Raw genomic sequence first — 72089 nt, 5'->3', positions numbered from 1 at the left:
AGAATCAACAGTAATTGACAGAACTTAAACTAATATAATTAAATCATAAAATCAACAGAAAAAATAATGAAACAAAAACGGTAAATAACACTTCAAACATGCGAGTAAAAGGAAGCAGTAAAAACTCACAGAGGCACGAGGGATTCCGTCCAGTCAGAAACGTCTGAATCTTTTCAGATTTTTGACGCGTAACATCCCTAACCATGTGTTCTTACAAGAGAACACATGGTTAAGGATACTACGGTTCGAAATCAAAAGGATTTGGTTTTAGGGTTTGGCCAAAAATTCTTAGATATAAGATTCGGGCCGTTTCACAGTGATTTGAATGAAAATAACCATGGATTAGTGTTGAAGAAGGGCTGGGGGTTGTGGGGTGTGATTTTGGACTGATTTAGATGAACTTGTCACTTGGCCAGAAAACTTCAAACTAAGATTCAACGAGTTCCGGCCTTGTTCGAGGTAAACCAGTGGGTGCAATGGAAAGAGGAGAGTGAGGGGGATCTGTGGTGTTAACCCCGGAGTGAACGGCGTAGGTTGTGTTCATCGCCGGCGAGGGATTTAGGGGCGGCACGGATAAGGGTTTGAGGAGAAGGGTGGGGTAAGGAAGACGAGGCAAATGGGGGTAGAGGGGGAAGTTTCGGACACTTAAATACAGGTAACCTAGTTAGATCCGGACCGTTGGATTGATGAGATCCAACGGTCCTGATTCAGAGACCCCGAAACGGCACCGTTTTGTTTAGAAGGGGGCAGACCGGGCAGGGATTTGGGCTGGACAATTTTGAGGCGTTTGGGCCTGAGAAATTTCTTTAATTTGGCCCAAATTTGGGTCTTTTATTAAGACCCAATTTCTAATCTTATTTCCCTTTTTGTTTTCTTTTCCCATTTTTTACATTTTTTTATAATTTTTCTAATTTTTATGGAAATGTAAAACTAACATGAAATCCTAGCTATTTCAAAACAAAGACTGATTAATTACTAAAATTGTTCAAAAGCTATTTCATGACAAGTTCATAGTAAAAAAATCATTAAAATGCGAAAGTGGCTAATTTTGTGATTTTCATGTTTTGCCTTTTTTTTTAAAAACAATTAACCTTTAATTGATACTAAAACCTAAATGCAAAAATGCATATATTTGTACTTTATAGAATTAACATGCGCAAATAGAATGCAACAATTATCAGAAAATGACGCCAAAATTGCACAAAAATTGTAAAAAATAAAGGAAAATTATTTTGTTTGGGATTTTGGGAGTAATCATATTATAGGGCAAAAATCACGTGCTCACAGCTGCCCCTCTTTGCTCGGAAACCCGAAGGGTTTTCGGGCAAAGATAAGTGAGCAAATACGAACGATTTTTGCCCGTTTGAAAATTCTGTGTGAAGCATTTTTGAAAAGTTTGACTGCATCCTGCTTCGGAGGTTACCTACATATCCTGGGCTAAACAGGAATCAGGTCAGTGTAGTTCGGGAATGTCTGGTAGCTGGGACTACCAGGAACTGTGATTGTACTACGCTTGCTGTTGTTACTGTTGCTGTTACTGCTTGCTGACCTCCCTTATTACACCATGTCAAAGATAAAAGAAGCTAAACCAACTATGCTCTATGAATTATAAAAATCCTATCTAAATTCTTCAAACTTGCTCTTGTACTTCCTTGTTGCCTTGTTGTCTTGTTCTTTCTCGATAAAATCCATGTTGCTATTCCCTTAAGCGGAATCCCGACTTCTGAAGCTTGAACTGTATGTGTTCCTCTGTTATCCAGGCGGGCTCCTGACCTCCGAAACTTGAATTGCATGCCTCTATTCTTCAGGCAGGCTCCTGACTTCAAAATAGACAGAGAGATTAATTGAAAACTAAAATTGAATTATATCACCTCTGTTCTCCAGGCGGGCTCCTGATTTTGACTGCTAAAATATTTAACACCTCCATTTTCCAGGCGGGCTCCTGACTTTTGAACCTAAAATTAAAACTACTCCTCTATTATCCAGGCGGGCTCCTGATTGCTAAAATTAAATTGTATGTCTCTATTCTCCAGGCAGACTCATGATTACCAAAATTAAATTGTATGTCTCTATTCTTCAGACAGACTCCTGAGTACTAAAATTAAATTGTATGTCTCTATTCTTCAGGCGGACTCCTGATTACTAGATGAACAAAAAAGATTGAAGGGAAGCTAAAAACTTGAATTGTATCACCTCCGTTCTTCAGGCGGGCCCCTTGACTGCTTAAAAAGCTGACTGATATGTCTCTATTTTCAAGGCGGACTCCTGACTTTCGGGTATATGAACTACATCATATTATCTAGGAAGGTCCTGACAACTTACACTTATTCTAATCATGACAACTTTGCAATCAAACTCCATTCCCCTTATGCACTTCAGGATTATCTTGTATTTAATCAAACCGCACTTTGCGATCAAACCTGATTACTGCTTGTTTTCCTTCTTGGAGAATTCCTTTTCAACGGCTAACTTTCTGCCCCTGTTACAATCAAAGAAAATTTCGTCAGTTTAAAATGGTGGTTAGTTGATGGCCTTCTTGCTGAAAAATCCTTCCACTGCCTTGCTTTATGTTGATTGCCTTCCACGCACTGTCCCTGAACCGCTTGCCTTTCTGACCAACTTTTTAAATTTCCCCAACATCCGGCGACCTAAATGTTTTACACCCATTGCTGTTATTTCATTTCTGACCTTTTGTTTAAGCTTTCGCCTTTCCCACGACATCCTCCAATCATTTTAACGATGGAACTTCTGTTAATCCCCTGTGTTCCACTTGACATCAAGTTGTTTTTGACATGCTCTGACCACATTGTGCTTTACAATTCTAGAAACCGGTAGTGAGATTTGAAGTCCTTTCTGCTTTCATTGACCAAGACTAGTATTGAAACATCTCAACTGGATAAAACCCTCAAAAGAAAATGAAATGCGATGATGTTTGAGTCAAGGATAAGAAGAATCCAAAACCAGATGGTTATTTCAAAAAGAGAAGGAGAAGAAACTTATCTGAGCGAGACAGCTGGTACCAATGGTCATGACATGCATTTTGAATTGATCGTCCAAATCTGTCCAAATAACCGGCTTTCAATCGCCATACTTTGTTGCCCAAAACTTCCATCACTTGTTTGGATTTCCCAGACCTTAACTTTGCTTTACTACGGTACCTCGAAACATTTTCCCACCCACATACCTTTTGCCATTCAAACATTTTTCAACTCACTTTCGCCTCAAGGTGCCCGCGAGGGTTTTCACCAATAAGACTCTCTCATTTATTTTCTCTCAGCTCCCGTCGCCTTATGGTGCCCATGAAGGTTTTCACCAATAAGACTCTCTCATTTTACTTTCGTTTTTTCTTGCTTGAACCAGAGTGTCGCCACTGATACGAATTACCGTCACCTGCTCGATCTGGCATTTCTTAGAAATTGATCAAAAGATCTTTCTTTGGACCGTAATGTAGGCTTTTGGATTGGGTTAGAAATAAAGGTATAAAAGGCTCAAAACAATTTGAATGGGTTTAAATTACAATTTTCGGAATCCAATTTTCACAAAAAGCACAACTTCTGCCCCAGTTTCTTGCTTGGGGATTTTTGGATTTCTATTTTGGTATGACTGAACCTCGGAGTAAGGCTGCCTACGTACCCTTTCGGGATCAAGTCAAACGTAGTTCACTGTATTTAACTTTGTCGTTGTGTTTTTCCTTCTTTCCTTTTTTTTTCCTTTTCTTTCTTTTCCTTTTCTTTTGTTTTTCTCTTCTTTCTTTTCCTTTTGCTTTTCTTTCTTTCCTTTTCTTCTTTTCTTTTCTTTTCTTTCTTTTCCCTTTCCTTTGTTTTTCTTTTCCTTTGTTTTTGTTTTTTTTTTCTCTTCTTTCTTTTATGTTCGGTACCTGTATTCCCCGATAGTGCCGTTGATTCCGAAAGAGGGGTATGAAAAATAAGTAAGGCTCAAAGGGGATAACAAGGGATAATAGTGTTTGGATAGTAGGACAAAATGCCTTCATCATTTCAATCTTTAAGATATGTCAGATACAAACAGATACATTCAAAAAATAAAGAAATCACAAATAGTATCTCTTGACCGCATCGGAATTGATGGCCATTTCTATACATTTTCCTTCCACATCTGTCAAATACAATGCTCCGTTAGACAACACTCTGGTTATTACAAATGGTCCCTGCCAGTTTGGGGCAAACTTTCCTTTTGCTTCAGCCCAATGAAGCAAAATCCGCCTCAGTACTAATTGCCCGACTTCGAACTTCCTTGGACGTACTTTCTTGTTGTATGCTCTTGCCATTCTTTGTTGGTACAGTTGGTCATGACACACTGATGTCAATCTCTTCTCGTCAATCAAACTCAACTGCTCAAGACGGCTTTTCACCCATTCATCATCATCGATCTCAACCTCTGCAATGATTCGCAAGGATGGGATTTCCACTCCTGCGGGTATTACTGCCTCGGTACCATATACCAGTGAGTAAGGAGTCGCTCCCACCGAGGTACGAACGGTGGTGCGATATCCCAACAATGCGAAAGGCAATTTCTTGTGCCACTGTCTAGATCCCTCAACCATCTTCCGGAGTATTTTCTTTATATTCTTATTGGCTGCTTCAACCGCACCTTTTGCCTTGGGACGGTACGGAGTAGAATGCCTATGAGTAATCTTAAACTGCTCGCATGTCTCCTTCATCAAATGACTATTAAGATTATCCCCATTATCTGTGATGATTACCTTTGGAATCCCAAACCGACAGATGATATTTGAATGCACGAAGTCGACTACAACTTTCTTAGTCACATACTTAAATGTCTTAGCTTCCACCCATTTGGTAAAATAATTTATAGCTACCAAGATAAACCTGTGCACATTTGATGCTGCTGGATCAATTGGCCCAATAACATCCATGCCCCACGCAACAAAAGGCCATGGTGCGGACATCGTATGTAATTCTGATGGTGGAGAATGAATCAAATCTCCATGTACTTGGCATTGATGACACTTACGCACAAAATTGATACAATCCCGCTCCATCGTGAGCCAATAATAACCCGCTCGGAGAATCTTTTTTGCTAGAACATACCCACTCATATGCGGTCCACAAACTCCGGAATGTACCTCAGTCATAATAGTTGTGGCCTGCCTTGCATCTATACATCTCAACAACCCGAGATCTGGAGTTCTTTTGTACAGCACTCCTCCATTAAGGAAAAACCCGCTTGCCAATCGCCGAATCATTCTTTTCTGATCACCGGTGGCCTGCATTGGATATACTCCCGCTCTAATGTACTCTTTGATATCATGGAACCACGGCTCTCCATCGATTTCCTCTTCTATCGCATTACAATAAGCATGCTGATCACGAACCTGAATCTGCAATGGATCGACATAAGCCTTATCTGGATGGTGCAACATTGATGCCAAAGTCGCCAAAGCGTCAGCAACCTCATTATGAATCCTTGGAATATGCCTGAATTCTATGGCCTGAAAACGTTGGCAAAGCTCATGCAGACACTGCCGATATGGTATAAGCTTTAAATCCCGTGTTTCCCATTCTCCTTGAATCTGGTGTACCCGTAAGTCCGAGTCACCCATGACCAAGACTTCCCGTACACCCATATCCACAGCTAATCTCAATCCCAATATACATGCCTCATATTCTACCATGCTGTTTGTACAGTAGAAACGAAGCCGAGCTGTAACAGGGTAATGCTGACCTGTTTCCGAAATAAGTACTGCTCTTATTCCCACGCCTTTCATATTTGCAGCCCCATCAAAGAAAAGTTTCCATCCCGACTTCTCAGCTTGTTCCAATTCATCAATGTGCATCACCTCTTCATCAGGGAAATAGGTTTTCAAAGGCTCATAATCTTCATCGACGGGGTTCTCAGCCAAATGATCGGCTAATGCCTGTGCTTTTATGGCAGTCCGTGTCACATATATAATGTCGAACTCTGTAAGCAAGATCTGCCACTTTGCAAGCCTTCCTGTGGGCATGGGTTTCTGAAAAATATACTTCAATGGGTCCAAGCGAGATATAAGGTAAGTAGTGTAAGATGACAAATAATGTTTCAACTTCTGTGCCACCCAAGTTAGGGCGCAACATGTCCTTTCCAGATGAGTATACTTAACCTCGTAAGATGTGAACTTCTTGTTGAGATAGTAGATAGCCTGCTCCTTTCTGCCCGTAACATCGTGCTGCCCCAGTACACAGCCGAATGAACTGTCCACAACTGTCAGATATAAAATCAAAGGCCTCCCTGGTTCTGGCGGAACCAACACGGGTGGGTTTGACAAATACCCCTTTATCTTATCAAAAGCCTCTTGACATTCATCAGTCCAACCGACCGCGACATCTTTCTTCAACAACTTGAAAATTGGTTCACACGTTGCCGTGAGCTGAGCAATGAACCTGCCGATATAGTTCAATCTTCCCAACAAACTCATCACCTCGGTTTTGTTTCTTGGAGGCGGCAACTCCTGAATAGCTTTGATCTTTGACGGGTCTAATTCAATACCCCGCCGGCTGACTATAAACCCCAACAACTTCCCGGATGGCACCCCGAAAGCACACTTTGCAGGATTGAGCTTAAGATTGTACTTGCGAAGCCTTTGAAAGAACTTTCTCAAATCTTTGACATGGTCGGATTGCTGTCTAGACTTTACGATCACATCATCTACGTATACCTCGATTTCCTTATGTATCATATCATGGAAGATGGTTGTCATGGCCCTTATATAAGTTGCCCCGGCATTTTTCAAACCAAACGGCATGACCCGATAACAATATGTTCCCCACGGCGTGATGAATGCCGTCTTTTCTGCATCTTCCTTGTCCATTAGAATCTGATGATAACCCGCATAACAATCCACAAAAGAGCCAATATCATGTTTGGCATAATTGTCGATCAGTATATGGATGTTGGGCAATGGAAAATTATCTTTTGGACTTGCCTTGTTAAGGTCTCGATAATCGACGCACACCCTGGTTTTGCCATCTTTCTTTGGCACAGGCACAACATTAGCTAACCAAGTGGGGTACCGTGTAACCTGAATGACCTTCGCCTCAAACTGCTTGGTAATCTCTTCCTTGATCTTCACACTTATGTCCGTTTTGAACTTTCTCAACTTCTGCTTGATAGGAAGGAGTGCCGGATCAGTGGGTAATTTATGAACCACCAAATCGGTGCTTAGACCTGGCATATCATCATATGACCATGCGAAAACATCTTTGTACTCATGCAATACTTTAATTATCTCCTCCTTGAGTTGTGGCTCCAGATGAACACTTATTTTAGTTTCCCGCACATTGTCTTGGTCCCCTAGATTAACTGTTTCTGTGTCATTTAGGTTAGGTTTGGGTTTTTCTTCAAAATGACTTAATTCTTTACTAATTTCCTCATAAGCTTCATCATTGTTACAATCCACCCCATCATCACACTCGATCTCTTGTATTATTACTTCTGAGCTAGATTGGCTTTTAAAACTGGGCCGAAGATTCCCCATGCATGTCATATCATTGATATCAGCATAAAAAGAACTGTACAAAAAGAAAAGAAAAGAAAAATGGAAATTGAATTAGGGACGAAGAAAATTGCATTTCATTAAATGTAAAGACAACAAGGGTTTAACTCATCCAAACAGACGGAACATAGCAACTGGATTACAAACCCTAGAATAATCCAGGTGACAAAAAGGAAAACAAAACCCACTACCACGACTCCCTCCGAACTGGAAGAGGAGTAGCTTCCCAATTGTTGATGTTAGCATGTGGTCCGATGTACTGTATGTCTGCTCCGCTTGACCCTTCCCCTGCCTCAACCATGTTTACTTCAGCAAATACTCTCTCGAACACTTTATCCAAATTCCCCTCTGCCCCAATCAACGAACCCGACATCTTTGCCACAAACTGTTTCTTACTACCCGGCCTGACGAAGGACCTGGACAAACGTGGAATAGGTTTAGGAAGAACCCAAGCTTTCTTTTTCGATCTACGGGCCCTTCTAACATCTGCCGTTGTTGGTTTGAAACCTAAGTCGAAGGTGTCCAGATTTTTGGGAAGGGACACAGGTTTAATAATGCCCTGGAGTTCAGCCCCCAGACCTTTCCCTGGCACGAACCCATTATTCAGCATTTCTGATACTACCATGACAGTCGCAGCTGCCACCCTTGGACATGGCATGCTTTTACCTTCGGGCACTCTGCTTACCGGGACCGTGTCGAATACCTGATAAACCCATGGTCCTTTATCCTCTTCGGTCTCTATAAAGGTCACAATGGCATCATTCATGGCGCATGTGGGATCTTCCCCATGTAACACAATTTCTTGTCTGTCCCACTCGAATTTGACCATTTGGTGTAGTGTGGAAGGCACGTCTTTGGCCGCGTGAATCCATGGTCGACCCAACAAAAGATTATAAGATACTGCAGCATCCAACACCTGAAATTCCATAGTGAATTCGACCGGGCTAATAGTCAATTCGAGTACAATATCCCCTACTGTGTTTGTTCCCCCTCCGTCGAATCCTCGAACACAAATGATATTCTTTCGGACTCTATCCTCATCGATCTTTAACTTGTTCAATGTGGACAACGTGCAAATATTAGCGCTCGACCCGTTATCGATTAGTGCCCGAGTAACCATTGAATCTTCACATTTGACCGTCATATAGAGAGCCTTGTTGTGTTCTGTGCCTTCCACAGGCAATTCATCATCAGAAAATGCTACCCTGTTCACTTCAAAGATCTTGTTGGCAATTGTCTTTAGATGGTTCACTGAGATTTTGTCAGGCACATGAGCCTCATTCAATATCTTCATCAAAGCTCGGCAATGCTCATCAGAGTGAATCAATAATGACAACAACGAGATTTGGGCCGGTGTTTTTCTCAATTGTTCAACAATGGAATAATCTTGTACTTTCATCTTTTTCAGAAACTCTTCTGCCTCTTCTTCCGTCATAGCTTTTTTGACTGGCACTGGATTGTCTTTAGCGCCCCTAGCCTTTCTCAACTCTTCGGGAGCGAAACACCGTCCCGACTGGGTTAGTCCCTGTGCTTCACAATTCTCTTCCTCAATTTCCTTTCCTTTGTATGTCACCACTACCTTGTCATACCTCCATGGTACGGCTTTGCTATCAATCACGGGTAACTGGACTACCGGTTTTATGACAACTGGTTCTACGTAAGCTCCTTTCACAACCACCACGGATGCAGATGATGACCTTGGTACCATTAACTTGACTGGCTCCGGCTTTTTTGCAGCCACAAATGTTCCCTTTCCCATTACCACCACTGGCTTGTCTTTTATTGCTCTTAACTGAACCGCTGGCCTTGCACTCACTATCTTTTCTTTGGCTTCCGTAGAACGAGTTACCATAACCACCTGCGAAGGTTTTTTTGGCTCTGCCCCTTTATGTATCATTTCGATCATGTTGGCCTCGGAATGTGCTGGTAACGGATTTTGATTGATGTTCGGGGCTTCTGGAGCCTGTACTTCGATGCGGCGGTTATCAATGAGTTCTTGTATCGCATTTTTCAACTTCCAACATTTTTCAGTATCATGCCCCTGCATCCCTGAGCAATACTCGCAGCTAACAGAGTGGTCCAGGTTTCTGGGAAGAGGGTTTGGTGCTTTGGATTCAACTGGGGTCAGCATTCCCAACTGTTTCAATCTTTGGAAGAGAGCAGTGTAAGATTCTCCCAACAGAGTAAATGTTTTTTTGTTTGGGGCCTTCTCACTTCTAAAAGCTTGGTTTAGGCGGAAGTTGGTTCCTGGTCTGTTTGCCCTGGGAGGTGGATAGGTGTTTTGTGGGTGTGACTGTGTATTTTGGGGACTTGGTGTACGCCATTGCGAGTGCACTGGGGGTTGAGTGTAGGTCTGGGCGTGGTGGATAGAAAAGTGTGGTTCTGGTGGTGGATAATAGTGTTGCGGTGGGCCATATGGGGTATATTGGTAGTTTGGGTGGTGGGGTCTGGGTTGGTTGTAGTAGAGTGGAGGGTTATTGGGCCTGGACCAAGCACTAGCTTCAACTGTAGCAACTTCTTCTTTCTTCTTCTTCCCAAGCACACCACCAGTACCGCTTTGGATGGCCTGGGTGGTTGCTTTCAACGCCGAGTAACTCAAGATCTTGTTAGATTTCAATCCTTCTTCAATCATGGCTCCCATCTTTACCACTTCATTAAACGACTTTCCGACAGATGTCACTAGATGACCAAAATAGGTAGGTTCCAATGTTTGCAAGAAGTAATCTACCATCTCACTCTCCCTCATGGGAGGATCAACCCTTGCAGCTTGTTCCCTCCAGCGGAAACCAAACTCTCTAAAACTTTCCCCAGGTTTCTTTTCCAGTTTCAACAATGACAGACGATCGGGGACTATCTCGAGGTTATATTGAAAATGGCCAATGAATGCTTGTGCCAAATCATCCCATGTATACCATCGGCCGGGGTCTTGCCTCGTGTACCATTCTAGCACTGACCCGCTCAGGCTTTGACCGAAATATGCTATCAACAATTCATCCTTTCCCCCAGAACCTCTCATTTTGCTACAGAAACCACGCAGATGGGCTACTGGGTCACCGTGCCCCTCATACAAGTCAAACTTCGACATTTAAAACCCCGCAGGCAACTGGACATCAGGAAAAAGGCACAAATCTTTGTATGCGACGCTAACTTGGTTACCTAAACCATGCATGTTCCTGAAGGATTGCTCCAGGCTTTTGACTTTACGAATCACTTCCTCTTGTTCTGTATTCTTAACCGGTTTCTCAACTTCTCCCGGGATTTCAAAATAGGGAGAATAGGTATATGGCTCAGGCGCTTTGAAAGTGGGTTCGGGAGGGTAATATTGGGTGTCGTGAGCTTGGAATAGCGGCTCACTGGATGATCTATGTAGTGGAGCTGGGGGAGGTGCCACAAAGACGAGAACCATAGGTGGTAGAGGGTTCTGTTTAGAGGGTGGAGCTGGGGGAGCGTATGAAGTGGTACCATAACCCTGGGCCTGATAAGGGAAGGTTGAAGATGCGTGGGGAGTGGTAGGCTCCTGAGCTTGAGCTAAGGGTGGGATGTAAGATGGGTTAGCAGGATATAGTGGTGCCAAATGTCCCTGAGACCATGCCCGATGCATTTCAGCCATTTGTGCTTTTAATTTCCTCATCTCTTCTTTCATAGCACCCACATCTGTTACCTCAACCTCATTCGAAGGGTCTACGATGCTGATTTCCGAATCCTGCCCTGTCATTTTTACTTGATCTTTCGACCGGGTGTTGTACGGGTGAGTTGCCAGAATTGCCAATCAACTAACCACCTGCATGGACTCACAATTTTAGACAACCACTTTGTTAGTGATTAGGTCTTAACCGATTTAACAACCGCACGTTGGCATGAATGCACTTATACATTTATTCATTTCTATTATACGTTTGCTCGATTGCATGCGTCATCCCGGCATTTCGTCCCTTGTTTCTTTTTACCTTTCTTTCGGATTTCTTCACTTTATCCCTCTCTTGTGCTTCTTCTTTCTCTCTCTGTTTTTCCGCTCTTTTCTTTCTTTCTTTCTTTCTTTCTCGGTTTTCCTTCTATTTTCCTTTTCTTCTTTCTGTTTTCTTTATGATTATGGTCGAATCCTGTGGAGATTGCCTACGTGTCGTGACCCCGCATGAATCAGACCGAGCATAGTTCGTGCGAATAAATGCGAAAATAAAAAGTGGAAGTAAGAATTTTTTCGAAATTTTCAATTTTTATCACTAAAACAAACTATTACAAACGAAACTTAACAGACGCAATTCTTAAAAGCAAATACAGACTCTAAAACTGCAGACATACTTGACCTGGGCAGATAACAGACATACGAAAGACTGACTCAAAATGGTAGAAAATTACAGACACGGACTATGCATACTCTAGTGCTTCAAACTTAGGTGTCCGCGGGGCGTCGTTCGGCCTCGCCGCGGGTCTAGGGTCCAAATCCCTTTCAAGCTGCTCTAACTCATTCATGGTTCGCTTCACATAGATCATCACTGCTGAGACAAAAGTAGTACGAGTCATGTCTTCACAAACCCGACATCTCCTGGTAATAGCATGAGCAATGGCTCTAATCCTGTCTCTTGTTTGCTTCTTTTCAATAAGCAAGCGTCTTATCTGATCGCTGCACGTCTTTAAAGCTCGAGAGTCTTGTAGGTGTTGGTCTTGCAGCTGCTGCACTTCTACCTCCATTTGGGCCAACAAGTTGTAACAATGTCCACTTTCAATTTCAAAATCTCTAGCCTGCCTAACCGCTTTACCCTCAAGGGCAACCACTTTTCTCTTTAAATTGGCAACAATTTTCTCATGGTCACTTTTCAACTGATTCAAGTATTGGCGACGCTCCTCTGTTCTTGTAGCCCACTGTGCTTTAAGTTCTGCCATGACATTCTCAGATTTTTCTAACTCATCCCGCCATTCCCTGACTTCGTTTTCCAATCTTTTGCCAATTGTTCATCGGATCGGCTCCTCGGTTGCTTATCGATGGTTATCTTCAACTGTCGGATTTGGGTCCTAAGTGCGTCATTTTCTCGAGCCAGTCTATTCTTTTCCCCTTGATCCGCGGCAACTTGTACACTGTTCTCGAATTTTAGACTCTCAACTTGCTGCTTTAGTTTACCAATCTCAACTCGATAGCTTTCTTCCTTTGCTAACCAGTCCCACTGCTCTTGGGATGACTTGGCAAAATCTTCGAGGTGAGGTCTTTTAGCCGGTATCCCACATGCCACGTCACCTTTGAACCACTCGTGATACCCTGGGGCAACTTCCCCTTTGACCCTATCTGACACGCAAGTGTTTGCCATCAAATGTTGACACTCGCTCCAAATTTGGCGAACTTCTTCCTCGGGGAATCGACCGTCAGGACTGATTTCGACCACTTGGGTGCTCAAATCTTCATCTCTCGGTACTACTTGATATCTACCGAGTTGCCTCAGAACCCGATATGGCACATAGGGCTGAATGCTTTTGAGTCCCATCAACAGAAAATGTGGGCGGGCTGCTGGCATATATACGACCTCTTCGACAGGCAACCATCCAAGCACCCACTGTATCTGGCTGGCATTGAGGTTCCGAAATAGTAATGCCCAGGTCGCGACTCCTTCAGGTAGACTAGCCCCCTTGATTCTTGTGTAAAATTCACCTATACAAGTTTTCTCAACCGAACCATAACTCAATAACTGAAAGCGAGGGCACAAATGCTCAGTCATCCACATTTGTAACAACAAGTTACATCCCTCAAAAAATTTGCCCCCAACTTTGCACGTAGTGAGAGCTCTGAAGATATCAACCACAATCATAGGTGCTAAAGTGCTTTTCCCCATGGTTTGCAAAGTACTGACGACGCCCGCTATTTTCAAATCAATATTACCATCTTTCCTTGGGAATATTACGAGGTCCAAAAAAGCTATCATAAATGCCACTCGTCTGTGTTCCTCCCATTTTTGTCGGCTATTTCTGCTGCACAGCTTAAAGTCTGGATTATTGAACCCGCCCACATGGCCATATCTATCATACATGAAGCGAAAACTGCAGAAACCCTTTGCAAAATCTGGATGGTGAACTGTTCGGGGTATTTTCAAGGAATCCAAGAATCGGTGTATGGTAATGGCCCTAGGAGCAATCAAGTATTTGAATCTCAATGGAGCTTGATCACTTCCAATGTACCCCGCTATTTCTTCCAGTGTTGGGGTGAGTTCAAAGTCTGAAAAATGAAATACATTATGTGCCGAATCTCAATAGGTGACCAATGCCCTGATAATATCCTTCCGAGGCTGAATGTTTAATAAATCCGGAAGGTCTTTCAAATATTTTCTCACTTCGTCTTGCCCCTCTTTGCCTAAGTCATTCCACCATAATTGCAGCTCAAACGGGATTTTGGTCATTATTGCAAAGGGCTCATTCACCATCGTGCTCATCCTGCACATTTATTAAAGCGTTTTAAGCAAAAGAAAACTCTTGTTCGACTCAAAACAACTTGTCTATATTTGCGACTCAAAATTACCTATATATTTTCAAGCGAAGAACTTGACTTTTAAACATGGACTTTCAGTGCTCTGGGAAAAGATTTTAAGGCTATTTATGACAAGACGACTCTACTTAGCTTTTTTTTCATTTCAAGATAAAATATAAAAAACAAAAACACATGACCAAAGGTGGCTATTTATGCAGAATCAGCCTTCCGGCGTCCCGTTTGGGAACATTTTGCTAATTTTGACAAAAACAACATTATCTGGTTTATTCATGACAAAAATTAAAATTTTGATATGTTCTGGTTATTTTGCAAAAAGGGAAAGTTGGACCCGATGAGGGTTGCCTACGTATCTCACGCCCTGCGAGAATCAAACCATGCGTAGTTCGGGCAAATTAACCGAACTATTTTAAAACGTGACTCTTTTCCATCTTTATTTTTAGCATAAGCGAATAATAACTATTAAAAAAGCTCTTTTTTTTCAATCAACCAAAACAACCTATTTTCCAAGCTAAACAAGCAGACTCTTTTTCTTTTTTTTTTCATTTTTCAACAAAATAATGAAACAACTTACGTTTTCCAAAACAAGGACTCGTTTTCTATAAACAATTCCCTTTTTTCAAAAATTTTGGCAGAGTTTCGCCAGTAATTGATTTCTTATTTCTAAAATAATCAATTAACTCCCTAACTGATATTTTATTTCACTCTTTTTTCCAATTTTCCAATACTCGAGACTCAGAAACCGGTCAACATGCATGTTCGGAACAAATAAATGCACAGCACAAGAGAATGCATCAGGATGGTCTTTTCACTTCAGGTTGCTAATCCTAGACGGACCCAACCCCTGTGTTGAGTCCCCTAAGTCAAATGCAACGTGATGCAAATAAGCGTTCCTACTAGGGATCCGGCATAAAGTCATGTTATTCTATGTTCAAAACCTGGGTCAGTGTTCTAGATTGTGTACCCGAGCGGACAACTCGAGTCGAGGAGGGGGCAACTTACCGGGAACCAAAAGGCCATCCGGCTTCGTAACTTGTCCGGCCTCTTTCTTATTTCAAGGTATGACACTAACAGAATAGGGAGTCTCAACTAGTAAGCACATCCCCGGAGGTGAAGAGAGAAGGGTGTCGGCACAGTTATACACAGTTCAGATAATATCAAAGCGGTAACATTTAGCACACCCATCAAAACATGTAAGAAAATCAGATATAATTAAATACAACAATTTTTCTAAGCTCGAATTCTGAACCCTGAACCAGGGATTCTGGGTTTGATCCCCAGCAGAGTCGCCAGAGCTGTCACACCTCCCTTTTCACCTACACCTGTAAGGGCGTAAAGGAGTTTTTCCAATTAAAGGACAATCGGAACGGGATTTAATTATTAATATTCAGAGTCGCCACTTGGGATATTAATGGTGTCCCAAGTCACTGGTTGAATCCCGAACCGAGGAAATTTATGACTCTGTTAACAGTCCGCAAACCAAAAATCCGAGTAAGGAATTCTGTTAACCCGGGAGAAGGTGTTAGGCATTCCCGGGTTCCGTGGTTTTAGCACGGTCGCTTAACTGTTGTATTTGATTTTATCTGATTTTAGTACATGCTAGCTTATGTGCCTTTTATTAATTTTACACCGCTTTTATTATAGTTATTTTTTTAAGAATTGCGACGTCATGAAAACGCGTTTTGAACCACGTCGCAATCAATGCACCCGTAGTTATCAACATATTTCGACTTCGTCGAGATTTGGATTTGAGTCGCATCAATACGCACCCGAATTTAAGAAGGTTATTTAATTAAATCGCGCCTAAAGATGCTAACATAGTGTTATTTTGGGGAAAAGCCATGAAGTTCTCTAAACGGCCATCCCAAATTCTAATTATTTTGATAATTATTTACTAAGGGGCTCACATTTATTTATTTTTGCGCGGTGAGGCCCGTCTCAATTTGTGAACCTCTTTTCTATCATTATTTATTTTTAAGAATTACGATGTCGCGAAAACGCGTTTCGAACCCCGTCGCAGTCAATGCGCCCGTGATTGTCAACACATTTCGACTCCATCGAGATTTGGGTCACTTCAATGCGCACCCGAATTTAAGAAGGTGCCTTAATTAAAATCGAGCTTAAAATTCTAATGTAAGATGATTTTAAGGAAGACCATGGAATTTGCTAAATGGACATCCCAATTTCTAATCATTTTAATAACCCATTGTTGATAACCCGCGTATGTGATTTTATTCGGACGAGGCTAGTAGCAATCCCGAAGTAACTATGATTTCCTATTTATTTATGTATCTCTAAAAGACTAGTTAATTTAGAATTGGATTACACTGAAATAGACTAAGAACCAAATTCAAAGGAAGATTGGGCCTGCTTCATGGCCTTGATGCGGTCCGAACGGCCCAACGAAGATGGGTATGTTTCCATTGCAACAATTGATATAATATCAACGAGTCACTACACTGACCATGCATACCTTCATTTTAACAAAAGCCGTGAACTCCAAAATTCCTAAGCGATCTATCCTACTAATTGCCTATCAAGACCTGCTGCTCTTAATGAACTAAACCAATTATAAATGAGTTTGTCTCATGATTTCCAACTAATTTCAATACCAATCTACTTACCATAATTATGGTTTGCCTTCCAAAAGATTTCAGAATCTTAAAACAAAAGCAGACCTTCTACTACACTATTATGACCAATGACGAAAGTACCAATAATTAAGCTAAATGTCATCAGACTTGCTCATGAATTCTCTTGTCATGTACACAGATCCAATTGCTACTGATGACTATTGAATTCACACAAACCTTCAAATTAGACCAGGCTCATGCTCAAAGCTATTTCAAATGCCCAATTCAACAGTTCAAGATTATGCAACATTCAATATGCAATCAACCTTGCTGAACAAGTTTAATTATACACATAACTGCCAATTATATAACAGGAAACTACACTATTACTATCAGTTAAAATACAGACTGCTTTCAGTCGAATAACAGGCCTTTGAACATTTCATTTCAACTTCAATGTGCATACATCAGTGAGAAATGTACCTGGAAATTGGAATGTAAATAGAGAAAAGGAGAGGAGTCAGCTACTTTGAACAACAACAACAACAAACTCGGCAGTATACACAACAGAAATACAGACAGACTGCTTTGAAAATCAGAAACATAGGCAGTCTCCACAGATTAATTCAACACATACTTCAAGTATACTCCTAACCCCCACAACTGCACCCAAGCACCTCTGTAATAATGCTAAACCCAAAACCCAAAACTGAAATCCCAAAACTAGTAATGAATCTGTGAAGTTGTTTCGGAGTTCTCCATTTTTTGATGTTTTTGCTTTCTGAATAATTTTGGAATTAAAATGCTAACTGAAATCAAAAGCAAGAATGAAAACTCAAATTGAAACTTAGGGCTGAAGGCAGAAGAAGAGAGCAGAACCCCCTTTCCCAAGGCATTTCATGCCCTTTTATTGGCAACCCCAAAGAGAATAGATCAGATTCTGATTTTCCAATCAGTCCCTCTCTATTTTCAGTTTGGTCCCTCTATTCTTAACTTGCTAAACAAGTAAATGCCTTACAATTATTAAAATTTACACTTGTACCCCATTCTAGAAGGCTCTAGGGTATTCCTCTACCCATACAATACCTATACTACCATTTCATATATCTTGATATTACTATTCTTATCAGAACTACCCTTTTTCATACCCTTATTACCCCTGAAAGCCCCTCAAAGTTACTGAACCTACCCTCATCCTTAACAGCTATAACCAATACCCTAATTTAAATCTACAACTAACTGAAATTAATTAATTAGCATTCAGAAACTAACTAATCAGACTGACCAAAACCAATTTGTTCAATTATACCAATTCAATCAAGCTAAATAAAATTAAACTGAGCTTAAGCTAATATGATCAATATTAAGTGAACTTAAACTAATTCTTAAACCATGAACTTACAATCATTCAAACAACTATCAAACTCAGAATTAACAGTAATTGACAGAACTTAAACTAATATAATTAAATCATAAAATCAACAGAAAAATTAATGAAATAAAAACGGTAAATAACACTTCAAACATGCGAGTAAAAGGAAGCAGTAAAAACTCACAGAGGCACGAGGGATTCCGGCCAGTCAGAAACGTCTGAATCCTTTCAGATTTTTGACGCGTAACATCCCTAACCATGTGTTCTTACAAGAGAACACATGGTTAAGGATACGGCGGTTCGAAATCAAAAGGATTTGGTTTTAGGGTTTGGCCAGAAATTCTTAGATCTAAGATTCGGGCCGTTTCACAGTGATTTGAAGGAAAATAACCATGGATTAGTGTTGAGGAAGGGCCGGGGGTTGTGGGGTGTGATTTTGGACTGATTTAGATGAACTCGTCACTTGGCCGGAAAACTTCAAACTAAGATTCGACGAGTTCCAGCCTTGTTCGAGGTAAACCAGTGGGTGCAATGGAAAGAGGAGAGTGAGGGGGATCTGTGGTGTTGACCCCGGAGTGAACGGCGAAGGTTGTGTTCACCGCCGGCGAGGGATTTAGGGGCGGCGCGGATTAGGGTTTGAGGAGAAGGGTGGGGTAAGGAAGACGAGGCAAATGGGGGTAGGGGGAAGTTTCGGACACTTAAATACATGTAACCTAGTTAGATCCGGACCGTTGGATTGATGAGATCCAACGGTCCTGATTCAGAGACCCCGAAACGACACCGTTTCGTTTAGAAGGGGGGCAGACCGGGCAGGGATTTGGGCTGGACAATTTTGAGGCGTTTGGGCCTGAGAAATTTCTTTAATTTGGCCCAAATTTGGGTCTTTTATTAAGACCCAATTTCTAATCTTATTTCCCTTTTTGTTTTCTTTTCCCATTTTTTACAATTTTTTATAATTTTTCTAATTTTTATGGAAATGTAAAACTAACATGAAATCCTAGCTATTTCAAAACAAAGACTGATTAATTACTAAAATTGTTCAAAAGCTATTTCATGACAAGTTCATAGTAAAAAATCATTAAAATGCGAAAGTGGCTAATTTTGTGATTTTCATGTTTTGCCTTTTTTTTAAAACAATTAACCTTTAATTGATACTAAAACCTAAACGCAAAAATGCATATTTTTGTACTTTATAGAATTAACATGCGCAAATAGAATGCAACAATTATCAGAAAAAGACGCCAAAATTGCACAAAAATTGTAAAAAATAAAGGAAAATTATTTTGTTTGGGATTTTGGGAGTAATCATATTTTAGGGCAAAAATCACGTGCTCACAGGAACTACCGAGGGACTGATGTTCATTATAATCTCCCCCTTATCAGGGATGTGTTAGATATGCTGGTGGCCGAACAGGTAAATATGTACCTAAACTTACTTGTTATAAATTCACTTGTGTTACGCATACTCACTTTTATGTTATTATTTGATAGTTCATCTGGACGCCATACATCGATGAGTTGCTAGCTCAACTTCCCGATTATTGCTCAGTCGACCGATTGCTTTGGAGCACTTCCGTCCCGATGATCTTCTTCGATGTGGTTGAGCATCATGACACAGAGTGTGTGCTTCGCCAGTTTCACTGTCCCCAGCCTATACAGGGGGAGCTTGCATGGGTGCATACACATTATTAGCGAGATGACCGTACCAGAGTGGACGATGAATTTGTAGGATGGCTAGAGCAGCATGTCCATATTTGGGACCAACGAGAGTACCATATTCCGCCACCACCTTCACATATCCAGGAGGCCACTATTGAGCTACATACGTCATGGTACCGCCGTCACATCCAACTGATGATTGGGAACCCCATTCATGTACTTGGCGATCGGTACAGACCATACGCCGGGAGGCACGAGGCACTGGTATATTTTTGTGGCTTATTAATATCTTATAATTATGATATAGGGTTATTTAATTAATATTTTAAATGTTACACAGGCTATTGGGCATCACATGTTCTACCAGTTGGGACAGGAGATGCAGTAGCATGACAACAGTGCTGCAGTCATTGAGTATGGCCGGCGGGTGGAAGGGCTGGCTCGTCGGACCCTGTATCAAGCAAGAGAGGGCGCGAGGTTGGATCACGAGGCTGAGTATGTGGCGCCAGAAAAGTACCATCGGGGTAGGGCTGTCCCACGAGGCAAGGGTAGGGCATGAGGGAGAGGTGCCCCACGAGGCAGGGGTGCCCCACGAGGTCGCGGAGGACGGCGAGGAGGTGGTCCCCAGCAAGGGGGCGTTGAGGCACCTGTCGACTCACCTGTTGAGGCACATGATGAGGATTTTGGATATGAGGATCTTGGAGATGATCATCCGGGTCAGCTAGATGAGCCTTCCAGCAGCATGCCATCGTACAACCTTCAGCTATCTCTGCCAGCATCGCAGGTCACTCCGTCAGATACATTGTTGATCACGGGTACATGCGACGGAGAGGTAGACCAGTTCTTTCAGGCCCATCTACCGCAACTGAGGATCGGCCGACCCGGGATGTGGATGGCGGGCGCAGGTTGAGTTATGCCTCATCCTCGGCGGTTAATGCGGATCTACCACAGGCGCATGTATGTTTGTATTACTGTAAAATTTCAATTTGTTTTCTTTTCTTTAATGATTTGCCATTAATTACTTTTTAATTTTCTTATTAAGGCTTCATCCCAGCCCATCACGGAGGCCACTGTATGCGCTGATGAGGACACCACGGATGCATATACTTAGGAGGCCAACCAGAAAATGTTTTTGACTTAACACGTACAATACTAATATACATTTTCACATGCTAAGCTTAGTACTTGTTTTGTAGGTTGCTGACGGCCCGACGACCTCTTCTACCGATCTTGCCCGTTGTACTGTCGATGCTGCTGCGCATCCTCACATAAAGAGGCAACTTGATGATGATGATCCCGATAGTGTACCTGGGCGACGGGGGATGCGACTCAGGCCAACAGCAACACTGAAGCACACAGGCTGCGAGACTCATTGATTTACTTATGTTTGTACTTTGTGTAAATACTACATTATGTAAATAATGGCAATAATTCTATTTTAACAACAATTTTATTTTAACTGCGTTTGAACAATAATTTTATTTTAACAGTACAACACAAACACAAACATAGCAAACCTAACACAACACAAATAGTACAACTAATGAAAACACTTGACAAGGGAAACATAAAGATACACTACTACGCTCAACACTTACATGCCATTGTTTATTCACGACCACCTAGTATTCTCTGCTCCAACCACTTGAGCTGGTCTTCCAGCTTTTTTTTTCTCTTCTTCCACCTCCTTGAGTTTCGCCTTCAACTCCACAATTTCTTGCTTGGATTGGCGCTCTCTGCCCCACTGCCTCGTACACACATTATGAAGATGATACAACTTGTCTTTGTAGTATTCCTACTCACATGGTTCATCAATCCATACCTCAAAATTGCATATAGGTACGTCGGGTTGCCTATAAAACTTGTTCATACACGCCTAGTAGTGGCGTCCAGCTTCTTCCCAATAATCGTACATCATGCTTTTGTTTTCGCAGTCACACCTTGGGACATAAAGGGGTTGTTGAATGTTGAGACATTTCTTAAAGAGAAACTTTTGTTTTATGAAAATATTTGCTATAAGTTGTTGTTAAGCGCAGAAAATAACTACAATGTGGCCGTTATTTATAGGCATGATTTCACATAAAACGTAGCATTATACCACGCTTTACATACTCACAAAATGTAGTATTATACAACGCTTTACATATTAAATTTTTCTGCAACAAAACAACTTTTTCTGTAGTCGTTTCAGCTTTTTTGAGAACGACAAGACAACTCACAAAACATAGTATTATACCACGCTTTGCATATTATATTTTTTCTGGTACGCAAAAGCCTTTTCACATGGTTTGCAGCTTTTTCAAACCGACAAGACAATTCACAAAATGTAGTATTATACCACGCTTTACATATTAAACTTTTCTGTAACAAAACAGCTTTTTCCGCAGTAGTTTCAGCTTTTTTGAGAACGACAAGACAACTCACAAAACGTAGTATTATACCACGTTTTGCATATTACAAACGTAGTATTATACCACGGTTTGTATATAGTTTTTTTTAATTTTTATATTGGTCTTCTTTAGTAACACCAATAAGTTGAATACTTGAACAATTCTATGAAGAAAATACTACATTATGTAAATAATGACAATAATTCTATTTTAACAACATTTTTATTGTAAGAGAATTTGAACAACAATTTTATTTTAACATGACAACACAAACACAAACATAGCAAACCTAAAGATACACATAACAAAAACAAACAGTACAACTAATGAAAACACTTGACAAGGGAAACATAAAGATACACTACTACACTCAACACGTACAAGCCACTATTTAGTCACGACCGGCTAGTAATCTCTGCTCCAACCAATTGAGTTGGTCTTCCAGCTTTTTTTTCTTTTTCCACCTCCTTGAGTTTCTCCTTCAACTCTTCAATTTCTTGGTTGGATCGGTGCTCTCTTTCCCATTGCCTCGTACACAACTTATGAAGATCATAAATTCTGTCTTTGTAGTATTCTTATTTACATGGTTCATCCATCCATACCTCAAAATCACATGTAGGCTCGTCGGGTTGCCGATCAAACTTGTTCATACACACCCAGTAGCGGCGTCCACCTTCTTCCCACCAATTGTACATACTGCATTTTTTTCCGCAATAGCACCTTGGGACATAAAGGGGTTGTTGAGACATTTCTTAAAGAGAAACTTTGGTTTATGGAAATATTTGCTATTGGTTATTGTTAAGCGCAGAAAATAACTAGAATAGACCCGTTATTTATAGGAAAAATTTCACATAAAATGTAGTATTATACCACACTTTACATATTAAAGTTTTTCTGAAACGAAACAGCTTTTTCGCAGTCATTTAAGCTATTTTCAGAACGACAAAACAACTGATAAAACGTAGTATTGTATCACGCTTTACATATTAAAGTTTTTCATGATAAAACGTAGTATTGTACCATGCTTTACACCATCTTGAAAGGTTCCGCCGGCCAATAATGCTCAGCACCTAATGGTTGCAACTGCCCACTATACGTGTCTACGTATGCAGCAACATTGTTGCCTATCAATATAGTTGGTTGCCCCTAAACCAACTTGTTGAAAGCACTTCAAGGCATGTGCACACAACATGTGGTAAATGGTCCATTTCCCACATGAACACAACCTTCTAGCCTCATTCACCTTCTGTAGATTATTCCCACGGTGTCCGTAGATAGTGGTCTTAACTTCAAAAACACCCCGGTTGTGATCGTACTGTAAAAATAAATGCCAATGTGCTCGCCTCCTATACCTTTCAAATCTTCTCATGGGTATTTGCATAAATTGAACACTCATGTCCATCAATGCCGATGCAGCTCCATGCCTTTCAACTAACCTCTCCGCACTCTGTTTGAATGTCATGCGGACCATGGCAGTGACAGGAATTCTACGGGCAGACTTCAACAAGCCGTTGAATGACTCCGACACATTTGTAGTCAGGGCTCCCCATCGTCTGCCTCCATCAGCATGCAATGTCCACATGTGAAGCTCATGTCCCATCAGCCAAGTATAGCCTCGTGGATCTAACTGCCGGATCGCTTCCATGCGCCTCATAAATTTGCACTGTTAGTGCTCAGTTGCAGCCATTCACATTAAGTCATGCAAGGCCTTGTCAGGATAATTCTTCTGGAAATAGGCCTTCAGGTGCCTCACACAGTAACGATGGCATGCATAGGGTTCCTGCCATTCAGGCAAGTGCCGTACAGAACTTAAAATACCACCATGTCGATCAGATATTAGACAAATACCTGAACGCTGTTTGATAACGTGCTACTTCAAGTAGTACAAAAAAAGCGTCCACGTCTCTTCGCTTTCGTTGGCACAAATGGCAAAAGCTAGGGAAAATATTTATCCGTTGGCATCTACTGCAACTGCAATCAAAAGCTTAATATCATACTTTCCCATAGACACGAGTATCGTCTATGAAAATTATAGGACGACAATGCACAAAACCATCAATTGCTGGTTCAAATAACCATAACACATAGTTGAAAATATATTCGAGTCTATCCAGACTATGCTCATGTCTCTATTCAACAACAGTCCCGAGGTTAAAGTGTTGCAGTGCGGCCATGTACCTGGGCAGAGATGAAAAAGACTTATCCCAATCGCCATAAATAAGTTCAAAGGCATGTTTGCGACCGAGATATGCCTTTCTTTTGGTTATAGTACAACCATACTCCTGGTGGACGGCTGTAATACACTCTTTAATCTTGAACTTAATGGACACTTCCAAATATGGAATCAAGACAAGAGAAATCAAGTCCACATCCAGGTTGAAGTGATTCTCATTGAATGTGTCCATTTCACATATGTGGGTGCTAATAAATTTACCCACTTTCCAAAAACCTGATTTCTTCTTGCTGGCACGCAGCATCCAGTGACAACCCATAAAGTCTCTGGCATACAACTTTGTATACCTCCGTAGTTGACTCCCTTATCGTCATCTCACGACACTCTCTTACACTGTAGATTTTTATAGCCCTAATTAGGCGAGCCTTATCAGGGAAATACATGCCCTTTGCCAGCACCGCTGGTCTAGACTCATCCCACATCGCTGACCGAATTTCATCATCATCCCTTGTGAGGGCATCCACGTCCGGCATACTTGGAAAATTATCAAGGTAGGGAGTATTTAGCTCATGAAATGGCACGTGGGACTCGTACACTCTTGGTCTAGCGGGAGGTGGAGGAGCATGCTCCCTCGTCAGCTCAGGTTCGACATCCACTTCCTCCTCGTCATCACCCTCATCAGGGAAGGGTGTGTCATCTCCAGACTCATCCGCATTGTTGTCATAATCACTATCATCTTCCTAACTCTGCGCATCTGCCAAATCACGGGTCAGTACGTCGTCTATGGGCAACTGTATGAGGTCAGGAGCATCAAGTTGTTCGTTTTCACTACACAAAAAGAACAAAATGATAAGCTACCTAACTAGATAAATACTTTACATATAGCTATATCACTTTACTTACAAGTTATACTCTCTTGACGTTTCATGACGGATATTTTCTTGTTGGTGATGACTCCCGGATAGACCACGGTGGTCCAATACGTCAAAACTATGCATATTCCAACTAGGGGCGGGGTCATATCTTGTAAAATTCATATCCGGACGGTACCCCCTATGAAAAATATGAGTGTTAATACAAATCCAATTAAAACATAAAATAAACATCGCTAAAGCGTAGAAAAATTGAAGTTTACCAGTCGTCTTGTGGATTATATAAAGTCAAAAAATTATTTTGTGGTTGCTCATTCGCTGGTGATGACAAGTTTAAATCAAGGCAAGCTCTTTCATCAGCAATCTGTCCGGCAAAAACTGCTCCAAAATAACCATCCGATGACTGGGGGTTATCCCTACTATGCACGCCCTCATTATTGGGAACGTCTTCAACCTTGACGTACATTTCCAACAATTTTATTACAATAAATTCCATGTATTCATTCGTAAGCCGCATAAAATCTCTAAGAGTTTACTCAGAATAATAAGCAAACCCCTACGGAGTCACTGAATATGAAAATCTACCGGTTACTTTAAGGTTAACCGAACGTTTCATCACACTCATTTTTTTTACGTAACAACGATACCAATTTATCATACTCCATTGTAAGCAGCAATTTAACATGACACCGTGGAGGTGGGCTATACCTCACAGAGTTATTCTCCAGCACAACCTCACCTCCCCAATATAATGAAACCCTTATTTTTGGCTCTTCAGACATTATAAAAAAAATGATTGATAAGAAGAAGAGAGAAGTATGAACGGAAGTTTGAAGGAAAGTATTGAATGGATTTTCATAAAATTCAAACTCCTTTAAATAAGGCAAGTCCGAGCTTGGGGTGCACAATTTTTTATGTAAAACACAGTATAATACCACGTTTTATGTATTTGAATTATTGTTATGTCAGTTATCCGCATAATACTTATTGGTGGGCCCAAAAATTAGTGTAAAACGTAGTACAATAATACGTTTCAGTGTAAAACATAGTATTATAATACATTTTACACTAAAAAACAAATATTCTCTGCCGTCCTGCGGAACTGTTATTATGGTGGGCCCAAATTTTATAGGAAAACGCAGTATAATACTGCATTTTCCTTAAACGCAGTATAATACTGCGTTTTCCTTAAATGCAGTATTATAATGCGTTTTCCTATTAAAAACTAATTTTTTTAATAAAACGCAGTATAATACTGCGTTTAACTTTAATGGCTAACTTTTCGTTAAAGTAAATTTAGTTAGAAATATAACTTTTTTTTTAAAATTGTATAAACGTATTTTGTGCCAAAAAAGGCATCATTTCAATTTCGGACACGCTAACACCTCGCGATATGTTGTGCGACGCCTGCTCTAACGTGAGTAGTGAACCTCGTGTCGCCTGGTGCTTTACTGTTTCGTTTCTCGTTAATTTGATTTGCTGCCTCATTTCAATTCTTTCACGTTTTTTTGTCTTCCTTGTTTTTTTTTTAATTTAAAATCCACTAGGATGTGTGCCTAGGTCTAATTTTTATATAATAAACAAATTACAACAAAGGAGGGGGACATAAACCTGACCTCCAATGGAATGGTATAAGGGCATCTGGTCATGTAAACATAAAGACCGGAAAGAGCCTGAGAGTTATGATGCGTTAGACCTATGATGAGGATCCAATTGACTATCAAACCATGATAGTCAACTAGATATGCAAAACCAGGATGAAGTAAACCTAGGTCAACTATACATGATTGCACAAGTAAACCTATTTCTACCCAAAAATTGAGTTGGAAGATTATCTTCCATATACAAACAATTCTACATCTAAGACAAGTGTTGAAGTTCCCTGCAGAAGGTGGCAAAATACATGTAATGTTGGATGGATCTATCTTCAGCCTTGCTTTGACATTGAGATCAAAGAAAGCTAAGGTGAAGATAGTTAGCTAAAAGAGGGCATGGTTTGAGCATATAGTATGCTGCTTCTTGCTGCTGACAGTAGAGAGTGAACATTGGCTGCAATATTTGGTAAGTAAGTAAGGCATGGTGTTTAGGTCTGGGCCTCAGGTGATTGTGATGCAAGTTTGATGAAACTGTTGTTAAAGTTGTTGTTGTTGGCTTGTAGAGTGGGTGAGATTTGTGGCAATCTGTGCCTTTCCAGCAAAATGAGCACCAAAGGTGCTAATTCTATTGACTGTAAGGGCATAAATTGCCCAAGTCTGCACCCTGTACCTGCAAAGCATAGCAAACAAGTGAGATAAGGGGAGCTCAATTTCCAGGTTCTTGTGTGTACTGGATATGAGTCTGGGGGTAGGGGAATTGTGACCTCTGATTGATGAAGAAGAACTGATTGCTGGTTCTTGTGTTGACTACAATCAGTGGATTTGTTACTTCTGATGGAGGAGCAATGTGCATGGAGTTGTTGGGCATAGTGACATTCTTGAGGGTAAGGCTGCTCAGCTAATTGCCCAGCTGTTTGGGTATATATGAATGGAATTCATCAGTCACAGCTTGCATAACTGGAGTCTGCAGCTGCAGTTGTTGATTTCCTGTTGATTGTGGTGGGGAATTGGTTAAGCATCTGAAGATGGATGTTGTTGCTTTGATGTTCCTTAACTGTCAATTGATATATCTCCAAGAGACTGAGCACCATTGGTGCTAATACCACTCTTAGGAGACCTATCAATCGACTGACTAAACCTACAAAAGAACAAACAGAGTTAGGAAACATTGTGACATTTCTGCCCAGATTTCTTTGTCTGTTGTGATCAGGGTGTTTTTTGTTGTTTGCATTCAGGTTATTGTGTATACTGAGGTAATGTGGGTAATAATGGATGGATATGAGCTGACATCTGTGTGTGCATGGTTGATTATGTGGGTGCTTCTGTGTGATTTTGTGTTCCGGTAGGGAATTGGGAGTGAAAAGGTGATAGATCTGGGGATATATGTAGTTGGCTACGTATGTTTGGATTGTTTGGAGGTTTAGAGTATGGGATGTGATCAGTTGGGAGTTCCTGTGGTTGGTGGGACTTGCATCAATTCGCAGGTTTACTACAAAACTGAGCAATGGCCCATGAGTACCTGCAAAACAGAAGCCAACGTTAGAAAAATCAGCTTCAGTGATCTCCTCCAGTTGGATTGGATCCTTGTGACTGTTTGGTTGCCTTTTGGTTGAGTGAATGGCTAAAATCATTTGGACATTTAGATCAGCTCCCCTAGCTTTGCTTTTGTCATCCATAACCATGTGAAGAAGTAGATGCCATGTTTGAAGGAACTTTGATTTTCTTGGTAGTTTTGTGTTTGAAGGCTGTGGTACTCCATTGGTTTTGGACTATTTGACCTCTGATATGGGATGGTAGTGAGGCAGCATTGGTGAAATGATCTGGTAAAGTGAGTTCATGATTGAGTTTTGAAAGGGAATCAACCGGGCAATTTGCTTCTCTATAAACATGAGTAACCTTGAAATCCTCAAAGAGAGAGCATAGGAGCCTGAGTTGAGAAATCTTCTCACTTAAAGCCCATGGAGGGTCATTTTCCTCTGTCAACCAATTGACTAGGAGTGTAGAATCTGCTTCCAAATGAATTCTGGGAAATCCATTACCCAAACACTACTGAACTCCTATTCTGGCTACTTCAGTTTCAGCATAATTGTTGGTACCCTCCCCCAATTGAATGGCCATTGCATGAATAAAATGACCATTTTGGTTCCTGATGATGACCCCCCCTCCAATCTTACCAAGATTTGTCATTGCACTTCCATCTGAATTGATCTTGACAAATCCATTGTCTGGCTTGTTCCATGTGACTTGAGTTATGGTAATGTGGTGCTGAAGGTTTTTAATGAATGGGTAAAGTTCCCCCCAATTAAAAGGCCATTGGATGTCTGGGTAGTTGGATCTTAGGAGTAGGTTGATGTCCGAATTGACTGAGTAGAGGACCCTAGCAAGGGAAGACTTTTGGGCCCCTTACTTGGCACTGCATCTGTTCTTCCAAAGATTCCAGCAAATGATGATGGGAAGAGTATCTAGGATGAGTTTTTGCACAGTATTAGTAGTTTTCAGTATCCACCATTTTAGAAGAAGCAACCTCAGAGGCATGTTCTTAGTTTGGATGCCTACATAGCCACCATATTTCCTCCATACAATTCTTGCAAAGTTCCCAGAGTTGAAAAGGTGATTCACTGTTTCCAAGGCATGCATGGAGCAACAAACACACCTGGTGACTGTTGGATTGTTAAAGAATTTCACTCTATCATCAGTTGGGAGTTTGTTTCTAATTGCTCTCCACAAGCAGAAAGACCACTTAAATGGAACTTTACTATGTCATATCTTCCTGTTGGTGAAGTTGGGTGGTTTTTTCTTCCTGATAAGGTCTCATGCAGAGGCACATGTAAATTTACCTTTGACAGTAGTAGTCCAGATAGGCAAATCAGGCTTGAAATAAATGGCTGTTTGCATGATTTCTGTGATTTTGTGAGCTGGAACATGGTCACTGAGCTTTAGGAGATCCCGGTAGCCTTCAATCCAGAATTTGGACACTGATATGTTGCCATGTCTGCCCCCTTCTGTTCTGTTGTGTGCCAAAGGCCCAGAACCAAGCCAATTGTCCCACCAAAAACTGCATTTCCCACTGTGAAGTCTCCAATGAATTATTGTTTCTGCTTCTTTCTTATTGAGCATCAGTCTTTTCCATGCTTGAGATTTCCCTGGGTGCCATTTCTTAGATATGGGATTGGATCTTTGACAATATTTTGCCTTCAAGAATTAACTCCAAAGAGAGGTTGTTGTTCTGAAATGCCACCATTGCTTGAGCTCCATGGCTTTACGTGAGTCTTGGATGGTTGTGAAACTACCCCACCTTCACTGGTAGGGTAAGATAGCTTAGCCCATGATGCCCAGTGGTATTTTTGTCCGTCCTTATCCATTCCCCAGAAAAAAATTAGCTGCCAGCTTTTCAATTTGCTTCATGACAGTCTTTGGAGGAGAGACTGCTGAAAGGAGATGGATTGGTAATGATTGAAGAACATACTTGATTAGTGTTACTCTGCCACCATAGGATAGCATCTTGCCTTGCCACCCTTTAATTCTGCCCACCACCTTGGAAATGAGACTATTGAAATTCATAATTCTACTCCTTCCAATATACAGAGGGCAACCCAGGTATGTGAGAGGAGAGTCCCTTCTGTTAAAACCTGTTACTTCTTGAATTCTTCTGATAGCGCTTAGTAGAGCACAGTTAGCAGTCATGAAGTGGCTCTTTTGTCTGTTTATGAGTTGGCCAGTTATTTTTTCATAATTGGTGAGGATCCACATGATTTTCCTTAGGGAGGATCTTCTACCAAAAGTGAAGATGATAATGTCATCTGCAAAGCTTAGGTGGTTGATCTGAGGACCTCTCCTCTTCATATAGAATCCATGAAAAAACTCATTATGGTTCAGAGTGTTGAGCATCCTTGACAAGAGTTCAGCTCCTATGATGAAAAGGGAGGTGCTAAGGGATCACCCTATTTGAGACCTCTAGTAGAGTGGAAGAATCCACACCTAGTGCCATTGACAATGACTTAATACCAGTTGTTAGACAAGGTTCTCCAGATCATGTCAATGATCATTTCACAAAAACCCATTCTCCTGAGCATAAGTCAGGTGAAGCTCCAGGAAACTCTGTCATAGGCCTTGGCCATGTCTAACTTGATAACTACATTTGACCCCACATTTGGCTTCTTGATTCCATGGACAATTTCTTGTGCAAGCATAATGTTCTCTGAGATGTTCCTGCCTTTTACAAACCCAGACTGATTTGCAGAAATTATTCTTGGAAGAATGGGACTGAGCCTTGAGCATATAACCTTGGAAATGATTTTGTTAATAAAGTTACTGAGACTGATTGGCCTAAATTCTGTGAGACTGTTGGGGAATTCCACTTTAGGAAGTAAGACAAGGCAAGCATTGGTCATTTATCTAGGCATTGGGATGCCCTTGAAGAAAGACAAAACAACATTGAGGAGGTCTTCCTTAATCACTTCCCAGCATGCCTCAAAGAATTTCCCATTCATGCCATCAGGGCCTGCTGCACTAGAGGGATTCATGGAAAAGACAACTTCCTTCAGTTCTATCATTGATTGATCTTTGGTAAGATTGTCATTGTCATCATTGGTAATCATGGTTGGGATGATGGAGAGTAAATCTTCCCTGATGATTGAGTCATTGTCAGAGAATAGTTCATGGAAGTACTCACAGGCAACCTTTCCAATGTTCTCATCACCTTGGATCCATTCCCCTTCCTCATTCTTGATTTTGTGGATGTACAGCTTCCTTCTTCTCCCTCTGATTAGGCTATGGAAATACCTTGAATTGGCATCCCCTTCCTTGAACCATTGGAGTTGAGTTTTCTGTTTCAATACATCCTGCTCCACCTTTAAGTGTCTGACATATTGGGCCTTGAGTTCATTGAGATTTTCTCTGTCAATGTCATTGTTTGTATGAGCCCATGTAATCTCTGCATCTTTCACTTTTTGTTCAAATTCTTTGACTTTTTGGAAGATGTTCCCATGTTGTTGTCTAGACCACAGACTTAGAGCATGACTCGGGGATTTCATTTTCTGGTGAAATACCCATATAGCATTACCTCTGACTTCTTTGTTCCAGATTTCAACAACCAGAGGCATAAAAAATTTTTTGTCTACCCAGTAGTTAAGGAATTTGAAGTACTTTTTGCTACTATTTTGTCTTGTATGAAGTTCCAAAAGTAATGGATTATGATCAGATCATGCTGAAGCTAGATGAGAGATTGTGGCAGCAGGAAAGGCTTCCGACCATAGATCATTGGCAAGACCCCTATCCAATCTTTTCCATACAATAGCACATTGCCCCCTTACATTAGACCATGTGACTTTGGACCCATAGAAACCCAGATCCATAAGACCACAGTCCTTCATCATGCTCAAAAAGTCAATGTTTTTGGACAGCTGGTGTGAAATGCCACCAATCTTTTCTTCAACAGAAGCTATGACATTAAAATCTCCAATGACACACCATGGTACACTACATGTGGTTGATTTCTACCTTAAGGTTTCCCACAGAGGTCTTCTAAGGACTGTTTTGCATTTGGCATAAATGACTGTTAGGTGAAACAAGGTGCCATTTTCTACATGCTGCATCTCTAGGGACAATTGTTGCTCATCATGATCCAGGACTTTGGCAGTGAAATCTTTATCCCAAAAAAACCCATATATTATCATTAGCATTAGAAGCAGCTTGGTCCATTGAGAGTTGGAGTTTGAAAAAATTGATATAAAAGTTGTCCAAGAAGGGTTCAAGGACAGCTATAAAGGAGAGTTTGTGAATTTGTTTCAGGAGTTTAAGCCTTTCAATAGCCCCAGGGGTCCTGATGCCTCTTACATTCCAAATGATTGTACTAATCATTGGAAAGAGGGCTCAAGCTTGTGTTTTGGTGGGACACTGCTGCTTCTATTTTTAGCAGCTCTACTTCTGGTGAGACTAGGAAAGATGCTTTTTCTGGCAGACAAAGTGGCATTATCAGCCTTTTTCTATTTTGATTTTCCATTAACTACCTCAATCAACAGTTCACAGTGTTGTTCTTCTTCAGGGAGTTCTTCACTACAAACACTGTCAATTTCCTTATTCCCATCACTTTCATCCTCAGACTCAATTGGTTTGTATTCATCCTGTTGAGGGGGGTATCTGTTGAAAGGGCAGGCAAATGTGAGTTTGTGAGTTTTGGTCTTGAGGTTTTCATCTTTGGTGGGGAAGTCTGAATCATTGCCATCTGAGGGTGGTTCTTTGTCATTTAGAAGTGGTTGGGATAGGGATAGTTTGGCAATGACTGAGTGCCTATAAGCAATAGATGATGCATCAGGGATGTTTTTTTGCCGGGTGATAGGGTTCAAATTCTGGGAGATATCAGGGGGTTCATTTATGCTTATTCCTGCATTTCTGTTCTTCATGGCTTTCCTCTTTTTCTGGCTAGGTTTATTTCTAGTTTTCTGAGTTTGAATTGGGAAATCAGCAGCAGCTTTAGCTTTTTCTTTGAGGAGTGCTTTCATTTGTGCAGATGGATCTTCTTCAGAACACTCAGAAGCTGAGGCCTCCTCAATTGTTACATTATCAAAATTCTGAACTTGTTCTTTACCAGAGTACGAAAGTGTGGTTGCAGGGGTTGATTGGTCAATCCTATGGTCAGTCAAATGTGCAGAAGCACACTCATGCAAAACATGAGGAGACACCACCCCATCTGGAACCCCTTCCTGTCTACCTATGTATTTCTCCTGACAGTTCACCTTTCCTCCTTCAACTTCACCAGAATTAACATGGGGAATATGGGGAATGGGGTGACTCTGAGCAACAGAGTCAACAACATTAGAAATAATAGGGGGGTTTCGGGGGTTCTGGGCACCAGAACCTTCACTCCTCTCCAGATGAGCTAGAGGATTGATAGTAGGCATACCTGAGGGGGAGGGGGTGTCCTGTTGCTGGTTTTCCTTTGGTGTGGGCTGAGGCTGCTGAGTGTTTGGTTGTTTGTGTATGTAGACTTGTTGTTGTCTCTTGGTTTGAGTGTTACCCTTAAAGTTCTTCTTCCTTTGTGTTTGCCATTCCTCGGTTGCTATTTCCTCTGTTGCATTTTGTTGTTCTACTGGTTTTTGGTGCCCTTTTGCCTTTGGTTTTTCATTGTGGTTTGATGCTCCCTTCTTTGGTTTCCCTTGCTGGTTGTTATTTTGCTGTTGCTTGCTTGATTCTGCATGATCTGTGATTTTTTGTTGGTTATTTGGGAGAGTAGTAGTTGCTGCTTCATTTTCTTCTTCTTTTTTCCTATTGGTTTCCAAATCCCTTTGTTTGACAGGGCATGCTTGTGCATTATGGCCAAGATGTCTGCAGTGAGTGCTATATGATGGAAGGCTTTCATATTGGACTTCAAGCCAGTGCCCATCCCCATTCACATCCTGGTCTTCATCATAACCTAGCCAAACACGAGTTGGCCTTTTCTTGGTGAGATCTATTTGTATTTTGACTTTCACAACACTACCTCTGGTCTTCTGGAAGGATGCTAGATCAAGAAAAAGTGCTTTTCCAATGGGAGATAAGAGGAGGGGATAAAATCTCCATGTAATAAAGATGCCATGAGAGTTCTGAGATCATGATCCATACAGGCACAATGGGGGAGTCTTCATTTGGTTTGAAAATTGGATTCCAAGCTTCAATTCTCATCAGCTGACCCTGTATGTACATGTTCTGCTTGCTCCATACAGTGGAGTGATCATACTCGTTGTCCAAATCAATGTAAACAGTTCTTGCATTGAAATGGGCAATTTTCACACCACCTTTGAGTACTGTTTGAACAATGAAGCTCTTCCTGATCACATCCATTCTGGGCATAGTATTTGAGAATTTGCCCACAACTGTAAACTTACATCTGTCAGCAAACTTCACCATGTAGTCTTCCTTCTTAAAAATGACTGTTGGCTTGCCTTATTTGGTGGTAATAATTGGAGGAGAGAACTGGATGGGGGCTATTTCTGCCTCATGTCTGGCTCTCAACCTAGTTACATAGGAGTGGGTGACTATTGGGGGTGGTGGAGGTGGATTAAGGGGTAGTTTTGGTTTGTTTTGGTTGACATTTGGCTGGGGGATGACAGTGGAGATTGGATTGGATTGAGGGGGTGTCATTGGCTTCTCCTGGGGTGGATTTTGGTTCTTTTGGTTTCTCCTTGGAAAATTTGGTTTGTCAAAGTTGGAAAAAATTTTAGGATTGGAGTTGGGGATGGCAGGGTTGTTTTGGACCTATGATTGTTGATTGGTCTGGGCAATGTCACTTAAGGCAGGAACAACAGAGATTGGCAATTGTGAACCTGAAGGTTAAAGAGGTTCTATAGTAGAAACCTTAGCTTTAACATCTGGAGAAGCAACATTGGTCACGAGGCCAATTGTGTTAGCAGCATCAGTTGATGCATTTGGTCGAGCATCTGTGAGATCTAGGTCTGCATTAATGCCATTTTCAGCATTCGACAAGTTGGGCTCGTTTAAAATCTAACTTTAGGATTTGGAAGCATTCTCCTGAATCATAGGGGTTGTTTGGCATTGGTCCTGTGCCGGTTAGATTACCAGAGCTCCATTGCCTGCCAAGTCGTGAGTTTCAGAATTTGCCTTTTGGGAGAATTGATCAGTTCCTATGTTGGATTGGTTAGAAATTTTACTTACCTGCTGCTTTGGATGTGTAGAAATATTTGCAATTGGTTGTTGCAATCCAATTGCCCCAGAAGAGTTAGTAGTATTTTGACCACCATCTGAAGGAGAAGAGTTCAGTAGGGCAATTGGTTGTTGCAATCCAATTGCCCCAGAAGAATTAAGCACATAATTGAATTTATTTTATGTTGGATTGGGCTTAATTAAACTAACTATATTTGTCCTATGTTGGATGCAAAGCTTGTAGAATTGAGGCGGTTGATCGATACCCATATAAAATTGATGGTGCTAAATTATTATCTTCAGCAGTACAATCCTTTTGGTACCCAGTATTATCAGTTTGGCCGGTTGGACCTCCATTTCCGGCCAATACCGTTTCACCAGAATTGTTCGATTGAACTTTGGTATTGATTCCCATGGTAGAATTGGTTAAATTTTGGTGTGGAGGCTCGTTTTGTGATGGAGAAGAATCTCCATGGATTGGATTTCCGTTTTTTGACCCAGAATCACCAAGGGATTTTTTCAAAGTTCCCAGGTGATTTTTTGCTACAGTGACCTCGACGCCCTTTTGAAGGATCGTAGCGACTGGGATGGAGGCTTGAAATGATTCTAGTACGGTTGTATGCATCTTTGAAAGACGCTTCGTTTGCATCTGGTCTGGTGTTTTTCTACCGGTGGAAGACGGAGCTATGGCCATTTGGCCACTGCCCGTGTATTGTAGCTTTTGGTTCAACTTGGAGCGTTATTCTTATTTCTTCTTCCTTGTTTCAATTCTTCTTTTGTCCTCTTTTGTCTTCTTTTAATTTCTTTTATCTTCTTTAAATTTTTTCTTGTCCCCTAATTAAATAATCACAACTTTATTCTTGTATTGTATAAAATACACATAAAATCTCTACTTTGCTCTAATTTTCGTTTTCAACCTATCGATATATAAAATAAATTCAATTAAGCACAAATATAGTATAGTTTTGCATTAAAACACCTAAATATAAAGTAAGTAATGCATTAAAAATATATAATTATAGCCAAACATCAGATACCATATTAAATTTGAAAATATTCATAAATATGTTGTTTTTATATGTCTTTTGATTTCACCCAACACACAGTAAATTGGTATGGGACCTAAGACAGTGGCGAATTCAAAAATTTCATTAAGGGTGTTCATAATTTAATATACATGTATAATTGATTTATATATGCAGAATAATTTTTATATACTCATTATAATATTTCGATGAATTATGTTCAACTGACAATCCTTTATTGTATGTGACTACACCTCTGGCCTGAGATCTAATAATTACAAGTATTTATTGTACCCAATCTCATGCCAATATATAGCAGAGAGATTAAAATACACGTTGCACAAACTTAAAAATAATATAATAAATTCAATAAAGGTTGTCGACTTTATGAATTTTTTCCATATATCCAGCGAGCATTAGACTCTTTTTGGAGGGAAAATTTAAGAACAAACTATACTTTGAATTATGCCTTAAGGTACTTTCAATTGGATTATTCGGGAAAAGGAACCCCAAATAACGCAGTGGGGCCCACATACTCCTTATGGCAAAAGGTTAATGACCTACCTGAGAACTTACCAATCAGAACGCAAAGCTCCGAAACCCGGATTCGGATGTGGATCTCATCCTCGACCCGAACCTAACCACGCTCCGCAGTTCGTTGAAAATTACGCACTCACTTTATCTCTCTCCAACTCTCTCTCTTTCCCTTTTTCCTCTCTCTTCAGCTTCTTTCACTGTAGCTTCTCTCTCTGCGCAATTGCCATTTCTATCGGCGATTCAAAAACTTACAATTCGGATAGCCAAAGGATCCGTTCCAAGCTCAGTTGGTGCAGCTTCGGGATTTGTTGTAAGTGTATCTTTATCAAAATTCCGTTCCGTGTATTATCACGAGCCCTAGTCTCTCTCTGTGGATTTGGGATTTTAGCGTTTCAGGCTAATTTACAGTGAATAAACAGCTTGAACTATAATTTTGTCATTTTTATATTTAATCTCTGTAATCTGTATTTAGATGTCACCTAAGTCTTTCAGATGGTACTGGCGAATTGTAAAAATGGTGCCTTTTTACAATTGACTGCTCTTCTCAGACTCGGCAATTAACATCGTTAGTATTTTAGTTGAATGAAACGGACGAAAATGAAGAGAAATGGATATCGAAGTTTCAGGAAGTTGGGCATTGAGGTAGTAGTTGTTGTTGGAGCTGATTAACGTTAGTATATATACTTTTTGCAAAGTTGGACACAAAAGTCCAGCTTTGTTTCCATCCAAACCTGTTGCCCGATCATAGTCAACAACATAAAATTATACTTATAAATATTGTAAACAACATAATAATCTGTTGTTAGTAAGTCACTGTTATCACTTACCAGTACATGCTTTTACATTCGGAAACTGACTAGGAATTGGAAAGTAGTTAGTTCTGATTGATATATTTGAATGCTTTATTCCAGAAGGAGAACTGGCGTTTGCCAAACTTTGGAGGAAATGTGTTCCTTGACAGTTTAGTAAAGGACCCTGTCGATGGATTTTAGGTCTCTCCTTTGTTAAGAGAAAGATCCTGACTTTTCTTTATTCTCAACAAGATTTCATTCCTTTCATCAACAAAGGTAACGACAATCCAGGAGTCAGCCCTTTTTAGGGAAAAGTCGAATTTATTTTTTAATCCCTGGGGAGTTTCACGTTCGAGACCAATCATCTATGTAAAATAGATGAGAGCGAGAAAGAAGGCTCGAGAGACCTGTCTGGAATCAATCAACAAAAGCTTCACTTCACCTGCACAAGCACACGGTACTATACTAATGGAAGCCCTACCTACCGAGGTAACTGGTAAATATAGACCAATGAAAGATATCCCCAGTGGGCACAACAACATTTTGAGTTGCTCATCATACTAGCCTAGTTTTGGAAGCGAGGGCCAAAGCTTGTAATCTATGTCTGCTTTGAAGCATTTTGACATCGAGCGGGCGGGTGAGGACTTTCTTAGATGAATAGCATCATCGTACTAGCCCTAGTTTTGAGAAAGTGTGGGTGACCATGTCACCTCTTTGAACAAATGACTGATGACGCTTTATAACCAAAATTTTATACAGTTGCATGTTATTGGGTTGGTGAGATTGCTTGCCCTTGGTAAATAAGAAATCAGTACGACAAGTAAGGTTTTATTCATTAACCAGTGGGATAGCTTTTTAACTTGACCATAAACTATGACATATTTAGCACTTGTCCTGATTCTGGTAATGAGCTTGCGTAAGGTCAATCTGAGGTTATGCCAGCAGTTTTACCTTGACTGATGCAATCCAAAGGAAATGCTCGCTTAAGTCAAAGCACTAGATATTCTGATGCTTCTCATTCTTGAGAAAAATGGCAGATCCAGTTTAGTTTTGCATGTTAAAACCCCGCCCGCCGGCCTTTTCTTTTACCGGATGGAAACAAGTGTGGTATGCACCAATGTGTTTGAAATTTGAATTGCCTCGTCTTGGCGGTTTTATCGAACACTTGTTATCGCGGATGCCTTTTTTTATTACTCTTTATAGCCATTGCTGGTCTTTCTTTTGTCTATGTCATTTGGTCAACTATAAGCTCTCTTCTGTGATTACTGACTGAGGAAAAGGTGCGAGCTTCAATGCTGTTGATAATTAACATGTACTAGCCATTGATTATGTATTCTACGGATTATATGTATCTGCATGTTTATATAAATTTTAGTTGTGTATTGAAGCAATTCCATCAAAGTAAGTGTGAATCTTCAAGTATTACTGTATGCCTTTTCTTTGTCATCTCAGCTAATATCTGTTGCCACTTAATATGTCTCTACTTTCACCCAACTGAGCTTGGATGAATGTCTTGCAGGTTTTTGCAGTTGTCGAGGAGGCAACTGATTCTTAGCTTCTAAGAATAGTGATCCAAGTTATTATGTTTAAGTTCTGGAATTTACATTGCAATGCTAGATAGAAAAAAGGTTGAGTTTATTGATATCTTGCTATGTTAGTAATTGTATAGCAACATTTAACAATCAAAGGTTTGGGACTTAAATTATCTATGCCTGGCAATGAAGTCAGAGATAGGGTTCACAATTTTTTCGCACAAGACAGCTTGTCACAAGGAGAACAGCATTCCCCGGTAGTGGACGGGAATTTTCCAGCACTAAGTAATATTTTGGGTGTTGGAAGCCAGAGACAGACAGGTGGACTGAGTTCCAACACATACAATTTACAGAACTCTGGTAATTTGATATGTTGTCTAAACTTTATTTGGCAGCCAAGTAGCTTGTTGGGCGATTTTCTTACTTTCCTTTGTTTGCAGAAACTACGAGAGCAGGTAGCAGTTATCCATTTAATGTGCAGCGTGGCTTGGACTCTGCACAATCAACCCCATGGGCTGAGTTTGCTAAAAGTCAGTCACAAAGTCAGCAGCCAAACTTGAATGGAAGCATGTATGGTAATCAGTATTACCAGACAAAGCAGGATGAATCCAGATTTCTGGCTGTGAATACAGGTTCTAATCAGTGTAATCTAGCCTCCGGTGCCTCATCTTTTCATGAATTGCAGCGAGGGGTGGGTCTTGAGCAGCAGGCAAGGGGACCAGTCAGGTCAGAACCTTCTGGAGGTCCTATTAGTTTTGATCTTTTTGGTGGTCAGCAAATGAACCGTCAGCAATCAAACATGCTGCAATCTTTGCAACGGCAGCAGTCTGGGCTTAACAACGAAATGCAGCAACTGCAACAGCAAGTCATCTTCATGAAGATGCAAGAATTTCAGAGGCAACAGCAACTAGATGCCAGTCCACAACATGCATTAAATCAGGTTCCTCCCCTTGCTAAGGTGGCATCTAGTAGCCATTCCCCTGCTTCTGTTAATGGCACTACAAATTCCGGTGCAGCAAATTATGCGCTCGCAACTGAGATTGGCAACACTAACTGGTTGCAACGTGGTTCTCCAGTTCTTCAAGGATCCTCAAACGGATTCAATCCCACAAATTATGGCCAAGCTGCACAACATTTGATGGGTTTGATTCCTCAACACATTGATCAGTCTCTATATGGAACTCCTGTTTCCGATTCAAGAGGAAGCTTGAACCAATTTCTACAGATGGGAACAAAGAAGCCTGCAGTGCAGCCAATGCCAACCTTTACTGGTTCATTTCCGGGTAATGAATGTGCTGCATTGTCAGATCAAGCCAGTGGGCCGGATGGGACTTCCATTCCTAGACAGGGATTACAAGGTGAGAATTTTTTTGGTCATACTGTAAGTCAAGCTCAATCTAATGCGATCAATATCAAGAACCTTCAGCAAGCAAATATTATGCAAAAAGGTTCAGCTCTCCAGGATTTCTGCGGCAGACTGGATCTGAGCAATCCCTCAGAGACCTCGCAGGAGAAAGCGGCACCAACTTCTTCACCAGAGAATAAAGTTGGTTTAGATCCTACAGAAGAAAGAATTTTGTTTGGTTCAGATGATAATATATGGAATGCCTTCTCCAAAAGCCCTAATAGGAATGACGAAGGTGGTAATCTTTTCGATAGTGCAGGATTACTGACCGGATTTCCTTCTCTCCAAGGTGGTACTTGGAGTGCTCTTATGCAGTCTGCTGTTGAAGAAGCTTCTAGCAGTGATGTTGCCCCGCAGGAGGAATGGAGTGGTTTGAATTTTCACAGTGCTGAAATTTCTTCAGGGAATCATAATTTGATGTACAACAGTGGGAGACATAAAGCATCTTCTGCTGAAGACAAATTGCCCCTAGCCCCATCCTTGAATTTTTCTGTTCAACCCTGTGATAGCACCAATGTGAACAACAGCTTTCACAACGTCCAGGAGCACAGGTTTCCATATGAGCGAGGCCAGAATATGCAAACGAATTCTCTAAGACTTGACCAGTCATCAGATGGAGGAAGCAAGTCGTCAGATTTTGGTCCACTGCAGACATCAGTTGAAGCAAGCCAGAAATTTAGCAATACTTCACATCCTCTTGACCCTGAGATGATTGCAAGAAGGGTTTCTGGTAATTTGACAGCTGAGCTCGGTGGAGCTAGACAACCGTGGATGAATTCAGCTAATTGGGGTGTTCTTGGATCAGCAGTACCATCTGGAGATGCAGCGTTAAGTATTTCAAGTGATAACTCATCAAAACGTTTGCAGGACAACAATCAGAACAAATGCATCCAAGACGAAGTCTTTCATGGTGGTGTGGCATTGAAATCTAGTCCTCGCCGTATTTCTGCAGTTGGTATGGAGCATGCGGGATCATCTGTGGCTAGTCTGCAGGGGAATTCAGAGGTCTTTAGCTTCTATAACTCTGCCACAGTTCCAAATTCAAGTATGATGAAGGGTGCTGAAGAAACCAAACAATCTCTTCAAAATAATAATCAATCTAATTACTGGACAAATGCTGATTTGGTTAAATCTAATGTAAGTGAAAGTTTGGGGGTTTTACAGCATCATGTTATGAAAGACAACCAGGTTTTGCACTCATCACCGGATGTTGGTGACAAAGAGTTTAAAATGTATGAGATGGAGAACAGTGATAAGAAGGATAACTCAAATGACAGCTATCACTCTAACTCACACCCTCATTCTTCTGCTGGTGGGGTTAGGGAAAATGCATTATCAGATGCTAGTGATTTTAGGTGTCTTCTCATGGGGAAGCAGAAGTTGTCTAATCAGGGTGGTCTGAAAAATTCTTGGCCTCCGAAGTTTCAGTACCATCCCTTGGGAAACTTGAATGAGGATGCTGATCCTCCTTGTAGCATGAAACAATCTACTCATTCTCAATCTGTAGTGCAGCACAATTCCTTGAAAGGACAATCAAAGGTTTTTGGTCAGGTTCCTCAGAGTCAGGCAGAATTAGAAAAGGTAATATATGTGCTTAATGTAGTATTTTTTGAAGAGCCCTCAGTTCTATAAATCCTTGATTAACAGTAAGAGGTGAATGTTCCTTGATCTACAGGGGCAGTTGCCTGATGTTTTGATGGATGGAAAAGGCTCTCACGAGGTGCATTTGCAGAGCAGATTTCCTGGTGTATCTAATATTCCTGGGCTTTTCAATAGATCTCTTGACTTACATTCACCTAATAAAGTTGCACAATCTAGGTAGTTAATTTCCTGATTCTCAGAAATTATTAGTATTAGGTACATTTTAATAGATCCTGTACGATTTAGATGTTCTTTTGTACATATCTTTCCGTATACCTTGAAAACCTTGTTGACTGTCAAGTTGAGAAGTATAAACTACCTTCCAATGATATTCTCCCCTTGGTTTCAATGTTTAGACTGTTCTGTTTTTTGCAGTCCAAACATGCTACAACTTATTCAGAAGGTGGACCAATCGAGAGAGTGTGGTTCTGTGGCACAGTTCGGTCATTCGGAGAACAAAGCATCATCTGAGATGCCTGAAGCAGATGAGTCTGATGAGCCTGTTAGTCATCACCAGAGAAGTCAATCTTCTGCCCCTCAAGGCTTTGGATTGCAACTTGGCCCTCCATCTGGACGTGCATCAGTCCGAAGCCATTCTTTGTCATCTCAGAGCGCTATCCAAGCAGTTAGCTCTTCGCATTCAAGTCATGCTGCTGTTGACACTGGTGAGAAGAATCAAGGTCTAATTCATCAGGCTCAATCCCTACTTCCACCTTCTGACCTCTCCCAGGAAGGGTTGAGGAATAATAGATTTGGTATTCCAGGAAGTAGAAATAATGAAACTTCTATGTACACAATGCCCGGAAACCTTTCTCCAGCATTTGAATCTCTTTCTGGTTTTCCCTATATGGGAGGTCAGATTAAAAGTCCAAATGTGGTTAGGACAACTGAGCAAGTCTCAACAAATCAATCTGTTAGTGTATCTTTTGATAAACATGTTTCCTGTCATACAGAGAAAGGCGACTCTCACAGAGGATCTGCAAGTGGTCAATCTGTGGGGGCTTCCTTGCCGGATGGGGCAGGCAATACACAAGATAAGAGTGTCCCCCCTGCATGCAAGTCCCAATTAAGTAATGCCAATGGTACAGTGAAAAGTATCTTTACCAATCATGTTTCATCCCAGGAGCAAGTGTTAGTTTCTCAGCCATTAGTGTCTGGCATCGCTCAGCAGGATATGTCTTCAAAAATGTCCTCCAGTAGGTGGACTAATTTTCCACCACCTCAGCAACCTTTTGGTGCTCAGTATGACAAGAATCCTTCCCATATCTCCCAATCACATCAGTTGAATATTGTGGAGTCATCGTTGTCTGCTCCAGGGAGGCGAAGTGATCAATACTCCGATAGAGGAGGGAATTTGGCTCCCCAGATTGGTACCAGCTCAGTGAATTCCCTGGGGTCTGCTGAAGCGGAAGAACAGCGTGCAGAGGGAAGCTCTCCGCAAGTACCATTGAGAAATGTTGACCTCGTCCAGAAGATGAATGATTCGCAAGGTAGAGAATCTATTGACAAGTATGTCCTGGGAGGATCTCCTGCAAATTCTGCATCTATGCAGAGAGATATCGAAGCCTTTGGCCGATCCTTGAAGCCAAACAACTTATCTCATCAGAACTATTCCCTATTAAACCAAATGCGGGCCATGAAACAGGTGGAGATAGATCCAAGCAATAGGGCCTTCAAAAGAATGAAGGTAGCAGACAGCAGTGCAGGTGCTCTGCAAGTTCCTTCTGGGGACACTGGAATGCTAGGATTCTCCGGGCCAGAGGATTTGCAAAGAAGCATTTCATCTCAACAAGTGGGGAAAATGACTCCTCAGGATGTACTTGCACTTTGTCAGGATGATTCTCACAGCGGCGCTCACAGCAATAATACAAATTCTGTTAAGCTTGAGCAAACTCAAAATGGTCCTCAGCTGGAACCTTCCTGGTTTAATCAGTGCAGAACCTTAAAAAACGGGCAGATGTTACAGATGTATGATGCACGTAGAGCTGCTGCAATGAAGACAATCAAACAATCTTTCACTATTGGGAACTCTTCCAGTAGTTTGCATGCGCTTAATACTATGCTGCAAGTCATACCTGCAACTGCCGATCGAAGTTCAATCAGTAATCTTGAGCCAAATTCTATCCCCAGCTCTGCTGCAATTGAGCATTTTTCTTCCCCGCAGACATTGCCAGTGAATGCTGGTCATCAGCACCAAATTTTGAAGCCCATGAAGCGGAAACGTGCTACATCTGAACATACTCCTTGGTATAAAGAAGTTTCAGTGGATTCACGGAGCAATCGGACAATCAGGTTCTTATTATGCATAACAATTTCTTTAATAAATCCTCTTGCTTCATGCTGATGTGTTTTTAACTTCCTCTATGCAGCCTGGCAGAAAGAGAGTGGGCTAGAGCTGTTAATAGGCTTACTGAAAAGGTATCATGAACTGACTACTAAAATCCTCTTGTTTTCAAAATTTGATTACCTTTACTTTTCTAATTACCTGTTATTTTCTACTATCAGGTTGAAGAAGGCATTGATTTTATTGAGGAAGGGGCACCAGGGGTTAAAGCTAAAAGAAGGGTTTTATCGACCACTCAGCTTATGCAGCAACTACTTCGCCCTCCACCTGCAGCAATTCTTTCTGCAGAAGCTAATTCAGAGCATGAGAGTGTGGCTTACTCCATCGCTAGATTGGCATTGGGGGATGCATGCAGCATGGTCTGTAGCTCAAATGGTGCTCTGAATATGCCTCCTGATGATAAAAAACTGTGAGTTTTCTGACTGTTGCCTGAGATTGTTCAGTCATGTCTATAACTTTGTTGTTCTTCTGATCCTAATGATATGTTTGATGTAATTTGTAGACTTCCTGAAAACTGCAATACTTCACAGAGGGTTAATAAACATTGTTTTGCCAAAGCCGTAGAAGAGTTAATGGGAAGAGCGAGGAGATTAGAAAGTGACTTTTTGAGGTAATGCTTGATGTTTCATTCGGGTTCTTTTTTTTCCGCCAACAGCAACATGTGCAGACAAGTGTTGACGGTACACGACTATAGCAGATGAGTTTCTATAATATTATATTTGGGACCCAGAGTTCCTGCATTGTTTTTAGGGGCTTTTGGGTGGTGGGAGGGAAAAAAACTAGTCGGAGGTGAAAGAACACCTCTCGATGGAAATCGCAGTCTCTCGCCATGAAGTCATTGAGTAGGTCTGACTTTTCTGCTGTCAATATCAATATTGAGTGATATTTTCACGTTTGAGGGAGGTTATCATATTTCCTCAATTTGTAGAACTTGAGCTCTTCTGTTGCTTTAGACATTTTCTTCCTGCTGATATTTCTTCTCTTCCCCTTCTGGAATATGATCTTGAGTCACGTCTCTTTTTACAAGTTATTTTTCATTTCTGTTGACTTCTGTCTTTGGCTCTCTTAGTAGCATGAGTATGCTAGAAGCTTACATGTAATGATAAATAAAGGTGAATCTGCTAATTACGTAGACACTGCGAGCCCGTTTGGACGTAAGAAATTTTTCCCTTTTTTCGAAAAATTCACTTCTTTTCGAAATCATCATTTGTACTTTGTTCATAAATTTCCAATTTTCACTTGAAGATGTATTTTGGAATTTTTCGAAAATTTGAAAAACTTCAAAAAACTGTTTTTCAAAATTTTCACTCAGACCACTCACAAAACTTCAAAAACAACCCAAAATTATATTCATGTCCAAACACAACTCTAATTTTCAAATACCATTTTCACTTGAAATTTTTTTTCAGTTTTTTTTTTTTTTTTTTGGAATTTTACAATTCTTATGTCCAAACTCCCACTACATGTAATGCTAAGTTTTAATTATTGATTTGCAAATCTGAACAATATCCTATTTTACTCAGAAAATCGACAGTTTACTTTGAACTGTGATGGCTTCTTGCTTCTGGTTTAGCACATCTTAAAACATATGAAGCTGATGAAAATGAGGGCACAAGTACTAAGAGTACTTATTGGTTGGTTGCATAGAAACATGGGACTTTTTATTCGGAAATCCACACTTCTGAAGTCTTTAATATCTATTGCCATTTGACTTGTTATTAGTTCTTGGGAGTTCATTTTATCTTTTGATCTGTTCCACTTCTGTTGATTATATATTGTATCTGCTTTTCTGAACTCTGGTTTACTTTCTAATTTGTTGTTCCTATGATCAGACTGGACAAGAGAGCATCCTTATTAGATGTGATAGTAGAAGGGCAAGACCTAGAGAAATTCGCCATTATCAATCGGTTCGCGAAGTTCCACGGTCGGGGACAATCTGATGGTGCTGAGACCTCATCTTCATCAGGCCCAGCTGCACATACCCATAAACCTTTTCCCCAGAGATACGTCACTGCACTTCCAATACCGAAAAATCTCCCTAGTGGGGTACATTGTCTTTCTCTATGATCACAAATGAATTGATTTTTCCCTGTGCTCTGTCATCAATTACCTCAACTTCTGGTAGAAATTTTTGTCCCAGTCATGTACTAGCACTAGCAAGAAGAAAATAGAACCACACAACCAGTATTGCTGAACATACACTCAATTTTCACCTTAGATGCAATGTAGGCTGTCCAATCATTTGCATTAAAAAAAAAAGAAGAAAAAATTGCCATTATCAAGAAATATATGATTCATTCCATGTACATCTCTTCGAAGACTAGGGTGCCCCATCATTTTTTGCCAGAAGTGGGGAGAATATATACCCTGTGGTTAAAAGTTGTCGATATGTAGTTGGTGAATGGTGCTGTTATATATGTCACCTCCTTGAAGAATTGTGAATGTTGTTATAATTGCTTTAGGCAGGTCCATGTATTTGTATTGGCATCATCATCAAGTATAAGTGATGCCTAGGCTCATAATTTATTCTGGTGATGCCCTGCTTTTTTTATTTTTCGATAAAGGTTAATTATTCTCTTGATGGATCCCTCAACCATTAGTAGTTTTAGAGTTAACAGCTGGAAACAGTGCTAAGCTGTCCAGATTGTTCAGAAATAGTTTAGATGAAAAAGGATCTTTCAGAGCAGCTTGATATTTAATTATTTCCCTTGTACAGAGGTTTAGATCAATGCCTGTACTTTGCCTTATATGGTTCTTAATGTGCAACTGTTGGGCAGATTTTTGATAACTTGTTCTGGGAGTTCTTATAGTCTAAAATGTTGATGTTTCCTCCTGTTATGCGTTGAATTATACCCTCTTTTCTGAGGGCCCCATCTCGCACCCTCCCGCCTTCCTTCACACAACCAGGTTCTGGGAAACAAAGGAGAAAATGCCTCGCAACCTTAACACAAAGTGAAATTTTGCAACTTTAGGGGACATTTTCTCTTATCGGTGTTTTGTTGTCTGTCTCGGAATGAGTAAACAACTGCTTGGTTTGACACGTGATTTGTCAACAGTAACTTTCCTCCAGCATAGCTTTGACGGTCCAGAAAAGAGGTTGATATACGAACTGAGAGAAACTTTGGTTATTTGGTTGATCAAGTACTTGCTTGTGTTCTCTATGTGCTTTGCTTAGTTACAGAATGTCCAAATGCGTGTTGAAACTACGAAGAGATTGAGCATAAGCTGAATAGTAGTAGTTCCAAACTGTAACCTAAGGGTAAGTGAATGCCCAGAATGAGGTGTAACTAAGCGAACCAAAGTTCGATGGAATGTCACTGGAGTTAGCCACGCAATGAACTGTTTAATTTACTTTAACATATGCTGATTAATAGTTTTATCTGAGAATTGCTTGCTTTTTATAGCGTGTAGAAGAATTCATGGATGAGGTAAAGCAAGAATAATACAAGTTAATTCACAAAATTTTTACTATTAAGAATTTTTCTCAAAAGCAATGGAAGATGTAGACAAGTTTGTTTACGAAATGATAAGTATGACGAGTGTAGTAATTTATTCAATTGAAATCGAAGGCATTAATATTAATTCATACCATTTCACATCATAAGGTAGCTTATTCAAATTCCTTACATTAGAATACGAATTAAGTAACAAAACGGTAATTTATTTAACCATCTTACGTTAAAGGAAAACGAAGTTACCGCCTTGCTACTTCAGTTACATGGATTAGCTTTCTCTTACCGCCAAAATTACCTACTTTTACTTCTCTTTTTTTAACATGTAAAATTTGCAGAGTATTTCTGTAACGTTGAGGAAAAAAGTACTCCTTGGCCAATGAGAATTTCCAGAATAGACGTTCACAATATGAATTCCAAACAGTAACTTCATCATAAAGTACGTCTCATGACCACATCCCTATTTTGAGAAATAGGATGTTTTTCCTACCTTGTTATACTGGACACCAACCCAAGCAGACCACCAAGGGCTAATATGAAAGAGGAGTATTCTATCTATGGAACGAGTGAGCCTAGCATCTCTGCCCCCAAAAACCCCCCAATAAATAAACAAACAAATAAATAGAAAACTAACGCTCATAGTTGCTCTTGCTGCAGAATCTTAGTAGCTCAGTTAGTTGGCTACCTAAACTTTCACCTTATTGGTGAGGGTTCAATTCCTCACCTTGTAATCCCCTCCCCCATTTCCCACTCCCCTACCCCAATATATAATTAAAAAAATTAAAAAAAAATAGCAGCTCTTCCTTGCCTCTTCACTTTCATATTACTAAATATGTCAATGTTGGCACTTCACTCGCCGGTTGCTTTAACAAACAAAGACAGCATTAGGCAGTCATTTGTCTGACACTTGGATTCATTGCCTGGGAAACATCAGTAGCATAGTTTGTAAGTTGGATGATTCTCCTGGACAAGGACGACTTCACCATCTTAAATCCCAGCTTAGGTCGCTTTTCTATCATTTCAAGTTCTATCGACCTCATTGGCGAATAGACCCATCGCCATTACATGTATATATACATGCCTCGATCAAATGAGTTGGGGTTATCCATGCTAACCCTTTGTATCCATTCCGCTCTGCTCAGGTGCAATAGATACATCCGCATTATTTCTACAGATAAGTATGAAGATAAAAATCTTAGAAGCTTAAAGATCAGCTCAATGCTTTATTTGGCATATGGATGAGCTCAAGCTTGAAGTTCCAATCTTGGAATTACGCAACGTTAAAATTAAAGCGTTTTTTCACCCTTGTTCACCTACCTGTGTAGTTGAGGCATCAAGATATGGTAACATGCATCTCCTCACCTACCATAGCAAATAATTCACCTATCCTGTCAAGAAACACTAATCTGTTACAACATGATATACAAGGGTAAATATCTCATTCTAGACGAATTTACACATTATATGACTTGTGAACACCAATACCAATAGAAACCAAAAATCGCAGAAGTAGGTTCAGAGTCAAAGATTGAAAAACTTGAAGCGCCACAGAATCACTTTACCTGAATTTATCGACATTGACTTCTGCAAGCCAGGTTGTTAAGTAAACCTACAATTCAAATATTTAATAAGTACATAATGAAAGTGGAAACAACAACAGGAGGTTGGTAAATTTTTCCGTCCAATAAGACAATGATGGATTTTCCAAATCTGATCATCAGCAATTGTATACGTATTTCACTCCACCATTATAAAATATTACCTTGACAATAAAACATGATTCAGTGTCATCCTAAAGGAAACAAAAACTTTTCGAAAAAGCAAACATGATTTAATGAGTTGAAACAGTGCATAGAAGAGACAGGAAAACCTGTCTTGAACTTAAAGGAAAAAAAGTTATAGATAAGTAATAATATCTCCAATATAGCTATCTCGCAGCAATTTCAAGAGAAGTTTGATACCAAAAAAAAAAAAAAGCCTTTATGCTTAAGCCAAAAGCTTTTTTACATGGTTAGAAGTAAGACCTTCAGAAAGACAATTCGTGTGATAGAAGTAAGAGCTTCAGAAATTATATGGGATATACATAATTATTGATAACACCATTAGAGCAACTATGATATCCTACTCAATGTGCCGGCCAAGGGGCTTTTCCCAGAGTAATGATATGATGATATATCACTCACCATCAAGCCTAGAGTCTTTGAAGCACTAGGGATGTGCTTCAGTGTGCTAATAATTCTAACAACTATAGACACAGAGGAGTAGGCACACAAATTTATTCCAAAAACTATAACTTCATATACAACAGGTGACCTGATACCTGGAGAATATTGGTCTCTAATTGATTACTCGATTGCATGGGGGAAGTCCGAGAATTGCAGCTCTCTAGCCTGGGCACGAGTTGATTAAGAACCTCATTTGAGTTTGAATTGCATTTGAGCAGATCTTCAAACTCTCCTACATAGAAATGATCACTCCATTTCAGCCTGTCGACTTGTGAAAATTCCTCGGAACCAATGGAGCATATTTCCATTACAAGCAACCGCTGCACATCACTAAACTTTCAATAAGGCAAAACAAATATATAGATCATAGAAGGTTTGTACCAATAAAGTGAAAAACGCCTCACTGTGGCGGAGGAGATGAGAAAATCACCTTTATATTCGTTTCTGACACAAACATCTGGACTAGCTCCAATGCCAGTTTCTCTGAAGTCATTAGAGAGGAAAATTGTAAATATGAAGTGCTAAGCAGATAAGTAAGAGAAGTTAGTTATCAGTTTAAGACCAAAAGGAAGCCAAGGTATAACTCCTTTTACTGATTGTTTAATAGGACACTCTCCATTCCCGATATCTCAAGTCTATGCGTAGATTATCCACCCCTAAAGCAATATTTTATAGTTAACCAAGGAGATTAAGGGTGACTGCGGAATGTCGTCCGGCCAGGCAGAAGAGACTATCATGTGATCACCAAAACCCTACAACCAGGAAGGGGAGAAACAAAAGATCCTGACGACTCAAACTCAAAATTGAGCTCTAGCAACTTATACCACATTGACAACCAGATTTGCTTAGGTTTTATATGATTACTTCTTTTGATAAGTAGGTTTTATATAGTTACTTCTGTTGTTGGACCATGATATTCCATTTGAACTCATCTCAGGCCAATATCATTTGTAGTACACTAGAGCAAAAGGTTTAATGAAAGCTTTGTGATACCCTTGTACTACTAACTAAGCAGACAATAAATTTAACACTCATTGATTAGCTGGAACTACGAATTAACATATGATAACCTTTTAACAAAACATTGACAAATCTCTGCAGGAATTCCTAATAGTGGGACAGTCTGCAACTTGCAAAGGTTTTAAAGGCATACCGAAATCAAAGATTGACCAAAAGGTGAAAACAGGAATTCCATCACTATCACCAGTGTCATTCTGATCTCCGGGGAACAAAGAAAACTCAGTAAGTGCACTGCCATTTGTTCCTTTGCGGTAACACCTCATAGATTTGGAAACATTGACCATCTGAGTTACAACAGCCACCTGCAGACAGCTAAATAGTCAGGCAATAAACAGGCATGGGAATTTCATAGAAGTCACTGGAATTAAGAAAGTAAAATGCCAGTATACCAGACTCCTAAACAATCGTAGCTTCAATATAGTCATGAAGGAGTAAGATCCATGCCTAAGCAAGAGCTAATTGAAGGAGAGAACTAGAACCAAGTCTCAAAGATAAATCACTTGGCAGTTGGTTTCTGTCAATGAGTGAATAACACGCAAACAACTAAGAACTATATATACATGTCCTGATTCAGTCTTGATTTTTGCACCCTTGACTAAAAGTACTCTAGACCCCAGCTTCCCAAGATACCAAAACTTTTGCAATTTGTATACTGACACCTAGCGATATATATACACTTCACAACAATAATACCCCACTCTAATCCCACTGGGGAGGGTAGAGTGTACGCAAACCTTACTCCTATCCCAGAGGGGTAGAGAGGCTATTTCCGAAAGACCCTCGACTCAAGAAGAAGAAAATAAACAATAGACAATGGAACAATGACAACAACAGAAGCCAGAAAAATAATATCAGCATCGTAAGAAACAGAAAATAGATGGAAAAGCAATAACAATAACCAGTAATAATGCCATAGAAAATAGTGTGAAAACTACATAAACCCCAAAAGACGCAAGGCGAAACATTACCAGCCTAGCCCCGCCCCGGCACAAACGTGGAAAAATGCTCAACTCCCTCCTAACCTACAATGGTCGACCTCCACACCTTCCTATCAATAGCCATGTCCTCGGAGATCTGAAGTCGCGCCATGTCATGGCTGATCACCTCACCCCAATACTTCTTAGGCCACCCTCTACCTCTTCTCATACCTGGCAATGTCAACTGCTCACACCTCCTAATCAGGACATCTATGCTTCTCCTCCGCACGTGCCCGAACCATCTAAGCCTCGCTTGCCGCATCTTGTCGTCCATAGGAGCCACCCCCACCTCCCTCGGAATATCTTCATTCCTAATCTTATCCAACCTAGTGTGCCTGCACATCCATCTCAACATCCTTATCTATGCCACTTTCATCTTCTGGGTATGAGAATTCTTGGCTGCCCAACACTCACCCCATACAGCATGGCCGGTCTAACCACTGCTCTATAGAACTTGCCTTTAAGTTTCGGTGGCACTTTCTTATCACACAGGACTCCAGATGCTAACATCCATTTCATCAACCCCACTGCTATACGGTGCGTGACATCCTCGTCTATCTCCCTATCCCCCGGATAATTGACCCAAGGTACTTGAAACGTCCTCTCTTGGGATGACTTGTGAGTCAAGCCTCGCGCTCATGTCCGCTTCTCCCAACACATCGCTTAACTTACACTCCAGATATTCTGTCTTAGTCCTACTCAACTTGAAACCTTTAGACTCAAGGGTCTATCTCCAAACCTCCGACCTCTCGTCAACGCCGCATCATGTCTCATCAATCAGAACTATATCATCAGTGAACAACATACACCATGACACCTCCTTAAATATGGTGTGTTAGTGCATCCATCGCCAGGACAAATAAGAATGAGCTGAGCGCAAACCTTTGGTGCAACCCCTATAACAACCGGAAAGTGCTCCGAGTCACCTCCCATAGTCCTAACCCTAGTATTAGCTCCCCCATACATGTCCTTTATCACTCTAATGTAGGCTACCATCACACATTTCACCTCCAAGCATCTCCAAAGAACCTCCCTAGAAACCTTGTCATACACTTTCTCTAGGTCAATAAACACCATGTGTAAATCCTTCTTCCTATGCCTGTACTGTTCCACCAACCTCCTGATAAGGTGGATAGCTTCCGTAGTAGAACGACCCGGCATAAACACTTCACAGTAAATACTTTATCTTATAGCTAAAACTTTTTGACCTATAAATTCACTTATATAACTTTGTCAAATTAGTTATATAATTTTTTTGGTCAGATAAAGCTAAAAATGGATAGTCATACAACTATGGGTTGAGAGTGTGATCTCAAGGACGTTGGACATTCCAAGAACGAGATAAATGCAATTCTGGATGTCAAACAAGCACAGATAAGCATGGAAGACAAATGCAGTAAACACTTCAAAAGACCAGTAGAGATATCAGTTTGTTGCTTTTACCAGAATTAGCATCAAAGGAATTTGTGCCAGGATATCTAAACAGCAGATATTTCGTTCACGTAGAAATACATAACACAACTACTGGCCTTCCAAATACTTGGGGATTATAGAAGTAACATTGTGCTTAATCACTCATTCAAACTGTACATGAGGCATAAGTATCTATTTTCCGGTGTTTTTCAAATAGGGATGTTTCCCTTCCAAACATAGGAGAGGGTCGAATGAAATAGGGAGCATTTGAAAGTAATGAAGTTATAAGACATTTGCAGAGGCCTGAACTATTAAAGAAGATGTTAAGCATTACGTAGGGAGATACCGACAGGTTTAGATGTGTAAATAACACAAAACGATATTCAGGTTCCGAGCAACACAGAAGAAAACCACAGCAGAGAATACATCAATTTGATGACAAAATGTTTACCAACTTTACTCAGAGTAGCAAGCTAATCATTGACACATTTATGAAGCGGAGCAGTAAATATGTAGTGTCCATACCATATCTTTGTAAGATGACAAGAGGTTATTCCTATAAGTCTCCTGAAAAATAAAGACAGCTGTGAGAAATTACTCAGAGTACAGTTTGATTTTGTCAATAAACAGAGATGGGTTTTCCATTCTACTTTACAGACTCCTTTCCAGCATACTTGAGCAACTAAATAACGAGGAAAACCTCTGACACGCAATCAGACAATATTTCCAGCATAATCTCGAGCATACTCAATGAGCAATCCAACAACATTAATTTAGCAACAAGAATATTAAGAAATTTGTCGCTTGGAAGGTGCTAATATATTCTCAGTACTTCAAATTCAATAGGTTTTCCATGTAATTATGAGGAAGCAACAAGGGACATCAAAACACATTGGTTCAATCAACTTTATGCAGTGTGCAAATAGCCAGCTTCTAGGACAATTCAAATTGAAGCCAAAAGACTGAAGGACAAAGGCAATTACTATAATCACCTGCTGCTTGAACAATTTCCTACATGCCTTTTTACGTATATCAGGCATATCTGTTAAAACACCCAAGTCCATTGCATCCATATACCTGCATCAAATCTCCAAAGGATGTAATTCAGAATCACTGACAAGTCAATATTGTAAATTGTTAGAGTCCTGCACTAGCTGAGGGTATGGGTTGTAGGCTCTGTTGAGTTAGGGCCAGGATCCATTTTGCTTAACAGAAATCACATTAACCACAATACAAATCCACATACTCTCTTCAATACTATTCCCTCGTCCCCGAAAGAATAAGACAATTACTTTTTTTATGATGGTAGTATTCAGGCCAACTTGTGCGCACCCAACTATTCCATCAGGTACATGCTACCTCCCACCAGCTCAAGTACAAGTTAAACTCTGCCCACCAAGGCTTAGATATATGGAAAGAAATCACCTAGTATTTTTTTGCCTCCGCTCCATTGGGATTTGAACCTGAGGCTTGCTTAAAGTGCTTAAGCCCTAAAGCTCGGTGTTAAGGCGTGTTCACTTTCACGGATGGGTTCTGTCTTCCATGGCACAACAACATATATGTATATAGCTTACTTCTAGTTTTTCCATTCTTTTGTTTGTGTATTGTAGTTATATTTTCTTGCATTACTTCATTGGTGCTTTTCTTAGCAATGCTTAAAAAACTTTGATGCTTCTTTATTCTTTTCGCTTTTGACTACTCTGCTGAGAACTCATGATTCTCCTCCCACTTTGACCACTAACCATACTCTTGGGTGCTGACACAATTATATTTGGAGTCATTTTTCTATTCATACGTTGTGGTACTGCTTTTAACTGTAAAAAAAATGATTTACAGTATCTTTAAGCAAGTTCCTGACTTGTAATTTTATTCAAACGCGTGCTTGAAGTTTACCTTTGGGAGAGATGTGAATTGACTACAGAAGTGGCATATGATCGAGCAGTGGAGGATAAGGAAAACCATTTCGTCCGCAAAGCAGCCAACTTAGACCATTGGTTTCTCAGGTTTCGTTGCGCCGCCGGTCTCCATCGCCGTATATCTTGAGCGGATAACGGCGTCGAAGGCGTTGTTGGCGGCGCCGGATATTTCGCAGCCGGACTTAGAATAGTCCGGTCCGTGGCTACGTCGGAGGAAGCCTGAAAGGTAGAAAGTGTCGGCGACGGCGCCGGAGCAATTGAAGAGAGGAATTTGGACTCCATTGTTGTGAGAGAGACTGATGGCTAAGGTACTAGTAAACTGGTACTGTAAAAGTGGTCATTTAGCACCTTGAATTTTAGAAAGTTAGCACTTAGATCCCTCGATTAGTCAAATTGTCACTATAACAACGTCCCTAATCCCTTGTGAAACCTCAAAAAAGAAAATTACAAACATAAGTAACCCCAATAAGAGAAGTAGTAATACTTTTCCAATTTAAAAAAGAACAATAGATTCAAATTCATTTAGTCCAGTCATCCAACTGTATTGATCGATTACTATATCAATTTTTTTATTATCAATAATAAATTGAGAAAAAAAATTTAGAAGGGAAAAGGGCCAAAACTGTCCCTCAACTATCGAAAATGGAACAACTATATCACTTGTCTGAATTCGGTGAAACTAAAAAAATAGCTAGATTTACAGGTGGTAATTAAAAAATTGTCATCGTTTCAAAAATAATCGAAATTTAGCTACTTTTCATGTAAAGATAAATCTGAACGAAAACATTGTTTGAAATCCGGAAATATTCCAACATAATATACTGGAGTTCGAATTTTTTCCATGTGAATTCCTAGCATAATATACTGTTGTTCCAGCATAATATACTGGTCCAGTATAATATGCTGGAAGTTCATACACAGGTGCTTCAATCTTCAGTATATTATGCTGGAATTTTCTGTGTGCTGGGGTAAGGTCTGCGTACACACTACCCAGACCCCACTGGTGGGATTATACTGAGTTATTGTTGTTGTTGTTTCTGTGTGCTGGAGTTCCAGCATAATATATTGGAAGTTCATACACAGGTGCACCAATCTGCAGTATATTATGCTGAAACTTTTTGCGTTGCAGCAAATCAATGACTATTTTTCAATGACTTTGCAAATGCTGGCTATTTCTTAATTACCAATCCGAAAACTGGTTAGCCCGTGCTATTTTTACGTTTGAATTTGGTCCTAAATTTGCCCTCGCCGTTAGCCCAATGGCTCGAACCTACCCCTAAAAACCAACGGATTGCCATATCAAATTGTAACACATTTAAAATATATGTAATTGCTGAGATGGAATGTCACGTAGGAGAAAGAGCATACCCCACTTATTTGTATTTTTAATCTTCTCCTTCCTTGAAAAGATCCTCATGAAAACTCACACAAAAGAAGAAGAAGAAGCCAGGGGTGCTAATTTTTGTTATTGTAGAGCGCAATGTGTAGTAGCCTAGTTCATACTATATGTTACTCATGAGGGGTGACAAAATGGTTTAAAAAAACAGGTAATTCACCCATATTATCTACTAAAAAATTGGTTGGATAATGAACTTTTTAAAAACGGGTCAAATATGGATAAGAACCATATTACCATTTAGAAAATGGATAATCAATGGGTAACTAATGGTCTAACTTTTACATCTGTAAAACCTTAAATTGCGGGTTCCTCATGTTAGGGAGACTAAGAATTCTCCAAAAGTGATCATATGCAAGAAGTCATGGATAATATGGCTACACATTTTATCCGACGGTTAACTCATTTTTTATCGGTATTAAATATGGATCAGATCAAATAATTGATCTGTTTTTTCATTACTCGTTTTTATCCGAACCATATCCGACCCGACTGTTTGTCACTCCCAGGGGCGGACCCACATGGGGTCAAGAGGGTTCAAATGAACTCACTTCGTCAAAAAATAACACTATATATATATGTATGTATATTATATCTTTCTAAGAACATCTTATGTATAAAAATTATTTTGACCCTGCTTGAAACAATCAGGATGCTTGGCCTGTTGGCAAAGCGGGTTCAATATTTTCGCAAGGTCTTGAGTTCGAGACCAGTAAGAGCTCCCCTTTTTTTAATACAGTTTTCCAAACTAATATTCCCAATTCCTGTAGATATCCCCCAATTCGAAATCCCAATTGCCAAACTAATATCCATACCAATTTCCACCCTTCCTTGCCAATTTCTTAAAATACCTTTATGCTCCTCTTTCTCAATTACCATTAGGTTTGCTCTCTCATTTCTAGTCTTTTCATTTTATATATAATGATACAAATTAGGTCTCTGTTATCATGTTTCTGATTGAAAATTTCTAGCTTGTTTGGGGTGTAAGAATGGAAAGCGAGGACAAAAAGAGTAAAGAGGGTTTCAACTGAACTGAAACTTTTAAGTTTCGATTAAACTCTTTCTTGTAGTAATAGATCTAGGCAATATCAAATAGTATTTTCCTTGAGTCATTGTCATGTTTTTCATGCTGCATACGGAATTAAGAAAAACCTCATAAGTTTCATGAAGCCAAGGTGATAATTAGTCTAATTTAATTATTGTTTATGATGCTAGTTTATATATATATGATGCCCGGACTTTAGAAGAAAGAGATAAGGCAAAGGGATATCTTAGCACTTGTCAAACATTTGAGGTTGCTTTCATGTTGCACCTAATGAGAGATATTTTGGGGATTACAAATGAGCTTAATACATCCTTACACTAAAAAGAGCAAGATATTGCAAATGCTATTCTACTTTTTGGAGTGACAAAGAGATGGTTGCAAAAGCTAAGAGAAGAAGAATGGAATTCATTTATTGAAAAAGTGTCGGCATTTTGTGTCAAGTATAATATTTTGATACCAAACTTTTATGACTTTTATGTTAACTCTGGAAGATCACGACGTAAAGTTGCTGATTATACTATTTTACATCACTATCGTGTTAATATATTTTTTAAGATTATTGATTGGCAAGTCCAAGAACTCAATGCACGTTTTAATGAGGAGACAACGAACTTGCTTATTGGAGTAGCTTGATTAAATCCAGTTGACTCATTTTCAAGTTTTGATATAAACAAGATATTGAAGACGACTGAATTGTATCTTGAAGATTTTGATGAGAATATAACAGTTACGCTCAAGAATCAGCTTGAAACTTATATTGTTGATGTTCGTGATGTTGATGAAATGTTCTCCGATCTACAAGGACTTGTTGATCTTTCTGGAACACTAGTTAAGACAAAGAAGCATTTGAATTATCCATTTGTGTTTCGCCTTGTGAAATTTGCTTTGCTTCTACCGGTTGCCACTGCTACAGTTGAAAGAACTTTTTCGGCGATAAAGTTGATCAAGAGTGAATTGCGAAACCGAATAAATGACGGATTCATGAGCGGTTGTTTGGTTCCTTATGTAGAAAGGAAAATAATTAACACCATTTCTAATGAGACTATTATGAATACGTTTTAGAGAATGAAAATTCGTAGAGGACAATTGTAATAGTATATTTTATTAATATATATTTTTTGTTGACCTCTTTGTATATTTGCTTCTTGGTATTTTGAACCCACTTGATAAAAATCTTGGATCCGCCACTGGCCACTCCTAGTCATGACTCAGGTAGTGAAGTAGATTGGATTTTCGATTATCAGTAAGATAGTATTATAGTTGTGGAACCTAAAAAAATGTAGATATTAGTGTCAACTATCAATCTTAGAATTGTATAAAGATAAAGGAATCGTTGTCAAAGAATAATTTGCTTGAAGCGAATTGGAAAGAGAGTATTCGTGAAGCTAAAAGTACCTTTGACAAAACTGATTGTTCTGTTATTAGTTATCACACTTTCATCCCTGATTGTGAATATGCCGATAAATAATAAATGTATAAGCTATTGAAGAGAAGTTTTGATGTAACTGGTAAAGTTGCTGCCACGTAACGAGAAAGTCATGGATTCGAGCTGTGAAAACAGTTTCTTTTGTGATTTATTAAGGTTTTCAGCTTGCCTAGTATTGAGATAGGCACCATCACGACTAGGGTTGTGCACGGATCGGATCGGATCGGATTTAGCATATTTCGGATTCGAATTTCGGATTCTAGAAAATGCAATCCGAATCCGATCCGAATTATATCGGATCGGATCGGATTTTAAAGTTTGGATCGGGTCGGATATCGGATCGTATTATTATGCCTCAAAGTTAAACTAATATGTATATTTTCTTTGTAAAAGAGGCAATACATTAAGAAAAATTCATGTTTATGCAATTATGAGAGTACTATGGTGCCAATATAGCTAAATCTAGCAATTGTAAAGGTAATAACTCGGAGGTTAATGTAAATTAAAGTGTAGTATTTATACATGTCCTAATAATTTCGGATTTCGGATTGGATTGGATTAAAATATACCAATCCGAAATCCGAAATTTTAATAAACACAATCCGAAATCCGATCCAATCCGAAATCCAAAATTGAATGGATCGGTTCGGATTTCGGATATCCGATCCGAATGAACATCCCTACTTAGTGCACCAGACTGCCTTTTTATAATCCATAGTGTCTTTCTCCCGTCTATCTGTACTAGTTGAAGTAATGATAAAGTTGCTTATTTGTTTGATGAGAAATGCAAAACAAAAATAGATTGCACGCCTAATAAGAACTTGTTATGTTGTTGACTCGTAAAAATACCACGGGCTAGCCAGTTAGGTTAGGGAATAGAGCTAACTGCATCGGGTAAAATAGCAATTCCTAGTCCGAATCCTGGACTTGGTTCACGCTTGAAAGCAGCAATTCTTCTTCAAATTTCGTACATCAAATTGTATAGCCACTATTTTGCTGCAACACGGAAAGTTCCAACATAATATACTGGAGATCGGTGCACCTGTGTATGAACTTCCAGCATATTATGTTGGAAATCCAACACACGAAAAGTTCCAATGCTCCAATCTCCAATATATTATGCTAGACCGGTATATTATACTAGAACTCCAGTATAATATACTGGAACCCCAATATATTATACTGGAGTATTTTTCCGGATTTTGAACAGTGTTTTCGTTCAGATTTATCTTTACATGAAAAGTGGCTAGATTTCGATTACTTTTGAAACTCTGACTATTTTTGAATAACCACTTGTAAACCGGGCTATTTTTGGAATTATGGGCCTCATGACAAGCTACATAGGCGTTGGTCCCCGGCCAAGCAAGAAAATTTGATGGCATTGTATTTCAAAATAAATGCCGAGTCTGAAATAATATTTCAAAACTAGTGAATTGTTGGATCCTAGGGCCTAGACCTACATTTCTTTGCCTATAAAGCAAAACAACAAAGCTCATAGGCATATATCTTGAACTGGACCACATTTGAACGCTAAACTAGATTAGGTTGAAACCATCCATCATATCTCAGCTCATAGCATTAAAGAACTTTATTCTAATATCAAGAAACCCTTGATAGTCAACTTGCACAAGACTCAAAGTCGAAACCTCAACGATGGTAGGCTCGTCCCTCTATCATTCTCTACTTAAATCTCATCCACTGCAAAGTTCAAACTTGTGACGTCCCTCTATCATTCTCTACTTAAATCTCATCCACTGCAAAGTTCAAACTTGTGACGTGTGCCTAATCCACACACATCACACGCTGTGTAGTCCCATTGAATCAAAGCCTTGGGGACTCATAGCATTAAAGTACTTGAAGAGAGAGAAAGCCTTGGGAACTCATAGCATTAAAGTACTTGAAGAGAGAGAGAGTGGAGTGATCATAGACTAGAGATATAAGTAACTCAACAAACAACTTTATAAAGATAGATACATCGTTCCAAAATTTATGAGCAGCATAAGCAAAATGACAAATAAAATTTATAAATATGATCATAGATTTGAACTACAGTCATATGGTGATCCAATCTCTTTGAAGAGCATATCTGCCTTGACCTAAAAACAGATTTTTCCCTCAATAATAATAGAATATCACTCTGCGCCTTCCACCTATGTTGCATACCAGGACAACCCTTTTATTCAAGGTTCAATGACAAATAGAGGCTGCAAGAAGAGATTGGAAATCACATAAAGCACAAGTAGACCCAAACTAGTCTAAAGTTATATGGTAGAGAAAGAGAGTGACATACCGTGTCCACACTAACGGGTTTACCATCATCTGCAATTATGTCAACTATGGTTCCAGACGAATCAGCCTGATAAAGAATTCACAAATGCTGAATGGAGAAGGTAAAAGAGGAACTAAAAACTAAAAGGTGATGATGCGACTCTCCCCAGAGTTCACTATACCGTTCAATTTTAAACATTCAACATGATAATGATTTTAGGTAAATTTACGACCAACTTCACCAAAATGGGAAATGTTGAGAGGAGCTCCTTTATGACACATCACTTGCCTATTTACGTCATTCCTATAGGCCTCTTACCATGAAATGGATGCAACAGAAAAGGAAAACTGAAAATACAACACTTAGACATGTTCCACATTAGAAATTATCTGATTATCCATGTTTGTACCTTATCATAATCATCTTTTTATGAATCTATCTGTCACAGCAACTATAGAACTGAGCTTGCACATGAAGGAACACAAATCTTAATCTAGAACTTACCTCAATCTCATTCATCAATTTCATGGCCTCAATGATGCAAACTACTTGCCCTTTCTGGACCTTGTCTCCTACCTGGTAATTCGTCAGTTTAGTCAGGGTCATGAGAAAACAACAAGACCAAGAAGCATAAAAGTATAGGGAAAAGAGAAGCTGCAGGCAAGCACATAGTGGCAAACACTCTCTACTTTTGTAGCTAAATGTGAACAGTGTTATAGTGAATTTGCCCTTGATTAAATATTTCTCTGGTTTCCGGACTAATCTAAACATTTAACGCCAAAATTCACATAAAATTAAGGAATCCAGTGTCATGCTATAGTGCAACATGAAAAAATTAATCAGCTTTTACTTTCCTCTTTTCATTCTCTTTCTAGGAAACTTCAAGGATGTTTTTTTGCCTACAGGACACTACATATAGATCAAAAAGCAACAGCAACAGCTCCCTCCTTTCTCTCCCCTCCCAAAAAAATATCATAATAAAGGGAGGGGGGGATAACAGTCAACAGCAGCAGCAAAATGTGCAATCTACTGACAGTGCGAGTAGGCCCCTGCTCTGACAAATTTACTCCGAACTTCAAACTATAAGAGCAACGATGCAAGTCTAATTGCTTCATAGTAATCGTTAATAACTGCTCCATTTCTTCTTTTCCCCCTTTACTTCAATTGCTAATTTACAAAATATGGAGTGATTAAACCAAGGTACTCCTTATCCTACTTCATAATGGGACTCATAACTTTTGGCAAAATATCAGGATACAGTGCTCTTGATCCAAAGACAACTAAAACACGGGTGAAAGCAATGTGTGTGTTTACCTTTACAAAAGGTGGTGCCCCTGGGGCAGGCGATCGGTAGAATGTTCCAGCCATGGGACATTTCATCGGAGGATGTGAAGACTTCGGCTTTGAAGGCGCAGGTGGCGGAAGTGCAGGAGCTGCTGGAGCCGCAGGAGCAGGGGCACTTGCAGGAGGCAACTGTGGTTGATAAAAGCCCTGCTGAACAGAAGGTGGGGCCATAACAACAGGTGGCTGGGGCAATGCTGCCTTCTTCCTTATAAGGATTTCACAATCCTTTTGCTTCAGCTGCAGCTCCACAATGTCCCTCGAATCTACAAGCCTAAGCACAAAAACCCAAAAACTTTTAACTCTAGCAAAAGACGAGAAAAAGAACTAAACAGGTGACGAGAGCTCAACGCACTCAACAAGATCGGCTGCTTGAGACATGAATGCTTGAATGGATGAAGCATCTGGAATTGAGTACTCAGTCTTCGGGACTTCCTCCAAGCTTTTCTCAGAAGCTGGTTTTGAATTGGTCGACTTGTCAATAGCAACCTTACAACAACAACAACATTAAAGCCTCAGTCTCAAACAAGCTAGGGTCGGCTGTTTGAATCCCGACTGACCATGTTAAACTCATTTCACGCCAATATTGTACAAGAAAAGTACAAGAATTTTTTTACAATTACTACTCTCAATAGCAGCCTTAAATTTACAAAATTCATTCAATCAAGTAAGCTTCAATCCCAAATTAACTGAAGTCAGACAATATGAATCTTCTGTCTCTTTTCTTTTTCCTGATAAATCAGAACATATAATGATTCAAATGATACATTGAGATAAAACTTTTTCACTTAGATATCACAGCCTACAGCAACCTCCTAGTCTAAAATTACACAATCGGACCAATAATTTTATCACAGAACTTCTCTTTCTGGGGGTCAAAATTTTAACAAGAAACCTGGAATATCAAAGAAAATTACCTCATTGAGCTGGGCATTCACCTTAAACACCTGAGATTGGAGTCGACTGGACCCCTGAAGGAAAAAAAAAAAAACACACTAAATTCAACGAAATGCATGGTAAAGCTTCAATCTTTAAGATTTACGTCAAAGGGAAAACAAACCTGAAGACGAGGGAGCAATGCAGGAGTGGATCTCAAGGAAACGGAGACATGGGGTTGTTGGGTGGAGCTGGAATGGGAAGAAGCAACGGATAAAACAGAAATCTTGGGACAAGGAACACTGAAAGAAGCCATTGGAGAAAAGGGGATATTCAATTCAAGAAGATTGTGATTGTGATTGTGAGTGGGAGTTGGATGGGTTTTGTAGAAGAGAAATGGACGGTGAAATTGATGAGATTTAGCAAGGGAAATCCGAAGAAAAGGAATTGGGAAGAAAAGGGGGGCGATAAACACGAGGGGAAAGGGACGATGCGTTTTAAGCTGGCACTACCAGTTTGCCAGATGAGTGGAACAAAAGGGTTAAAACTATACTGTATTTAGCCTAATAAATGTAACAGAAAGTTTGGTTTTGTTGTTTGACTTATTTCCTTGCTCTTGACATTTGGACCGATGGTGTAATTTTAGGAAAGTTACTTTCTACGCTGTAAATATTTATATTCAATAGTTAAATTATACATATATTAAATATTTATTGACTATATTTTTAAATGAGCGACTATATAATTTTAAAAATCTCAAAAATATATTTCTTACATTTATTGATATTTGGATTAAAAAATAAGGAATTGTTAACTTGTATGACTATCGGGAGCTCGCCTCAATATTTACCCATAATACACAAAGCAGCAAAGCTATTTGCACCTCATAACCAACAAATCCTATCGTTCCCTTCTAGTTGTAAAAGACGTGATAAATGACATCTATTCAATTCTTGTTAAAATTGTAAAACTAACTACTATGCAATACTTCTACACGCAGAATATCAGAAACCTCTTGAAAATTCTAATTGCACCAATCATAAGTTGGTACTTTGATAGTGCATTCATAGTTTTTTCAGTGATCAAAACCTTGGTCACGCTATGCATGTTTATCTCAATGTCTTCTTTATGCACACGATAGATCATTGAAGTCTCCTATTATTTATTTTACCTTAATTGTCATATATGATGGTAGATGTCGACCTTATCATTTGTGATGGTAGGTATTTTGGCTCATATTTATTGGAAGATCACTAGGAATTCGAACCACACAAACAAAGAGATTTTGAACCCCTTAGTCGCTGGCCTGGAGCTTTCGTTCGAGTCAAGGGGATTCAAATACGTTATTTGAATAAAATCAAATTGTGACTTGTCAACAAAATATAATTTTTGATCGAACTAGGTTCAATCGAATAAGTGTAGCTCCATCCCTACATTAGTCTAGACGATGTTGATTAATATGCTATACTAGCTTCTTTTATGATTGGAACGTTTGAACAATAGGAAGCAAAAGAATAAAGGCAAAATAATAAGTTGTCACCTGACCTATGACCCAAAATCCTCCTTACACACTTTCTGTGGACGATAATAATATTACACACACAACCTTTCTAAAGTGTATCTAGTACACACCATCTTTTTGTTGACCAACTTTTCAAAATATGTGTAATATCATGCACCAATAATATCGTGACACGTGTCAAAATAGAAAGAAAATACAATAAAATACCTAATTTACACCATAATTAAAATTTCTTCTTTAGAAAAAGAAAAAAGAAATAAAAAAGATCCCCCTTTCCCGCTTTTAGTAATTCCTTCCCCCCCACCCCCTGCCCCAACCCACTTAATCATCTTCTCCACAATCTTTCCACCATTAACGCCATAGTTAGTAGCACCGTGTCCCATTTTCTCAATATTGCCAATGGAGCTTGACTCTTAGAGATGAATAAGAGCTAAAGATGCCCATCTTCTTCTACAAAAAAGTTTTTTTTTATATTAAAATCACCATTGTCATAACACCACTACCGCCATTAATTTTTAGAGCAAAATTCACAAACACTATAAACCCCCTTTCCAAACCCATTCAATTAAAAAAAATGAAGTCAAAGAAAGAATCAGCAGATCTGAAAATAAAATTATGAAAAAATATAGAGAAACTAGTCATTGATTTCATTAGCAGATCTGAAAGGGTTAAATCTTGGAGGAGATGACTAATAATTTAGAACTTGGATCTAGCTCTACAATTATTGTTGTGTTTTAGAGTTTAATCTATGGAGAAGACAAAGTGGGTGGCCAGGGGAAGAGGAAAACGTGTGGGGTGGTAGGGTGTGGAAAAGGGACCAAATTATTTGGAGATGAAATAGTTAAAAATAGAAAAAGAAGAATTGACTCAAAAAGAGTTTAAAAGTAAAAAAGGCTCGACATATGGCGTTTAACTAATGATTAAGACCCAAAAGTTTTACATTCACCCGTCTCTTTTACGTGTAAAAAATGCGCGCGCCATCTGTCAAATGTGGTGTGTCTAGATACACTTTAGAAAGGTTGCGTGTGTAATATTATTATCGTTCACAGAAAGTGTGTAAGGGGAATTTGGGCCATAGATCAGATGGCAACTTATGTATTTTGCCAAGAATAAAGGAAAAGTTTAACGAATATGGATATATAGTTCTTCCTTGGTGTCCCATGAATAATGTTCAATGGGATAGGAAGATGCTCAAGGGATAGAATTAGCACAAAGAAAAATATAGGGTAATTTTGACCCTCTAACTTTACTTTAAAAGTTAAATACCTCTTCCAACATTGAATAATTAATATTTGCCTTATCTTTCGTCAATGATCACGCCCAACTATGCCTTATAAAAAGGATTAAGCGGTCGTTGCAAATATAATCCGGTTTACAAGTACGGAGTCGAATCCCACAGAGAACTAAGGCTTAGCTACAGTTGTTCAATATCGCTAAGAAATACAAATCCAAACAATTTCCTAATTATAAAGATTATAATATTTATTTTTATCTAACTAACTAACAAATACTAGAAAGCAGTAAAACTATGAATTAACAAGGATAAGGATTGGAGACAAGATTAAGGAAGCCTAGAGTTATGATTTTCCTTATTGTCGGAATCCTTTCCGCTACGTTTTCTATAAATTCGCCTAAGTATTCTCTACCGATCATGAGCACTCTGACTATCGTAACTCTCTCCAGAGTAATTAGCACAATTTACTAGACATATTCTCCCGATTTACGCTAGTTAGCATTAAGTACGGCTCACTCGGATCGCACCCAAGGCTTCGTTATCCATAATCCCACCTTTAAACCCTTCGTATTGATCCCCCATATACGTCGGGAGTGATATTGTTCAACAACTACCTAAATATGCACTCTCTCCCGAGTAATACATACTAAATAAGCACAGTCGATTGAGGGCACTTCAATCAACAACAATAATAACGTAGTTGAACAAATAGAGAGAATACTACAGCAAATCTATATTAACATAACAGGAAAATCATCCTCCAATAGGTTCCATCAAAACCCTAGATAACAAATTAGCTATTCATAATAGTATGCATAACTACGATACTAGAATTCATAACCAATAATGAAAATAGGAACAAGGAAGTGAAAAACTCGTAGAAGAATTCTCCACCTTGCTCCTAGTATGTTCTTGCCTCCTTAGGTCGAACCCCCGGTCTCCTTAGCCTCGTTAGGTCTAAAGTGTGTCAAAAGTATGTCCCCCTTCCTCAAAATAGCATTTTTACATGTATTTATACCAAGTAGGGTCGGATCCAGATGAAAATACCTTCTCCCGCATGAAATAGGACACTCACTCTGTAAAATTTGCACTACCGCACCGCATGGGGCGACGCGCCATGCGGGGAGGCAATGGAAAAGCTCAGATTGCTGATTCTGACAGGCTGCAGAAAATTTCCACAGGCGCGGCGCACCGCGTGATGCACCACGCACCGTGGTAGTGGGAATTTGCGAAAATGCAAAACGTGAAAGTTGTTTCTGTTTCAAATAGCTTTCCAACGATATATTGTGGAGCCTAAATAGAGTTTTTAGTGAAAAGTTATGTGTATTTTACTAGACACTGCACCGTATGCACGCTTGATTCTTCGTTTCGTTCTTAACTAACATTCGTCGATCCCCGAGCACGATCCCGACTTGATTCCTTGGGCTTTTACTCAGAATTCAAAGCTCCAAATCACTTGATTCATTCTGTAACATCTATATAGCTTAGAATCACTCCTACAAGGCGTAAAATACACAATTTAGTACAAAATACTAGCGATAAGCTCAAACTCAATTAAAGTGCAATACATTAGAGTGTAATAAGTGACTAAAATACGTAATTATAGCCTATCATCAGTCAACATCCGGAATAATTTTAAACTAATTGACGAATGTAAATATAATTTTTCTCATATTTCAATTTATATGGTGCCCCTATTTAATCATTTACCATTTGTTGCATTTACAATAATAATTTTTTTTAGTTGAAATAATAGATGATGTTCATATTTTATCAAAAAAGATAGAGTAAAATGTTATTAATGGGATAGAATTTGGATCCATGTATCTGTTTTCTCCAGAATTATCTCCCCATATATCACTCTACAAATGCACCAATCATTTTTGCTTTGCGCCCCACGATCAAGATAAAAATAACTAATCTACTTTACCAAGACTTGCTAGAATTGATGACAGAAACAAATGGAAATCCAGTTAGGTGTCTCTCATCCTCCTGTTTTTGGTTGCCATAGTCTTTTTTTCTTCTTTCTCAAATATTTCTTTTTGTAGATTTTGGATTCTATTTCAAAGATCTATGATATTACTAGAAAAGTAGAAATATGATGTGGAATTATAATTAGTAGAGATAAATTAGGGAGAAATAGTTTATGATTAATATTTAGGGAACCCCATAAATTAAAAAAAATAGAAAATTATATTTTGAAAGGAAAATGTCAATTGTTCAATGTTGGGTGAGATGTTTGGTTTTTAAATCAAAGTTAGAGGGTAAAAATGATTTTCCCCCGAGGAAAAAATGTTATGAATATGCTACATTTTCAATCCCTAATATTATACGCGGGATATTACATTCAAACACCATTCTTTTGACAACTATGTTTAATTTGTTTTGTTAGATTAATTTTTATAAAACCATAAAATAAATAGTATGCTTTAGTGTGATATATTTTACTAACTAAAGATACTTTGGGCCCATTTGAATGGAAGAATCTTGGCTAATCTCAAATTCTTTGTAACAGGCGGATAAGAGACAAACAAATACAGAGGTGGTGCATTATTACAAAGAGGTGAATCTAAAATTTATATTTGACGGGTTTAACATTTTGGTTCTTACTATGAAACCATTATCATTTAAAAATTACAGGTTAACATTAAAAAAATTCTTGCAAGTTCAGTAATTTTTAACATATATATCTATACTCCATATAAAAAAATGATGGAATCTTTGAACCATGCTACAACTTTCACAACTATTAATTTTAATTATATAAAGATCAAGGATTTTATTGAGAATAATTGATGTAGTATTTATAAGTGTGTAGTTGAGTTAGTTAATTAGGTAGCTGGGTTAGTTAGCTAAGTAGTTGTAGTGATATTTTGTCATTAGCAGTCACTTTATTTTCCTTCTTAGTTACACATGTATATATCTTGTTCAGACATGAGATAATATAGTTCAGTTTTCATTTTCCCCAATTCCTCTTGTTTCTAGAATATTCTCTAAAGCTCATCCTAGCTCATCAATAGAGGTATATGGATAATTGACCTCCAACTTTGATATCGTATCAGAGCGGAGCTCTTAATCTCCGGTCCAATTTCAATTCACATCTTATTCTCCTCCTTCACTTTTTTCATCCGATTTGAAATCACAGATCGGAAGTTTTTCAGAAGTTTTTCAGTGCACAAATTTTCTGAGATTCGTTAATTCACAAACTCTCGATCTTCAATTAACTCATACTTTTGACATTCTCTGCCTCATCTCATGGATGGGGACAAAGAAACTCAAGACACCGCTACAGTTTTGGATTCAACTAATCTACTATACATGCATCCGTCGGAAAGTGCTAGAATAGTTTTGATACCGGTAACGTTTGACGACACCGACTATAGATCCTGTAGGAGAGGTGTTTTTAGAGCTCTCTCCGTGAAGAACAAGGTCAAATTTATCACAGGAAAGTGTAAGAAACCTAATGCTAGAGAGGCGACCTATGACCAGTGGGTACGGTGTGATGACAAGTGACATCGTGGATTCTAAACTCCCTCTCAAAGGATTTGGCCGATGGTTTACAGTACGTGAGTGATGCAAAGGAGTTATGGCAAGAGCTCGAGGACAGGTATGATCAAATAAATGGAGCAAAACTTTATCAGTTATAAAAGGAAATTAACGATCTAAATCAAAAAACCTTAGACATAATTGGATACTACACCAAAATGAAAAAGCCATGGGGGGAGCTTAATACCTTGAACGCGTATACCCAATGTGGATGTCAGTGCACCTGTGGTGCCAAGGCATTGTACAAGGCAGAACAAAATTGAAGGTTAATTCAATTTTTAATGGGACTCGATGAAGTCTACACAGTGGTTAGGGGAAGTATTCTGATGATAAACCCCTTGCCTAGTATTGCACGGGCCTTTTCCATCTTTATCCAGGAGGAAAAGCAGAGAGAAATTAGGCCAAACAATCGCCTAATCATGGAGTCCACCTCTCTGAATGTCAATGGACTAGAAAGCAACAAATTTAGAACCAATTATAACCCACAGGGCAATACTGCAGGACAGAACCCCTATAGACCTCCATTTCCTCTTAATAAGTCCAAGTTGTATTGTGATTATTGTACGAAGCAGGGACATACCAAGGAAAAATGCTATAAATTACATGAATTTCCACATGACTTCAAGTTTACAAGGGGAAGGAACACAGGATCTGCTGCAAATGTATGTGGTCAGTGTGAAGAAATGCAAGTATGTAACAATGAAGATGCTGATAACAGGAATCAGAATCAGAACCTTCCGAACATGACAAAAGAACAATACAACCAGCTGTTGAGTTTGCTAGAGAACTTCAAAATCAACAATGCAGAAGAAAATTCAAATATGATCACCAGTGGAGTCGTCAACTTCGCAGGTATTCTAGCTTGCTATACTTATAAAGAGATAGCTGAAACAACTATGTGTAGATGTTCAAATTCAATTGTTGATTTGTGGATACTAGATAGTGGAGCTACAAACCACATGACATACAGAAAATCTTTCCTCACCAATATTAGAACTTTACCTTACCCCTTCCTTGTTACCTTGCCTAATGGATATAAGGTAAAAGTGATAGAAATTGGTGATGCTTTACTCAGTCCTAAGCTGACTTTGGTTAGGGTTTTGTATGTGCCTAGTTTCAAATACAACCTCATTTCAATTCCCTCTTTAACAATGCATCTTGATTGCATGGTTAATTTCAATAAGTATCTTTGTCTAATGCAGGCTCCTTCAATGAAGAGGTCTCTGGAGATTGGTAAGGCAAGAAGTGGATTGTACTTCCTTTGTTCAAAGTGTCACAGCGGTTCAAGCTTGAGTCTATCTACTGTTCCTAGTCAGTCTCATTCTTGTGTTTTCATTTCTGACAAGAATGCTAGTAGTAAAAAGGATCACATTCATCCATCTTATTCATTACCAATTGTAAATGATCCATTTTACTCATTGAACAATGTAAATAGTGTCTATTCATGCAATAAAACTGATCCTTTTAGTGCAAATTCTTCTCCTATTTGTTCTTCATCTTCAGGAAGTAATATTAATTATTTGTGGCACAATAGGCTAGGACATGTAACTTTTGTAAAAATGAGGAAAATATCTACTTTACTAGTTAAGTTTGCACCCAAACAACCCTTTGTTTGTTCAATCTGTCCAATGGCTAGACAGATTAGATTGCCATTCCCTTAAAAACCGCTTCATCCACCAAAATATTTGAATTACTTCATGTAGACTTGTGGGGGCCCTATCATACACCAACACATGATAATTGATGTTAGGCTAGAAACCCGTATTTTAGCCGTAGTATTACATGCCAATGACTGTATTTTTTACATGCGTTTGAGTTTAAATGATAGTGAATTGCACTTAGTACGTGTTTTATGGCTTGCAGGAAGTAATCCTGAGCTCAAAAGTTAATTTGGAGATATATTGATCAA

General features: G+C 39.5%; 4 protein-coding genes across 6 annotated transcripts; 2 read left to right on the top strand and 2 right to left on the bottom strand.

Annotated features, from left to right (window-relative positions):
• The first annotated feature begins 36915 nt into the window (after nt 1-36915).
• LOC107808417 (uncharacterized) lies at nt 36916-47310 on the top strand. 3 transcript variants are annotated; one of them, XM_075219029.1, is made up of 10 exons: nt 36963-37119; nt 39120-39492; nt 39573-42118; nt 42213-42355; nt 42554-42843; nt 43132-44470; nt 44548-44596; nt 44684-44931; nt 45025-45132; nt 46355-47310. In XM_075219029.1, exons 2-10 carry the CDS (start codon nt 39309-39311, stop codon nt 46587-46589), a joined length of 5142 nt encoding a protein of 1713 aa, XP_075075130.1. In that variant the 5' UTR covers nt 36963-37119; nt 39120-39308; the 3' UTR covers nt 46590-47310. The 3 variants fall into 3 exon arrangements, with proteins under 3 accessions (XP_075075129.1, XP_075075130.1, XP_075075131.1); XM_075219030.1 differs by having other exon boundaries at nt 36985-37119; nt 39120-39228; nt 39325-39492; nt 42554-44470; XM_075219028.1 differs by having other exon boundaries at nt 36916-37119; nt 42554-44470.
• Nucleotides 47311-48384: 1074 nt separating this feature from the next.
• LOC107808418 (uncharacterized) lies at nt 48385-55869 on the bottom strand. Its single transcript, XM_016632937.2, has 9 exons — nt 55503-55869; nt 54602-54686; nt 54135-54176; nt 51353-51521; nt 50630-50682; nt 50295-50519; nt 49537-49583; nt 49292-49362; nt 48385-49142 (listed from the first exon to the last, which is right to left on the bottom strand). The coding sequence occupies exons 1-8, from the start codon at nt 55805-55807 to the stop codon at nt 49308-49310; spliced, it is 981 nt and encodes a 326-aa protein (XP_016488423.1). The 5' UTR covers nt 55808-55869; the 3' UTR covers nt 48385-49142; nt 49292-49307.
• Nucleotides 55870-57168: 1299 nt separating this feature from the next.
• On the top strand, nt 57169-59028 carry LOC107808416 (uncharacterized). Its single transcript, XM_075220210.1, has 4 exons — nt 57169-57183; nt 57573-57633; nt 58292-58532; nt 58626-59028. Exons 1-4 carry the CDS (start codon nt 57169-57171, stop codon nt 59026-59028), a joined length of 720 nt encoding a protein of 239 aa, XP_075076311.1.
• Nucleotides 59029-61329: 2301 nt separating this feature from the next.
• Nucleotides 61330-64414, bottom strand: LOC107808419 (biotin carboxyl carrier protein of acetyl-CoA carboxylase, chloroplastic-like). Its single transcript, XM_016632939.2, has 7 exons — nt 64063-64414; nt 63920-63973; nt 63358-63491; nt 62976-63276; nt 62166-62237; nt 61683-61748; nt 61330-61596 (listed from the first exon to the last, which is right to left on the bottom strand). The coding sequence occupies exons 1-7, from the start codon at nt 64192-64194 to the stop codon at nt 61573-61575; spliced, it is 783 nt and encodes a 260-aa protein (XP_016488425.1). The 5' UTR covers nt 64195-64414; the 3' UTR covers nt 61330-61572.
• Between the last annotated feature and the right edge of the window lie 7675 nt (nt 64415-72089).

Source organism: Nicotiana tabacum, chromosome 8, assembly GCF_000715075.1.
Source record: "Nicotiana tabacum cultivar K326 chromosome 8, ASM71507v2, whole genome shotgun sequence".
NCBI lineage: Eukaryota > Viridiplantae > Streptophyta > Magnoliopsida > Solanales > Solanaceae > Nicotiana > Nicotiana tabacum.
Note: the sequence above shows the minus strand (reverse complement) of the source record. Positions and strands in the feature narration are given on the sequence as shown.

Bases quoted from the DNA above. Each gene is read 5' to 3' on its own strand.
- LOC107808417 (XM_075219028.1), top strand. From the start codon at position 39,309: ATGCCTGGCAATGAAGTCAGAGATAGGGTTCACAATTTTTTCGCACAA. The intron at 39,493-39,572 runs GTAATTTGATAT...CTTTGTTTGCAG, and splicing joins ATACAATTTACAGAACTCTG to AAACTACGAGAGCAGGTAGC. The intron at 44,932-45,024 runs GTGAGTTTTCTG...TGTAATTTGTAG, and splicing joins CCTCCTGATGATAAAAAACT to ACTTCCTGAAAACTGCAATA.
- LOC107808418 (XM_016632937.2), bottom strand. From the start codon at position 55,807: ATGGAGTCCAAATTCCTCTCTTCAATTGCTCCGGCGCCGTCGCCGACA. The intron at 51,522-54,134 runs GTATGGACACTA...AGCTGTCTGCAG, and splicing joins TGTCATCTTACAAAGATATG to GTGGCTGTTGTAACTCAGAT. The intron at 49,584-50,294 runs GTATCAGGTCAC...TTTGAATTGTAG, and splicing joins TAGAGACCAATATTCTCCAG to GTTTACTTAACAACCTGGCT.
- LOC107808416 (XM_075220210.1), top strand. The intron at 57,634-58,291 runs GTAAGAGCTCCC...TACACTAAAAAG, and splicing joins AGGTCTTGAGTTCGAGACCA to AGCAAGATATTGCAAATGCT. The intron at 58,533-58,625 runs GCAAGTCCAAGA...CTCATTTTCAAG, and splicing joins TTTTTTAAGATTATTGATTG to TTTTGATATAAACAAGATAT.
- LOC107808419 (XM_016632939.2), bottom strand. From the start codon at position 64,194: ATGGCTTCTTTCAGTGTTCCTTGTCCCAAGATTTCTGTTTTATCCGTT. The intron at 63,492-63,919 runs GTAATTTTCTTT...TGTTGTTGTAAG, and splicing joins TGAATGCCCAGCTCAATGAG to GTTGCTATTGACAAGTCGAC. The intron at 62,238-62,975 runs GTAAACACACAC...ACGAATTACCAG, and splicing joins GGGCACCACCTTTTGTAAAG to GTAGGAGACAAGGTCCAGAA.